The sequence below is a fragment of the Anguilla anguilla genome, chromosome 16 (genome assembly GCF_013347855.1).
Source record: "Anguilla anguilla isolate fAngAng1 chromosome 16, fAngAng1.pri, whole genome shotgun sequence".
NCBI classification, from domain to species: domain Eukaryota; kingdom Metazoa; phylum Chordata; class Actinopteri; order Anguilliformes; family Anguillidae; genus Anguilla; species Anguilla anguilla.
Genome location: NC_049216.1, coordinates 6,707,563 through 6,768,510, shown reverse-complemented (window position 1 = coordinate 6,768,510; position 60,948 = coordinate 6,707,563). Strand labels below are relative to the sequence as shown.

The following is a 60,948-nucleotide window of genomic DNA, read 5'->3' as shown; positions in this document are numbered from 1 at the left end:
ACTGTCACATTAACTACACAGCCATTTTGTGGCTGTCCCACTCCAGGGTCCTAAACCCCATTCCACCCATTTGCTTCTCCTCCATTTCATGTAAACAATTTCTGTTGCCTTCATCTCTCGTCCTACTGGAGCCGCTTCCATCGCTGGTGGAGCCTGTGGAACTTGCGAGGACCTCTAGTGCTCTAGAAATTTGTTGTGTTCAAAGTGTTCTAGACTACGTACATAATGCAGTGAGAACCGACAATAATGGCTGCTACACTAAAAAAAAACCCTATTGAAATGCACTCAGTGGCCAGTATATTAGGCACCCCTGCGAATGCCAGGAGTGGATGGCCGCCCCCCTGACTCAGCACCCTAAGGCTCTCGCTTGCTTTGTTCCTGGAGGGGGAGCTCTTCCTTGCCGTTGTGACCTTTGGCTTGCTTGCGAGGACCTGGAGCCAAGGCCTGAAACGTCTGTGTAAAGTGCTTTGAGACACTGGTCCTCTGTGGCACGTGCTGTACAAATAAAACCGAATTGAATTGTTTGTTTTTCCACTCCGATTGCCATCATTAACACTGCTGAGAATGGTCTGCTAGTGCGGAGTCAGTGATACAAATAGTCCAAAACCAGGGTCCAGCCTTGAGCCAGAAACAGTTTCCCATATTTCTGGAACCTTCTATTATATCAGCTGTCAGGCAATGGAGGACTTCATATGTCGGTAGTCTTCATGTGCTCTTCCTCGCTTTCATGTTACCCCAGCACCCCATCTGCGCCCCATTATCGCCCGTCTTACACGTGAACCCTGACCTGCCCTAACCTCTGCCTGTCCTCCGTTTACTGTTTTATCTGTTTTATCTCTCATATTTATTGGGTTCGGCTTGATCGTATTTGTTCCTTTTTTTGAAACAGCGTAAAGTACTGAAGCTCTGTAAAAATGCACGCCAGATAAAGTTTGCTTTGACTTGACAAAAAAAAGCCAGCACTGAGATTCTTAATTAAAGTTTTCTTCTTCGCCTGCCGTCAGAAGATCTAAGGGGATATCACATGTGAAAGAAACATACTGAAATGGAAATTAGTCCACTCTGCGATTTATGAAATGCACACGTTTTGAAGTTTTGAGCAAGGAGAAAAGAGACCCAGCAGTACTCCTGGCCATGAGGGCCTGATCTGAGCATGCCTGTGCTGTGGGGTGCTGGTTCGAGCACCACGACCGTTGGGGGGAAAAGGCCATGACTGCGTCACCTCCGACTGTCCAACGACTATCCCACAATCCCGTCTTTCCGGGTGGGCGTTGCACGCGTGCTGATTGGCTTTCATCTCAGGGTGGCGGTATGGCGGGGTGGGGAGGGAGGGGTGGTGGGATGGCGCGGTGGGTGGGGGTGTCGGATGGAGCAGGCCTGTGAAGTCGCTGCTTATCGGCTTTAAAGTGCTAATTCGATGGAGGGGAACCCCGCGGCTGCGGAATCGAACATGCAGGCTGCGTGCTGATCGCAGCCGGTTAAAAAAAAAGAAAAGAGAAACCGCAGCTTCTTCAGACCCACCCCCCTCGCTTAGGAACCGTGCCGCACGTCGCCCTGGCGAGCGCACTGCGTTACCGCGGTGGAAACCACAGGAAGAGAGAGAGAGAGGGAGAGAGAGACACAGGGAGAGGGAGGAAGAAAGAGAGAGAGAGGGAGAGGGAGGAAGAAAGAGAGAGAGAGGGAGGAAGAGAGAGAGAGAGAGAGGGGGAGGAAGAGAGAGGGAGAGGGAGGAAGAGAGAGAGAGAGAGGGACACAGACACAGGGAGAGAGAGACATAGAGAGAGAGAGGGACACAGACACAGGGAGAGAGGGAAAGAGAGATATAGGGAGGGAGGGAGAGAGACACAGAGAGATAGAGAGAGAGCGAGAGAGAGAGAGAGCGAGAGAATGAGAGAGGGTTCCTGTCCATAACCTTGCGTCGACAGTCGTACCACTTACCCCTTAATTGCATTACCTGCAGAGGAGAGGGTAATGGTAATAGAAGACCAAATGAAATGACATTGCTGCGCCTGTGCGCGTCTCTCCATTCACATGCAAATCCCTGCCTCCCATTACAGTGCGGAAGGGGGGGAGGGGAGGAGAGGGGAGGGGAGGGGAGGGGGCAGGAATCGGGCTGAATTGAAATGTCAATAGCAATTTCTGGCGTGCGAGGGCCGCCCCCGAGTCAGGGGCTTTCTCCTCCTGCGGAATATCAAGCAGAGGAATTAACAGAGCAGAGGGGGAGTGGAGGGAGAGAGTGGGAGAGGGGGAGAGGGGGAGAGGGAGAGAGAGAGAGAGAGACGGAGAGAATCTAGCTGCTGATCCTGAGGGAGACGCCGTCCGTCTCCCGACGGCCGCGCTGAAATGCCGGCGGAGCCGCCCGCTGCGATTCGTTTGGCGAATGAGCCCCCCGGACGCTCTCTGGCGGGGGGGTGGGGGGCAATGATGGAGAGGCCAGGGGGGGCGGGGGAGGGTGTTTGCCCCCCACGCTCCCGTGCGCCGTCGGTCACCCACAAGGGGGGGGGGGGGAGCGAAGGAACCAGCCAGCCGGCACGCCGCCCCGCCCCTCAGATTACACGCGCGGGGTCGTCGTTACCCCGTCGCGGGTCGAGTTTTTTAGACGCACCGCAGCCCCCCTGGTTGATACCTGGCCTCTCGCTGGCGGCATGTTGGTTTTGCAACCTGCGTCGTGAAGGGCGCGGCCGTCTTTTTTCCCCGATCGGCAACAGTGTGGAGGGGCACGTACTCCGACCGTAGTCCACAAAAAAAAAACCCACGCAGGTTAGCGGTTGGGTGTTTCGGAATCGCATCTACTCCCCTTCGTTTTAAGGACGGGCTGTGTATATCCGCGGGGCGGTAAGTGGCTTTCCGGGGCTAGCCGCTTTTCAAAAGCAGGTGCGCGTGCGACACAATGCCCCCGGCTGATTACTGGCAGCTCAAAGCAGCGCATTTCCGCCTCCGGGTTCCAAAATCGCCACCTATGCGAGTTAATCATCGTCGCAATCTATACGCATTCATCGGGCCCTTATCTACGGTGGCTCACGTGTGCCATATGGCTCCCCCCCCTCCCCCCCCCGCGCCATCCAAACCAATCAATGTGCTATTTGCACAAATGCGCCCAACGTGTTTGCGCCGTGTCCAAGTCTCTCTGGCTCCAGGTTCTGTCCACAACGCTTGACAGCTGGGATCTGGGATCGGTTAGCTTGCCTAGCGCCCAATCCCATTTTCAAATGTTTCGCGTGTAACTTCCTGGTTCCCGGACAGACAGAGCGTGCCCACATCGGGCCTTTCTGGTTGGACGTGTGGATTAACCCTGCCCTTCTGCTACAAAGACAGTATTTTCCAAAATATCATTTATTTTATTTTTTATCAGATGTCCCTGGTAGTGCACATTTTTCTGCATCGTACAATCTGTGGATCTTGATCGAGATTGAGCCGAGACTCATGTCCCCTACAGGGGACAATAGTGAATGGCCAGGTCTCATGAGGATGTAGCTAGAGTGGGAAGGTGGGAGGTAGAAGGGGGGCGGGTGCAGGTTTAAAGGTTGAGGAGAGGGGCATATGTGTACAAAGTGTAGCACAGTGGGTAAGGAACTGGGCTTGTAACCGAAAGGTTGCAGGTTCGATTCCCGGGTAAGGACACTGCCGTTGTACCCTTGAGCAAGGTACTTAACCGAAATTGCTTCAGTATATATCCAGCTGTATAAATGGATACAATGTAAAATGCTATGTAAAAAGTTGTGTAAGTCGCTCTGGATAAGAGCGTCTGCTAAATGCCTGTAATGTAATGAAATGTAGTGTAATGAAATGCATATATGGGGGGGAGGGAGTTTATGAGGTGGGAGAAGGCCGGCGGTGGTCCTCCCGGTCAGCTTTCAGTGAAGTGTCACTCTAAGCTCCAGTGAATCATCGAGAATGACGGTCAGCCCCCTCCCACCCCCGCACCTCAAACCCCAAAATGAGTTTGCTCGCTTATCCAGGCCAATATAGCTCTTCATTCAAAGCACAATACAACTGGGCCCTCGCAGTCGATAAACACTTTAGCCTTTTCACATTTTCGCATTATGGTGAAATAACTGAACAAACATTGTGCAGGTAACAAAGAAGAAAAGGTACAACCTCATTTTAAACTTGCCCTGGAGGGCAGAGGCCAAAGCGTTACTTGAATTGAATCGTTCTCTTGTATTTTTTCTTTTATATAACGCAGGTAAACTATACATTACAAATCGACTGTGGTTTAGCGATACAGGTCAAGTGCTGATCAAGGCCCTTCTAAAAAGCAGTGTCCCGGTTCTTCCATCTCTCAGATTTTCCCACCCCCAAAAACAACCTGGTTCTGCCTCAGCCCCCCCACCCCACCCCACCCCAGGAATGGCTGATCGATCACATTTCATCCCCATGTCTGCCTTCTGCTCGCTCAGGACCTAAACAGAGCCGCCTCTTGAACTCAACCCCTCTCGCTTCTCTAAGTCATGATCCTGCTACTAACTCCACCACTTAACTTTTTCTTGGGGATTAAACCACCACAGTGGCCTCATTTCTGGAAGTGCTTAATACCACGGTTCTAAATATAGATATGAGTTATGGGGATTGTAAAATATCCGGGAGAGTTTGACTAAAACATAAATCTAAAAGGTTATGATGAATAACGTCTCTTTCATCATATACTTAGTTTAAGTTTGGGTTTAATTGCATTCAAAATTTTCAAAAGTTTACGTTTGCCCGCAGTACTGCTGCATAGCCATCCGCTAAATGACTACAGCACAAAAGTGATTATTCTTCAAACTATAAACAAAATTCCACTAATTGAAACTAATGCAAACACAGGTGTTACTACAGTGTGCTACAGGACTACAGAGAGAGGATGGGGAAGCCAGGAACCCAGGTGAACGTCAGGCTCGTGTTGGTTGAAATTTCCCCCTTGAAGCAAGTCTCACTGGAAGGCCCAGCTGTGCCGCAGTACACCAGGGGAGGACAAACACTCCATACCCTGTGTGCAAAATACACTGAAATTCCACCACTTGGTATTCTTGTAGTAAGCCTACTTTATTTTAGTACTGTGGCTTTACCATGCCGTTGGATAGGCATCAAATTAAAGCTTTGGCATCGTGGTGTGTAGCCTACTAAGCACTGTGGACAACCCCACTGGTGTTTGATTGATATGCGCATGTCCAAAAACTTGTTTCAAACAACGCCTCGCCCTGAGCTTTAATTAATCACTTAGCTGTGTAAAAGTCCCCGTGATGCAAAACTGATTACAGACCAGAATCCGCCTGCTCTAACCAGCAGGTACAACCACCCCGCGTTCCTCATTTGCATTCAGTTTTGTTCTTTCATTTACCCTTCCCTCCTGTGTGGAGCACATCAAATGTTATCCACGAAGAAAAAGACAGCTTCTTTAAAAAATAAATAAATAGATAAAACGGACACGGAGAAATAAATGAATTTTTTTTCGAGGGTCTCTCGCTTCCTGGAATTGTCGTCGGCAGCTCCCGACAGCTGTTCCCTAATTAATCCAAATAATCAATGTGTGTAGGCCGGCATCTGCGCAGAGACCCCGGCGAGGATGCGCAACATGCTCTGCCTCCGGCCTCTTTATTAACGGCTCCCCGTCACATTGCGGCGGATGGGGCTCGGCTCCGAGGCTCTTGTTTACAGCGAGTCAGACACGGGGGTTAGGGAATTCAAGCAGGGTAAAGAAGAAAAAAGTGAACTTTTATTAACTATGGAGCCTACAGGAAACCTTGTCGACTTGAGCGTAGCCTATATATTTATAACAGATGTTTGATGCACAAAAAGGTAGGCTACATTAATTTGTAACACAAGGCGATTATGACTGAAAATCCCGATTAAATGTTAGGATGAAAGTTAAAGAATCATGTCTTTGATAACAGGAAGTCTAGACCGACTGAAAATGAACGGTGTTACGACTATAATTGCATTAAGTTAACACACGCAATTTGTCTTATTTTTAAACGTGTAACACCGTCGTTTGTGTTTGTGTTTATTAATTCAAAGAATGGGTGCAAATGAACGCTTAACTCCTCTCCTTAATTCCTTAATTTCCTAAACTGTAGCCACCAGTTTTCTGGAGTTCCAATGGAGGTAGGTTTCCTTCGACCGGAGAGTTGATTGTCCCTGTCATTTTCTTCCCATTGTTTTGTTACAAGTTCAAAGATAGCCATTTATTTGATCGGTTTTTTACTTATAGTTTACACTTGTTCCTGTTTTACATGTCATTATGAAGACACTCGGGAATCTGCCAAGGAAGAAATTGATTTTTCTTGGCTATCTTTCTCCAGAACAATGTCCATCGAATGAAAAAAAAAATATTCAGGAGATAAAATTAATGGTTTTCTAGCTTTTACCCAATAACTGAGATTGCCACATCTGTGCTGCCTGTGAAAGTTACTAATTAGCCCGTTAAATAACTTGTAGATCAATCGCTGTTTGAATTGAATTAGTCACTTCGCAATCGGCATTGCAAGTAATGGAAATAAATCTGTTCCTTTTGAAAAATGAGGCCTATATTTGGGACAAAAGATAAACCGCAGTCAGACTGTACCGCGACCCCTGTTGTTACCGCTGTTGTTTCAGTATATCAAAATCATTACTCTGATGTCTTTATTATATGGTTATTTAGGTGCAGAAGAATAATGAAATGGCTAAGCAAGGTAAAATGCCCCATTGCCGCTTTTTTTGCACAGGTGTGTAAGTGTAACCCACTTGGGGGAAACTGCGGTGGGAGAGTTGCTCCTCCGCTCTCCACCAGCAGCACCGGTTTACTGTGCGATAAATCAACTGGGCTAACTGCGGCAAGCAAGAGCGGGAGAGATGAGACGGTAAGCGAGGAGAAAACAGAGAACAGAAAACTATTGAGAGGGAGGGAGGGAGAGAGAGAGATAGACATACACATGGAAGTACACGCAGGCGGAGAGGGTGAAGAGTCAGACGAGGTCAGACTGCAGCTGCCTCCTCCTTCTCCTCCTCCCAGAGCTCCTCCCTGTTGAGGAGAGTCAGGGACACAGCGACCCCACCCCCCCTCCACAGGCTGAGAGAACTTCCTTAAACCCCCCCGCTCCACAATTAAACCCAAATTAGATTAAATGGTCTCTGCACGGGACATCCCACCAATGGCAACAAGAGGCCTGTTGTAGTAGTAGCAAGGATTATGAGCGTGTGCGTATGTTTGCATACATACACACTGTATACAGTCTTTGTTATGGGAGAGCTTACTTCTAAGGCCTTAAGCCTGACCCTTTCTGGTTACCTGGTTTCACCGATACTGCTGATGAAATAGAGACCCGGCATCTAAATTTCTCTCCCAAGAATCCCCATCAGAACTTCTTAGTTTCGAATTTAAATTCTTCCGCAGCCGGAGCGCACTCCTCGTTTTGATGTAGAGGTCGTTTAATGTGCTCTCCGCGCAGTATTTCAGTTGGAAATGTGCATAAGTCATGTTTTATGAGTAGGGATGGGGTGGAGGGGTTTTGGGGGGGGGGGGGGGGGGGGGGGGGGGGGGGGCGCAGGACTGACTGTGGGGGAGTATTACTCCTCCAGCTGCTTGAGATTCTAAATGTGAATCAGTCCTTTATTCGTCTCTTCGCTCGGCCTACTGAGTCTGCTGGAGGCGGCGGTGCTGCGGAACTTCAGTGAGGACAGGCAGAGCGCAGCTTCTTTTATTATGAACCTGGCAGAAATGAAGTGTGGCAAATTGGGCGAGTGCAGCTCTACCAATCACGGAATGTGATGATGGCAAACTACAGAACAACAGCTACTGTGATTGGTGGATACTTTCTGGCTATATGGTGGAGTTCTGCTCTGTTTCCTATGAGTAAGGTGACATCACAGCTGCCTTATGCCAAGTATGTCAATTGAGTCTACATTTGATCCTTCTGGGAAATGCTGCACTTTGGTCCCTGGTCTTAGCATCTGTGTTTGCATTGTATGTCACTTTGCATAAGAGCATCTGCTAAATGGCAGTAATGCATGCTATACTGGGCTCTTTGGGGGTACTAGAAGGAAGTAGCATCCGCTAACCACCATTGCGATAACCAGGCTCCTGTGTCCAGCTCTATGAATATACTAATTATGAAGGCAACTGCTCTGGCTTATCCAGGCGCCCTGATTTCTCATTTTATATGTATTCCAAAACAGAGCTTTATATTAATTTTGTACACAACAACACTGGTTCACTCGCAATAAAATGTTTCATATAGTGACACAACAACAGTCTTCAGCTGCCATTCATGCGTTTATAAAGAAATGTAGCTAAGATTTCAGATTGGGCTCATTAAGTATCTAAGGCCAGAAGTTGATCAAAAGTCAACAGACTACACTATTATTTAATCAAGTGTTTTTGCTGCAGGCGAGTCTTGAAGAGTGCAAGTGATCTTTCGGTGACGAGGCTGACTAAAACCATTCCCGGAGTCCGTACGTCAGCACAAGTCCATTATGTTGTTGTTGTTGACAGTTCACCTTGTCTGCAGGACTTCAGACCACCGACACTGGGTGCGAAAATTCAAAGAAATACATTCTCAAAGTCATTTAAACTCACATGGTCCTGACACATAAAGCGATCGACGCCGATGCATGCTGATGTATAATTTCAAACGGAACGGAATGGAAATTGAAAGAACTAAATCAGGGCTAAAATCGCAATGTGTGTATTCGGCATCAGTAGGCTACATTTCCTCATGGATTGTACTACGCCTATATGGCACTATGTGGCAGATTGCCTCTATATAGTGGACACATTGCACGGACAGAAGATTTGAAGCTGCTTATGCCAACAGACATACATTTTGCTAATGAAGCATTTGTTTCATTCGCCCATGGCGGCGCTTGAAATGGCTTATTGCCATCTATTGACCAATACCGAAAATTAAAGTTGGTTAAATACAGAGAATGTCTCCTCCGAAAATCGCCAATCGATACAGGCCAGTCAGTGTACTCTACTCTCCACCGCTGCATCCTCACAAAGCTCTCGTAAAGGGAGCGATCAAGCAATCCTTTGAGTTATTCAACGATGCGAATACAGTCGTGTTAGACTGAGCCCCAGACGTATTTAATGAACGTGCGCTCGTGACATTGTTAACTAAAGGTGATGCAGCGCAACCCTTCCACGCCAATTTGTCACCTTGTTTTAAAAGTACCTTGTAAAAGTAATCAACTGATTAGACTACACGCATCGCTCTGGTTGGGTACATCACCGCGTGCACACGGGAGAATAAATTAAACGCACAGCCAGACGCTGACTCGCCGCACGCCGGCGCATAACTAGCGGGCATAACTGGCCGGGCCAGATTTCTCGCACCTTGTATTTCCATTGATTTAACTCGTTCTCCTTCCTGCTGCTGTCACCTCTCAGGAAATCCCGCTGTTGCTGTAACACTTCCTATTGGCACCATTATCGCCTCCGCTTGGCCCTGGCTCTGGCTTCGCTTCCGCCCTGCAGGTGTGTTGGCTGCGGCTAGCGCGGCTTAACTGCAGTTTCACACATTTCCATTGAACCGAGGAGAAGGACATGATATCAGGCTTCACGCGTTGTAGTCTGCACAGCATTGAGCGCGTGTGCTGCTTGGTTATGTAATTCCTGGCTACGGCTGGAAGAAGCTAGCCGTGAAACTGCATTAGGCCTGTTCATCGTCTACTCGCTTGCTGAGTGAACGTCCAGGTAATGGCCATGGTAGTCCAATTATTTTGCGATGGGGTAAAACCATAGACTGGGTAAAACGGACCAGAAAAGGTGTCACACCCTCTTTTTCCTATTTCTTTGATAGTAAGTTTGTGGCTTGTATGGATTGTCAATCGATATGGTAAATCGACACTGGTTCTTTCTACCAGAAAATAAGGACCGTTGTTTTTTTTTCTGAAGACAGCCACCTAGCTCCCCAAGTCGGCCACATGGTGCACGGTATCGCCATCTGCTGGCCATGAACAGAACCTGCCTGGAAATGCTAAAGTTGAACAATGCTGCCATCCTCTGGTCAGTCCGAGAAACAGCATTTATGCGATCACTAATGGAATGTCAAGTTTGCTTTTTCAGAATAGATGTCTTCCTTCATCTAAGAGCAGAATATCTAAGTGTAGAGAATTGAGCCAATTTCACCATTAATCATTTATCAATTGCAACCGGTCAAAGACTGTGCTAAATTTTAGTTTTGTTCAAAATCACTCATTATAACAAAAGACAAAACAAATTCTTTAGAGACAGAGTAAGACGGTAATAACAAGTGTATATGCTTTTTCTCTCAGAAATGCATCTTACTCAGGAATAAAAATGCAGCAATACTGAAGCATACTGCAGTTCTGAACAAATACATTTTTATACACCCCTACTTTTCCCATTTGTGCCAACAGACATTTCTGTACCCACAAAGAATAATCTCTTCAGGTTTTTCAAAAGAGCCCACTTTCAACACTACTGAAACTCATCAAGCTGTCTGTACTTACTGTGGATGACCTGGTCAGCAATGTACGACTTGCTATGAATGGGCAATAGGTGACAACACTTTATTGACCACAGAACACAATGCAAACTATATATTGACAGTAACATTTTATTCAAATGAACACAGTAAAATTTGATCTCAAAAGGACTATAAAAAGAATGTTAAGGTATGATTTTTATTTACTGCCAACATTTTTATTCTGCATCACTACTCACTATTTTAGTCTGTTTAGGCCTGTTAACACAGGGCGTGCAAAGCTTAAGGTAGAATGGCACCATATGAACACACAGTCAATACATGAATACATGTCTCAGTATGTTAATATCTTATGACAGTACATTAATATGCCACATGGTAACAACAGATACAATTGTACTATGGCATGGCAGCTCACTGGAGTCCAATGCCTATCTCCATAGTTCCGATTACATTTTTTCTTCTTCTTCGACCTTTATTTGTATTTTATCAAATGCCAAAAACTGGGCTTAGAAACATTAGCTTGCAATATTTTGGCACAGTTGAATATCTGACCCAGCATGTTAATGTATTTATGCATGCACTGTTTACAAGTCAATACTCAACATGCTTCATGTAGGATGAATACAGCCAATGAGTGCTGCTTTGAATTGTGTTGTGTTGCTAGCAACACAGGCAAACCTGAAAACTCACTCTTGAGAGCCTAGTTATTTTGGCCAAACCTAGCTCATCTGGAGTTTCTCCCGTGCGAGTTTGTGTAGCTTTGAAGCCGTTAATGAAAAACGAATGAAAAGTGGTGTCGCAACCAGTGTGTTGACAGAGTGGCACTTCCTGTTTCAGTCCTACCCTTGTTGCCCAAGGTTGTGTTCGAAATGGCTTACTTGCCTGCTACTGAGCATACAAGTTGTACACAGCTTGTATGCAACCTGTATACTCAGTAGTAGGCAAGTGAGCTGTTTCGGACACGGCCTAGTAATCTTTTTTTCTTATTTTTTTTAAACGGAGCTGCACTGTCATTCTCAGTGTAGTTGTGTCTGTTGTTGCATGGCTTTTTCAGGTCACCGCGTTAATGATACTGCCCCCTGGTGCCCAGGTGGTGCTTTAGAGCTTCAGCTCTTTCTGGATGCCCCACAGGGTCTGGGAGCTCTGCATCAGCTTCTGGGCCTCCTGCTGCTTCAGGGGCTGCTGGAGCACCCCACACACCCCAGACCAGCCCAGCACGCACGGGAGGCTCAGGAACACCTCCTCACCTATGCCGTGCATGCCCTGAGAATAGACACACACACACGCACACACACATACATACACACACACATACACAAACACACACGTGCACACACACATGCACGCACATACACACGCACTCATAAAATACACGCACACATACAGACACAAACACACACACCCACATATGCGCGGACACACACACACACACACACAATGAACACACACCCATACACACACACACACACACACACAAAATACACTCTTTAGTGAGAGAAACGATGTAATTCTGAACTCAGCTGTCATCAACACTCAAGTCCGTCCCGCTGTTGACCCCGCAGGGCAGCTAGGGGGCGCCGCACCTCGGGCCGGGCCAGGAAGACGGCCTACCTTGACCAGGGTGGAGACGGGGTGGACGCTCCTGAGGTTCTTAAGGATGGACTGCGTGAGGCCGCCCACGCTCAGTCCGATGGCCCAGGAGGTATACCCCTTCAGTCGGATGACATCGTAAGCACTGTTGGATTGTCAACAGGCGTGACCTCACAATGCAGCACAAACACGGCACACATTAATCAGTCGGTGTCTTCACATGGAACCTCCAGTAGAAACGCGGGGGGCCATGAGAATGGATATCGGGGGATGTTAAGAATTTAATTTGAAAGAAACTGAAAAGGACACTCAGTCACTCATGATCCTAGGAGGAGTAACGACTTTCTTTGCGGTGTATATGATCTCACTTGGGTCGATAGTAATGAGGTGAAAGGTCGCCTACTGGTCTTCCATAAAATGTGCTGTGGAATAACATGGGACTGATTGAATCCCTGATAAATTAGGACTGGGGTCATCTGTCAAATGGCCTGCATCACAAAGCAGGATACCTGAGGTAGCTAAATAACTGCACCGAGTAAAACCCGGAACCCTCCCAAATCTGGAACGTGGACTGAAGTAAAAAAAAGAGCTGTTCCAGGTTTTACCTGGGGCAGTTACCCAGCTAACTCGGTAATCCTGCTTCGTGACACAGACCCCACGTCAGAGGGCTGGGGGGGGAGGGGGGGGGGGGGTTGTAGGGGGTGTGCGGGGGTAAAGTACCTGTTCACCACGTCCTGGTGCACCTTGGACCAGCCCTCGGCGTCCTGTTTGGTCTCCAGCTCGGGGTTGAGGGACAGCAGGCTGACTCCCGCCACGTTGGCCCCGCTCCACACCGGCACTGAAAGAGCCAATCAGAAAGCGCAGTCGGACCAACCAATTTGCATAACATCAATAAAAGTGATGCAACACTATTTTATGTAAACAAAGGCGCCGCTGTCATTTCCCTACGCCCGGACGTCCCTCTCACCATAATAGGAACGTTGAATCACCAATAACAACCTGGCTCTACATGCTGTTTTTAAACGGATATTTGTGTGACGCCTGTGCGAATAGACATGGCATGAAGACTTAAGCTATGCAACCAATGCAGGAGGAAGTTAAACGCTCTGTATTGTTCGAGTGCAGTAGCATTACAAACCCCAGTAGTACCCCATTTACATTACACTGAAGTATATAAATGTATAGTTTTCATACAATCTCATTATGCCCAGTTCCCGAAACTATACACCAGTGGTTCTCAAACCCGGTCCTGGGAACCCCCTGCGTATGCTGGTTTCCATTACAACCAATATCTTGCTCAGTTAAAGTTGAACACACGTTTTTAGTTCTTTCTTTATTTTTTCCATAAACTTATTAACACAATGCAGGTTTGGCTCATTATCATTTTCATAATCTAGTAAATGGTTAGTTTTAGTGACCATGTGTCCAAATATTCACCAGTTAGGAGCCTACTGATTCATCTCAGTCTTTCATTTGAGCAGTTATATTTTTAAAATATCTTTTTTATGTAATTGTTTGCAACATAGCACAAAGTGTATATACTGTATTATTCTTCATGGCATGCATAGCCATTTCTGACAATAATGTGGCTTAAGAGGACAAACAGTCCCTCAGTCGCTGAAAAGCGTCAAATTAATAAAAATGAAAAGCTTGATTCTGGGATTGATTAAAATCCTGGGATTGAAATTGCGGTTAGAAAGAAAACCAGCACACACAGGTTTGAGAAACAATGTAATGTTCTACACTGTCAGTCATCAGTGGTGGTCTGAAAGTCTTTAACCCTGTCAGTCATCAGTGGAGGTCTGAAAGTCTTTAACCCTGTCAGTCATCAGTGGAGTTCTGAAAGTCTTTAATCCTGTCAGTCATCAGTGGAGGTCTGAAAGTCTTTAATCCTGTCAGTCATCAGTGGCGGTCTGAAAGTCTTTAACCCTGTCAGTCATCAGTGGCGGTCTGAAAGTCTTTAAGCCTGTCAGTCATCAGTGGCGGTCTGAAAGTCTTTAATCCTGTCAGTCATCAGTGGCGGTCTGAAAGTCTTTAACCTTGTCAGTTATCAGTGGCGGTCTGAAAGCCGTTAACCCTGTCAGTCATCAGTGGAGGTCTGACAGCCGTTATCCCTGTCAGTCATCAGAATGATGCAGAAGGGGGCGTGTCTGACCGCTGGAGTCGCCGTGCTCTCCGATGATGTAGCCGTGCACGCTGCTGGGGTGGATCCCCAGCCGCTCCCCCATCAGGAAGCGGAACCGGGCCGAGTCCAGGTTAGTCCCGCTGCCCAGGACTCGCTCCTGAGGGAAACCGCTCAGCTTCCAGGCCACATAGGTCAGGATGTCCACTGTAACAGCACGGGGGGGTCAGAATGTCCACTAAAACAGCACAGGGGGGGTCAGGATGTCCACTAAAACAGCATGAGGGGTGAGGACATACAGTAAAACAGGACGGAGTGGGGGGGGTGGTGCTTGGTGAGTACCCAGCCTCATGCCCCCATCCAGAAGTATACTGTAGTGTACTGAGCATTACGTTTACTGAGTTTTTTAAAATGTAATTATATTTCACAGCAGTGCATTGCCAAAAAAGCATAACACAAAGCAAAACCATGTCTGACAGCAGCAAAAATTCAGACACATTCTCAGAATCCTGTGAGATATGCATTTCGCTGCCGTGCATTTTCAGCATTTTCAATTTCAAACTTCTTACAGTACTTTTCATGCTGCTGATAACCTAATCTAGTGTGCAACCCCAACCATCCAGTATGTAATTGTCCTCAAGAGTACCATTATAACAGGGACTTAAGTGCACATAAAACTATATTGATATTCGGCATCATAAATTAGTTTTTATATATTCATGGCTTTTTTTTTTTTTTATTCGCAACTGCTCTTTTACCCCTAGGTACATTTAATATGTCACTTAGGTACATTTACTCCAAAAAATTTGTTAATAAAGTGTGTCAGAGTTGGAGTAATTAGGTCAGCAATAACTTTTAGCAGGGCGGCAAAGGACTGATTGTGTGTCTGTGATTGCACCTATTTATGTAACCATTGTTTTCACCTGTTCCTTGTTTGTCTGTGTATTGGTTGGTTCACACCTGGCGATAATTCTCCCAATTTTAAGCCTGACTGCAGTCAGGGCCAACTGGAGCCACTTGGGCTGATGGTCGGTGCTAATTATATGATTTTGCCAGCCGAGTCAAAGGCCGTGTCCTAACTACTGTGTACTCAAAGTATGTTCTGTCTACTAAGCATACTGCGTACTGTTTAGTGCGTATGTTTTAGTACTGGGTGAGCAGTATGGGAAAAATATCCTCCATACTATTTTAACGTGGAAGTGTCGTAAGATGTTCCGCCCTTGTTCGGCCATGCTCATGTATCGTTGTCGTTGTCGTTGTTGAAGGAAAATGGCAGCTGTGCCTCATTTTTAAAGCAAAGCTACACACTATATTTATGGGACCAAAATGGCTGTTTACTTCCTGAAAATTATTCTCCAGATTTTACTCAGCGAACTCCTGGAAATAAGTATATCACCATGGGATTTTAAGTACACTACATTTAGAGAAAATTAACAATTTTCTCAGCCAGTGTACTCAACAACTACAGGCAAATGTGCCGATTCGGACATGGCCTTTGTCACGTAGTATGAACTTGTGAAAGACCGAAAGCTAAGACGGATCCTGGCTACGGCCAGCCGGACTGAAACAGGATGAGCACTCCTTCGACTTCCTTTTTGAGCCATCGTGTTTTGCGCAAGATTTTGCTAAATTTGAGAAAAGGCGTTAAGAATCTGTGTGTGAAACCGTCAATCTGTTTCACCATCGCAACAGCGAGGCAAGACCGTTAATCAAGACCAGCCGTTAAGTCTGAACTACCTTCCTTGGTGAAAACCGTTTAGTTCATCGGGTTTCGAAAAACACCCGTGCTTGTTTTTTGGTACTGTGGTAATCACCGTTTGTCCTGTTTCTGCTTTTGCGTGTCTGCGCTTTGGGTCAGGATACGGGCCAGGGAAACATCCCTGATCGGCACTTCTGCTCTTGAGATGCTGTTTGTATACGGTCCCTGGTAGGGCAGTCACCATACAACTTGGCCACAATGCAGTATGACACTAATACTCTGTAAAACGACACGATGCGATCTTTCTTCGTGTATAAGTATGCCCCTAGTCCCTGGTGTGTTCGGTAGGGACCCCTCTCTACGGGAGAGCAGACAGTGAGGGTTAGGCTCACCCGGGTTCGAGACCACGAGCAGGATGGCGTTGGGGCTGTGCTGGGCCAGCGGGGGGACGATCTGCTTGAACACCTCCACATTCCTCTGCACCAGGGCCAGGCGGCTCTCCCCCTCCCTCTGGCGCACCCCCGCGGTGATGATGCACAGCTTGGAGTCGGCCGTCTCTGAGTAATCTGCAAAAAGGGGGCGGGGCGAGATTCATCATCGGGGTCTCCTGGGGGGCTTTCTGAGGGGCGGGGGCTCAAAGTGAGAAAGGGGCACACCGACCCAGACAAAACTGCCTAACCACACCCAGTTATTTTACAGAACACACTGTACCAAAATGAATGAATGAAAATGAATGACGGCAACAGTAATACAAATATTACTTTTTCAAAAATCAAATCAAAAGGGAATATTGGACACTTGAGGCAAAAGGGGCAGGTACCCCCCCCCCCCCCCCCCCCCCCATCTCACCCCTCCGCATATGGAACTATTATTTTTGAAATTCATTTTCATTTTAATCATTTTTCTGAATTTAGAGGCTCTGTCATATACATAAGCCTGTCCAGTCAATGCAACGTCTGCCGTCAATCTGGAAGGAGTGTGAGAAAGAATTCTGCCAGTGCATTACATCACAGCAGGGGTGCCAGACTTGAGTGCTGGAGGGCCTGCAGATTTTCACATTTTTGTCCCTGTCAATTAACAAGAGATCTAGGTCTTGGAAACAAGGTGCACAGACTCTTTAGATAGTAAAATAAGCGTTTTAAGCGCTGAAATACAGCAAAAACAAACCAACTGACACAGTGGCCCATTGGGACTGGAGTCAATTACTCGCATATTTATCCTCCTGGGACCTGTAACCCCGTAGCTTGAACTACCCCCGCCCCCCCCCCCCCCCCCCCCCATTTATTTTCATGTTAAAATGAGGTACGTTAGCTGTAGTCTGCGATGTGAAAAGAAGAAGCTGGTGACACCACGTGTTTGGGAGGAGAACTGCAGATATCTACACTCCTGAATCAGCAGTGGTGTTTGTGCTTGAACACAGCTGCAGTTACAGATTGGACATGTGCAACCCCAAGTTCAAGTAGGTTCCAAATATATATATATATATATATATATATATATATATATGCAGACATATACTGTAAATACATATAGTACTGTATGACCAGAAAACAAGGCCTACAAGCTCCTTGTTTTATCAGAGCACTGTAGTTTCCTCCCTGCCATTCCCCTCTCTTTTCTTCCTCTTTTATGGCCCCCCCCTTCCCCCTCCTCTCTCTCATTCCACTTCCTCTCTCTCCCTGCCCTTCCCTCTCCCCTTTCTGACCCAGCCCCACCCCCCTCCACACGTGCAGACATTCAATGAGAGCTGCAGCACTGAGTCACAGGGGAGACCCTCTCCCCTCGAACACGCTCATCTCATCCCGGCTCTCTGCCCCTGCTGTGATCGACCGGTCCGACGTTCCAAACATGCGCCCCGGCTCTCCCCCTAACGCGCCGACAAGGCCATCCACCGCAAGACAAACACAAGCACTGCGCTAGCTCCCGCGAACCGCGGCCGACACGCCCGCTCTTCTGTTCCGAGGCAGGGCTCCACCTCCCTGAGGAGGGTTCCCCAGTAGTCCAAAGTACAGCGCAGTGCCGTAATGCTCGCTGTAATTCACTGTGCAACAATAATGGAATGGCAGGATAGGTTGGGGAACTGGACTTGAGAATGCGGGGGCTTGCAGGTTTGATTCCCAGGGGCACTACCGCTGTACTCTTGGGCAAATTGCTTCAGTAAATATCCAGCTGTATAAATGTATGTGAGCTGTGTCAGGGGCCTTGTATAAACGCATCTCCTGAAGGTAATGTATTTACAATAATAATTTCAACCGATTAATTATTTACTTAATTCAATCATTTACTTTACTGGCTATAAAATAAGCCTAGTAGCCCTGCTCAAGTGTATCTGTTCATTTCTTTAATGGGGAATTCACTCTATGGATTACGTAAGTTAACTCTACAATGTGATTGAGCCTTCAAAGCACAGCAAAATGCGGTACAGAGTGCTTCCAGAAGGCATATCCAGCCAAAGCAGTTAATTGCCATTTCACACGTCACGTGACTATTCATCGCGTACGGCCCCGGGCCCCGGGGACCGTGCACGGTGTCCTTCCGCTAACCTTTAGCCGCTCTGATCTTCGCGGTCTTCAGGAAGAGACTGCCGTGCTGCAGGTCCATCACCTCCCCCTGCAGCTTGTCCACCATTACGTCAATTAAGGTGACATCATCGGCGACGCCCTGCACAAAGATGGCGGAGTGACCACTCGGTTGGGCCAAGCGGGTTTATCAAAGCCAAAACCTCATATGTTATCTAGGTCTACATCTTTTTTCAGAAAAATAACTAACAATGTCTCCACTACTAGATAGGGCTAATGTGGCGTCTTAATAAAGTAAGGTGGTCTTTCTGCCGTGAATCTGCAAACACTGGTCAAATCTCCATAATACCTGGAGAGAAACAAAAAAAACTGAAAGGGGTTTAATTATTTAAAACATTGAAATATTACTGACCTTAAGTGAAACTGCAAAATTATATGGTATTGAAAAAGTATTTTGTTGAGTGAGAAACATTTACTTGCATTGTTTTTTAACCAATAATTATTTGTTTAACTGATGGCTCCGGTATTTCACGTGGACTTTCAAGGCATACTACACCAACAAATACACACGCAATATTATCAGTATTTCTGTAAATATGCAGCGCACAAAAAAATTATAATACAACACCGGGAATGTCCAATAAGTAACCTGTGTGTAAACCGTCCTCGCGGAACGCTAGACTCACCGACTGCAGGATGCTGAAAGCGCAAGCCATCCCCACCTGCCCCACCCCAACGACCGTAACTTTTGACCTGGGCACTCCCACGGCGCCAGGCTGAGCAACGTGCAGCAGTTTCTCTCTCACCGATGCCATTGTCCCTGTCCAACACACCTAAATAATGGCAATTATGAAATTACAAGTTTTGGGAATCACAGATTTATTGATTAAAATACAGTAAATAACGGTTACACTACTAGTAATGAGAAAAATGCGGACATTACATAACTTTACATCACGTACCAGACGTTTTACCGACCTATTTGCGAAGCATAGCCTAAGTGGAAGTTGTCCGAAGATAAATAAAAGAGATACATCCAGCCATGAGGTTTATTTTCGAATTTAGACAATACTCTAGCAGACACTTACATAACATGTTACAATTCTGCTTTGATTGAAAATAGGCGTTTTAATATCGTTTTAAAGCATCTTATGTAGGCTATTCCAAGTTTTATCATGCGCACGCAACTTTTACTTTTGTCGTTAGTGATAATTTTACAATAGCCAGTGATCGTTTTACATTCATAATGTCATGTAGCCTAATAGCTATGTGATCATTTTACAATCGTCATGTCATAAGACATAGGTCAATGTTGTTTTACACACAGTAACAGCTACAGTTTCAGTTTCATTGACAATCAAGACTATTTGCGACAAAGGGTTAAAGCGTGTCTAAGAGCCGATGTCGAGGGACGAAACTGGGGCTAAAGTTCCGTTTAAATTGCGAAAAGCAAATAAAATCTGACCTACCTCGCAGCAGTTGAAACCTCAGCGCCCCGTAGACATGTATATACAAGACAGGAAAGCACACCCTCAGCCTACCTAAACTGCGAAGTATCCGGAAGTAAGTAGGCTATATAGGCTACTGTCTGTGCTGTGCTCGCATAACGTCGAAGCTCCCAATTCAAGTCAATTAAGAATATCGGATTTTTAAAAGCAAAATAAACTTCCCTGGTGGTAGTCTGAACTTCTATTTGTGATTGTTACGTTTTTTTAAGCAGATTGTGAGAAGATTTAGGCATATCTTCAGTAAATAAATCATTTGAATCGCCTATCTTTCCCCCCATGGGTATTTGCACCAACCATTTTCTATGGGTATGGAGTTTCAATAAAACGAGTTTAATAATCCATCATAGGCATCACTGCTGTACTGTGTGCTATTGCAATTAAGCACGAGTTACTAATTTGTGTCTGGTTAGAATTACGGAAACTGAATCTGTTATGATTTATGTATGCTGGATGACAGTCCTGCGGGGGGGGGGGGGGGGGGGTTAGGCTACTTTTGGCTATTAGAAAACTGATTAAGAGCCAACTTTGCTGATATTTTTCACATGGGTAAAAATATCAGCAAAGTTGGCTCTTAATCAGTTTTCTAATAGCCAAAAGTAGCCTAATAAAAATTAACTTGGTCGTCAACCTGCTGATTTAAGATGATGCTTGTGTTTGCTTTTATGCTAGGAAAACGTTCTAATAATTGAAAAAACCCTCAAGATGTGGAAATAAAATGGTTTATTGTCTAGGCTATATTTTAGGCCAGTGGTTCTCAAACTCGGTCGTTCACTTTTGTTTGCTGTTGTCATTCCAAACGCAAATGCAATCCTAGAATTTTTACACATGCGTTCAACAACCAAATTAGGAGTCTATTCATTAACCTCAGTCTTTAAATTTGATCAGTTAAAAAAATAGGTTTTTTATGTAATATGTTTTTTTTATGTTTCTTTTATGTAACCGTTTGCAATATAGCACAATAAGCAAAATGTAAACATGGAACTTTAATTCTTCATGCATAGCTATTTCTGCATGGCTATCACTTTTACCAATTAGAAGACTATTGATTCACTTCAGCCTTGCTACACCTAATGAAATTATGGATCACAAATACGTGACTGACGAGGTTTTATTTGGTTGTCAAAGCAAGTATTTTGATTGGTTTCCACATTAAGTTTCAATGAGCAGCTAAGTTCTGTTGCACTCAGCATGCACACTCCCTGGGTGTGTCACTCCCTAGCCTCTCCGATTTCTACATACGCTCCATGCTACGCCCTCACCATGACACATCACTTTTTATCATTACCATAAAGGTTGCCAGGTGGATTTCACAATCCCGGAAACACGATGCGATCAATCACCCAAAAAAAAAATAAATCATGACATTAATCAGGATAAAAGCCAGCCAACCCCCAATTTTGGGGAACAATTAAAACAAAAAGCAGTATACTGTACTAACAACAACAAATAACATAGTAGAAACAGAAATGCTCACATCCATGCTCAAAGATCATCAAGTTCATCTTTCTGTTCATACTCAACAAGTGTTCTTCTTAATTTAAGAATCTAAATAAATAAATAAGCCAGTTTAAAAATGCCAGCTAGTTTTCAATGCCACAGATCAATACTAGCAAAAACAAACTTGCCAGCTTAAGGCAAATCATGTCAGCCCTGTTCACCAGAGGCCAACGACCTCAGATGTACCGTGAAGTGTCATCTTGGCTTTGTCTTGAGGGCAAAGTCTGAACGTGATGTTTTTTCTATGTTTTTTTTTTTTTTTTTCATGGCTGGTTGACCTCTTCTGCAGTCAACTACAATTAACTGACCAGAATAAATTAAGCTGTTTGAATAAAATAAAATTTTACCAAAACACAATTTCAACAGCTTGTGACACTAACACACCTCTGCCTTTCAGGAACATTGGCATTATGATTACTGCAAATTTGAAAAGGATTGTTATTCTTTTTTTATCTTTCTATCTATGGTTTTATTTTGTTTATAGTTTTTACACTTTGGAATTCCCAAATGTATTTGCCTTCCTTGGAAGATAGATAATCCAGCAATTCCTGTACTTTGTAAGCCTTTTCAGCAAGTCGGGGCATCATTATGACATTATCAACAGTCCTCCAAGCCAATGGATTCACAGCTTAGCATGTGGACCGTTGGTGACTTTTACTAACCCAGCTGAGCTGTTTTTGTGTGTGCCAGAGGAGCCTCGTCCAGAGCTGCTGCAGGCAGACTTTAGGCATCCGGTTATGCAGAGGAGACACGTGTGTGGTGAAGAGGGGAAATACGCCTGCAACAACCTTTCCTTCCTGCGCAGCTCACATGCGACCCCTCCATAGCTGACACTGGCACACCATCCTGGGATGGGTTGGGCAGCATTTCAAATGTGCACATTTCAAATATGTATGCAGGTGTGTGTGTGTGTGTCACACGTAGTATGGGTTGCTTGCTTCTTTTTGTATGGCTGATTTAGTACCTCTCTGCCACCATTTTGAGTGTAGTTTATAGCTGTATATATTTGGAAGGCGTTCTCTGCAACATTTTAGTGTGTATTTGCCTATCCTTGGGTGCACCACTGCACTGAGAATGGGTGCTTTAAGAGGACATGATGATAACTGATAGGCCAGCTCAAGATTGGTGCTTCCGTGCTTCTGGAAATAGTGTTTGGTTGGCCTGTAGAGGGCAGTCCTCTGACTGAAAGTAGCAGAGAAAAAAAACAACACTTTTTTTGTATGAGATGTCAAATGGGAAATGGACTGCATTTATATAGTGCTTTTATCCAAAGTGCTTTACAATTGATGCCTCTCATTCACCAGAGCATTTAGGGGTTAGGTGTCTTGCTCAGGGACACTTCGACACGCCCAGGGCGGAGTTCAAACCAGCAACCCTCCCACTGCCAGACAACCGCTCTTACCTCCTGAGCTATGTCGCCCCCTATATGTCAAGGATACAGTGTGACTTCCTGGATCTGCTGTCTGTAACCCTGTCCTCCACCCTACCCATCACCCCTGGACCACCACCTCCATACCTGTAGATATTTAGACTTACTGAAAAAAAAAAGACTTGACCATGACTTTCCCCAATTGAACCCACAGTCTGAACTGCCCAGAGGAGGATGGGCTTGCTCTATTGAGTCTGGTTACTCTCAAGGTTTTTGTTTTGTAAAATTCAATACATAAATATTATTTGATTTCGGGTCACCGCTCTTTCACTTCCAAGTGCTTCTAGATAACGAGCTGAAAGGTGCGACGTAAATACAATATATTTTTTCGCTGACGACTTTCTCCCGGTTTCACAAATCAGGTCTACCTGTCACAAAGGCAGACTGCTACAGCCCTTTCAGCCACAGTGTGAAAACAGAAGCGAAGAATGCTGCCCCTCAGGCACGCTTCAAATGGCTACTTGAAAGGTAATACCTCTAATACCTCACAAAAAGTACTGGAAACCCAACTTGTTAAGCGTATGAATACAAATGCACAAATTATAATAAGAATGTCCCTATATTTTACGTATCTGTTAATACTGTCAAAAGTGGACGACTAAATTCTTGTGTAGTCTACAATTCATTTCAAATGGTTAAAATTAAACATTAACGTACAGTATATCCGAGTACACAACTCACAGGCAAGGGGTGTTTTTAATTTTTATAAAAATCTAAACTGTACTCGCCTCGACACACGGGAACTAACGTTGTTGAACACAATGTTTTCACAAAGTACAATTGATCGTTTTCCAGAAATATAAACTGAGAATTATTTCCTTTAGCCATTAGCCATTCGTTTTCCTTCACCCCGCTATGAACCTTGAAGAAGAATTGTGTGTCGGAAATTGGCCAATCAGCGCATACCTTGTGCGACTAGTATCCAGGAAGTTCTGGTTGAAGGGAGGGAACGCTCTACTCAAAAAGGTTTCGTTTTCTGTACTTTTTTTGAGGATTATGGACTGGAACGAGGGACATGTGGTAAGTTGGAAAGTAGTTATTTTTCAGTCCTTATTCAATGAAAATGTAAGTACATTCTGCATAGTTTCGCTGGGCGTCTTAACCCAAAAACTGCTTTGATTGTAAACGTGGTTGCTTTCGATAAAGCTTAGCTACCTCTCTAGCTAGCTAACATTAGTTTGCCACATCTGTTTCTGGCGTAAAGTTTCCAGGCGCTAGCGTTGGCTAGAAACAGTTCATATGTTGCGGCAAAGCTGACATTTGATAGAACTTCGCCTAACAAGACAAGAAGTGACGTCTAACTGGATAGCTACTGATTAACTAGAGCTAATATACACAGTGATGTGGTAGTTAACATTAATTCAGCCAGATGTTTTCCCGATTTAGTTCCAATTTCAAGAGTTAGCCGAGGTTGTGTTACTATGGATTGCTTTGACGTCAATTAGTTATTGTTATGTTAAGGTTAAGTAAGTTAGGTGGTTTTATTAGTTAGTTGACATTACAGTTAGATTGTTTGCCTACTGTATAGTCCTAACGCTATGTCAACTAGCTAACCAATTTGGAATGTCGCTGTTTATATGAGAATAGAGAATGAAGGTATCCGTGTTGAGACCTAGCTAGAGAAACAGGTCAGATGATGTATCTCCCCTTCATTCAGCAAGCTAATTTAATGCTATCCGGACGACGTTAGCTAGCTAACCATCGTTAGGGCTAGCTAACACCAAGTAATGTGAAATATGTGGAAAGGTTGTTTGTTAACCGTCTACATAACTTAAATTGACAAGGATTTGGCACGCGTGGCGAGTGTTTGAATATGCAAGTTAGATGTAGCTAAGCAGCCTGCTTGCATAATGCCTGGAGTAGTACTAATCTATTAGCTAAAAGCTAGCGAACAAGCGTCTGTCTTCATTTCGAGACACAGGATCCATAAATACTGGTTATCTCAACCAAATGTGCACCCCGCTCCCGTTTCATTATAGTAAACCTTAAGACATTCCGTTCAACATCACACTGCCCATGATAGGGGCGTCCAATCTTATCCGAGAAGGGTCGATATAGGTATAGGTGTTGGTTTCTGTCCAGCACTGAGACACCCGATTCCACTCATTAACTAATCATGATCTGTTCTATCAAGACCTTGATAAGTATAATTATTAGATGTCTTAGTGCTGGGCTTAAACATAAATCTGCACCCACATCAGCCTTTTTCGAATAAGATTGGACAGTCTGGTATATAACTTTGGCCCGTTGGTGACAGGACAATTTGTCAACTGCTTGACTAGACCAGTCAGTGCTGTTAAACAGGAAAATTATATGGAAATTCCTACGACATTTTTTTCCACGTCACTCTGACAAGTTATGTTAGCAACACCGTGCATCAGTGTAGGTACTATTTTAGAAATACTGGTGCTGGTGCCTTTGTTGGTGCGCGTGGAATTACGAAAGCAGGGGGTTTCTTTTGAAACTGTACGCTGTATGTTGTTTACAAGGGTAAGGACAAATATAAAGAATAGATGTATATCTGTCAAAGCAGTTAACTTGTGGAATAGTTGTGACTAGGAATTAAGAATGTGTAGCTCACCTTGCAAATTAAAAAAAAAAATGTTTAAAAGTAATGTGGTAAACAAATATAAAACTGAGGTATGATGATTATTGTGTATGAAACGTTTGGAACTTTTGTTTTTGTTTCTGATTTGTTTTGTTTTTGTATAGCCTAAACCTAGTAGTGAAAGGATTGCCTATTAGAATATGTTATGTAAAAAGGGTTGGTATAATAAGCTAAAGCTTCAGCCAACTCCTTTTTGGTCAATATTTTTTGTTTTCCTTTTAATTTAATGCCTTATTGTTATTGAATTATTTCCTTGTGCATTCTTTTTTAATTGTTAATAAGGACCAAAATAAATTACTACTACTACTACTAGCTACATAGAGCTATAAAAGAATCTGCTTGAACCAGTGCATCGACCCTGCACGTTTATCCTCGGCGTGAACTTCAACCTGAAGTTGGAATCTCGCCTTGGCGATAAGTGCTACCAAGAATGCAGACGGAAATTTCATTTCTAGGAAACTGAACCTGTTGGAAAAGGCGTGCAGGTATCAAATATACCTAAGCAAAACAACTGTTACCGACAAGTCACAAGTGACTTTTTTGGTCAAGCGCTCCTGAACCCTTTTGTGCAGCCATGTTATGTTCATAGGAACAGATTAGTTTCATAGCATTCACAATTCAGCATATCAAGTTTTAGCCCATTTCGTGGAAGCTCTTCACTCTTAAAGACCCGTGTAATAATGTTTGATATAGGAAGTTATGTCACTGTTTCCTTAAGTGTTGGGTGCATTCAGCATAAGAAATGCTTCCAACCAAAAAGAAGGTAACGTTTCATTTTTTTGCAGTATAATTGGGCAATATGCACATGTACAACCTGTGTAAGTATAATGTTGCCGTTCAAGCCTCTTTGGTGTAACTTGTTGAAGACGACCCCATATGAATGGCCCATAGCAGACATTATTAAGTCAGCAGGACACAAAACTGTCCTGGCCAATCAAGAACATACAATAAACCTGAAATAATATATCCATCCATCCATTATCTATACCCGCTTATCCTGAGCAGGGTCGCGGGGGGTGCTGGAGCCTATCCCAGCGTGCATTGGACGAGAGGCAGGAATACACCCTGGACAGGCCGCCAATCTATCGCAGGGCACACACACCATACACTCACACACTCATACCTATGGGCAATTTAGGGTCTCCAATCGGCCTACCTGCGTGTCATTGGACTGTGGGAGGAAACCGGAGTACCCGGAGGAAACAGGGAGAACATGCAAACTCCACACAGAAAGGCCCCAAGCCGAGATTCAAACCCACAACCTTCTTGCTATGAGGCGACAGTGCTACCCACTGCACCACCGTGCCGCCTGAAATAATATATCTTAAAAATAGTTTAAAATGACCAAAAAGTGAACCATTTTACCATATACCTGTGAATTGATGCTCCCGTGCTTTTATTGACGTTGTTCACTTTTTTTTCACAATGGCAGCCTCACGGTCACATGGAGGACCACTGCCACAACCACGGAGCACACGGACACGATCACGGCCACGGTCACGGACCAGGCGGGATGATGCACGGGTTCAGACCTGGTTTCCATGGGCAGTTCGGCCCCAGGGGTGACATCAGGACAGACCCCACACAGCAGCCAATGAAACGCTCGCATATGGATGACAGCAGCAGCTGGGACATTGTAAAAGCAACACAGTAAGATGTCAATATTGTTTTCCATTCACTAATTGCTTTGTAATGGGCATTAAGGATGAGGGCACCATCATATTCTATTGGTAAAATTAACCCTTTAAGGTGTAAGATCACAAGTAGGTCATTAGAATGTTCTTAACTGAACATTCTAATGCTGATGTAACAATGACTGCTGGTAATGGGGAAATAATGGAGTTGTAGCTTACTGACTTAGAATTAAAAAACTACAATTAACATTTCAACTTTTTTCTTTGACGGAGTGCTTTGAGATAAGAATGACATTAGATTGGCGTGTGTCGGCTTTTTAAAATTATTTTAAACAAAGCATAATGTTGGCCCTGAGGATGAATGTTTATATGCTTGAAGGGGCTCTTACTAACAACTGTTCAAAATCTGATGAATGAATGTAACATGTAACGCAGTTGGTAAGCTACCACCTTAAAGGCACTGTAGTTGTCTTTCAGGTAGAGGTTAGTATGTTGAATTTTTGTTAGTATCAGATAAACAGGAACTATGCCATTGCTGGAATGTTTCCGTTTAGCTTTGAAACCTTACGGTGACCTTAAGCTTAAAAAAAAAATAATAATAATAACTTTCCCCAGTCGGAATTTAATTTGCTCAAATTACTTAAAATGATGCAGCATTCCACCCTGCCGCCAGTTCACTGTGGTCATATTTCCAGTTTTAACTTTGCTTTTTTTAAGAACCTCTATTTCCATTTCTCATATTGAGCTTTGGCTGCAGTTCCTGTGTTGGAGTTCCTGTCCATTCCTTGAGTTTATAAATGGTTTGGCTGCCTTCCACACCACCACTCTTTGGTGGAAACAGCTGTGTCTGGAGTGGCCTGTTTAAAAATGAGAACTCTGTTTGCTTGTGTCCTGGAAAGTTCTGAATCCTGGATCACTGAAAAGGTTCTCTAGTCTAACCAGACAGTCAGCTCCTGTGTTCCTTTAGTCCGCCCTACTTCTTAAAGGTAAGAGGTTCCGGGAGCTGAGTATCTGGTGACATCGGTGAGTCTTTAAGCAGCGTTTCTCAACCCTGGTGCTGGGGACTCTCCGTATGCTGGTTTTTGTCAAAGCCAATCTCTGGATCCATTACGTTTGTTGAAGATGTGTTTAAGTTCTACTCCAATTGTGTAGAACTTGGAGCAGAACTAGTGAAACTTGTTTTAACACGATACAGGTTTGGCCTATTGCCATCCGTCAGTTCCATTCATTTTCCACAGGTGGTTTCAGGTTCCCTCAGCAAATGAGACCCAACTGATTTCACCTGTCAGTTTGTAATTCAATTAAAATGGGAACCTCTTTCTATTGGAATTATGTGCCATGTAGTCTGACTCACAGGATATAGACTGTGGGTATAAGCCTGCCATTGGCCGACTATTTCAGTCGGAATTCTCCTCCCCTTCCGCTATCTGCGTGTTACCGTTTTTGCAAGGGCGCCGTCGCTGCATCCTGGGCTTAGCGCCGCCCAAGACGATTGTGATTGGTTTAAAGAAATACAAACAAGCCAGAGCGTTTTTTTCCCCCCTATACCGGAATGATAATGGGTTGAGCCAGACCTTTCTCCAGCGCTGGCACAGCGCTGAAACGAAGTGTGGAGATAGGCCTAGTCTCGCATAGCCAGTCCTATGTGCCATAATAGCACATACAGCACAGTACCTGAAAGCATAAGCTGGTCTGACCGATTGAAATTCCTGGGATGTGAATTTTCTTAGGGCATACATAGCTATTGGCATAATGTGGCTTTGAGAAGGAAAATAGTCATAAGTAATAATTCTAATTAAGAACAACGAGCGGTTCATTACGATACAGAGCTCGTTACTATGGTCAGAACAAAAACCAGCATAGCCTACACAGTGGGTTACCCAGGACCGGGGGGTTGAGAAACAGCGGTCTGGAGAATGTGTGGCGGAGTTGGCAGAGCTCGACTGGGGGTCCGTTCTGCTTGTTTCCCGGAAAGGTTCGGGGTGCTGGCGCGCTGCAGGGAGCTGGTGGAGGCGGGCTATGACGTCAGGCAGCCCGACAAGGAGAACGTGTCCCTGCTGCACTGGGCCGCCATCAACAACCGTGCGGAGCTGGTCAAGTACGGTTCCGTCTCAAAGCCGCCGTTTGTCTGGATCTACCGTCCCGATTTGCATGCTTTTGGCACTTTAGTCAGAGATAAGTGGGTATGAGGTAGTTTAGCACGGGGCTTAACCTGCACTGCTTCGGTATATATCCAGCTGTATGAATGTGTATAATGTAAATGCTGTTTAAAAAAAGAGATGTGTGTGTAAGTTGCTCTGGATAAGAGCATCTGCTAAATGCCTGTAATGTAATGTCAGATAATGTAATATATTTGAAAAAAATGTATCCGTATGATATTATTTCAATTTGGTGCATATATGTTTGATTGGCCCCAGATAGTTTTGTGTGTGTGATGGAGGATGTTTTACATATTTACAGAGGTTTCTGACAACTTGCTGGTTTGTGGTTGTAAGTAAGAAAGTACAAGTAATTTCAGAGCAGCTTGTACAGTGATGTTAAGCTTGTTCTTTTGAACACGTTCATTTTATCATGTTTATTCACAGTAAGATTAATTTATCCATGGTCTGAGTGAATACTCGAGTCTGATTGGCTGGAAGGTGTGCGTTAAAAACTTGCATTGCACTAGTAGTTCAGGTCAAGTTTAATCACCATTCCAAATTCATACGCTGCCTGGCCCACTAACCAACCTATGTAACCATAGCAACATGATGAACAGGAGCAAGCCTAGTAAACAACTTTGTTAGTTGCTAGTGCCATCGAAAAAAAGTTTATATTTTGAGGGCAGTTTGCCTCAAAATATTAATGACCCCTCCCTATATTTTAATACTTTTCAAATGACGATGCTTTAAGCTGTATAATCCACTCTGAGGTGTGTGTTAATAAGCCTGCAGTCTATCAAACAAACCATGTCAAGAAAGCAGCATGTAGAAGCCTTTTCTAAAACGTCTTTTATAAAGAAGGGCACAGGGTTGTGGTCTGTTTCGTGTCAGTTCAACCGGTCTTGGAAAACAAATTTGGTCCTAAATGATAATACGCTGTCTTTGTCACTTTTCATTCTAGGTATTATATTTCCAAAGGTGCTATTGTTGACCAGCTCGGGGGCGACCTGAACTCAACTCCTCTGCACTGGGCGGTGAGGTAAGCGTTCGCAGCGTGTTCCCCGGCAACCGCGTTCCCCGGCGACCGCGTTTGTTGTTGTGCGTAGTGATACCGAAGCGGGCTTTAAGCGCGTTGTAGCGGGGAGGCTTCCCGGCAGGCGGATTAGTGCTAATCCAATCGTTTCCTGTCGTTTGAACGCGTGTCAGGCAGGGACACCTCTCCATGGTGATCCAGCTGCTGAGGTACGGCGCCGATCCCTCGCTGGCGGACGGAGAGGGCTTCTGCTGCCTCCACCTGGCCGTGCTGTTCCAGCACATGCCCATAGCGGCCTACCTCATGGCCAAGGGACAGGTGAGTCTAGCATAGGGGCCTACCTCATTGCCAAAGGACAGGTGAGTCTAGCATAGGGGCCTACCTCATTGCCAAAGGACAGGTGAGTCTAGCATAGGGGCCTACCTCATTGCCAAAGGACAGGTGAGTCTAGCATAGGGGCCTACCTCATGGCCAAGGGACAGGTGAGTCTAGTATTAGGGGCCTACCTCATGGCCAAAGGACAGGTGAGTCTAGTATTGGGGCCTACCTCATGACCAAAGGACAGGTGAGTCTAGTATTGGGGCCTACCTCATGGCCAAAGGACAGGTGAGTCTAGTATTGGGGCCTACCTCATGGCCAAAGGACAGGTGAGTCTAGTATTGGGGCCTACCTCATGGCCAAAGGACAGGTGAGTCTAGTATTGGGGCCTACCTCATGGCCAAAGGACAGGTGAGTCTAGCATAGGGGCCTACCTCATGTCCAAAGGGACAGGTGAGTCTAGCATAGGGGCCTACCTCATGGCCAAGGGACAGGTGAGTCTAGCATTGGGGCCTACCTCATGGCCAAAGGACAGGTGAGTCTAGCATAGGGGCCTACCTCATGGCCAAGGGACAGGTGAGTCTAGCATTGGGGCCTACCTCATGGCCAAAGGGCAGATGAGTCTCCTAGTCATGAGGCTAGCATAGGGGCCTACCTCATGGCCAAAGGACAGGTGAGTCTAGTATTGGGGCTTACCTCGTGGCCATAGAACAGGTGAGGCTAGCATAGGGACCTACCTCATGGCCAAAGGACAGGTGAGTCTAGCATAGGGGCCTACCTCATGGCCAAAGGGCAGATGAGTCTCCTAGTCATGAGGCTAGCATAGGGGCCTACCTCATGGCCAAAGGACAGGTGAGTCTAGCATAGGGGCCTACCTCATGGCCAAAGGGCAGATGAGTCTCCTAGTCATGAGGCTAGCATAGGGGCCTACCTCATGGTCAAGGGACAGGTGAATCTCCCAGGTGTGAGGCTAGCATAGGGGCCTACCTCATGACCAAGGGACAGGTGAGTCTCCCAACCTCAGGGCCACACAGGCTAGAGAGGAGATGGATGCAGGGGGTTGACTGTTCTGGTCGGGTGAAGCAGTCTTGTAGAAGCCTTTTAAAATTGAGTGTGATTTATGCTAGTCTGAAATAATATGGTCTTTCTGGTTCTTGCTGATTCTGAGGTTGAGCTATAAATCTGGAAACAAATGTGTATCGAGTGTGTAACATCTTACACACCTTACAGTCCTTTTGGAGGGTTGTTGAGACCTTAGTGGTTTCTCGAGTTTGAATTAAATCAGGTTCTATTTTGGAATGTAACATGACATTCTGAGATGTGTCCTTTAAGTGTAAAGCTTTTCTATAAATGCAAAATTGATCCTGAAAAGTAATGAACTTGAGTCTTTTTTTTCTGCCATTTCAGGAAGTCGATAGTCCAGATCTAAATGGGCAGACTCCTTTGATGTTAGCAGCTCAGAAAATTATAGGGTAGGTACTCCTTCGCCCAACGTTACCTGAAATAGACTCCTTTGAAACTTTCCCATATCAAACAGTCTAAACAGTCTACTTTCCCTCTGCAGAGGACGGTTTCTAAAATAGCAACCTTGTGGTTTGCTTGCAGGCCTGAACCCACTAACTTCCTTATCAAGTGCAATGCCTCGGTCAACGCCGTGGACAAGGTGAACGGGAACTCGCCGCTCCACTGCGCGGTGCTGGCCGGCAACGTGGACGCGGCCCACCTCCTTCTGGAGGCGGGAGCCAGCGTGAGCCTGCAGAACGCCAAGGTGCTTTCCCTCAGCCCGCACGGCGGCCATTTTAGGTGTCAGTCCTGTGAACGGAAGGCAGTTTTGGTGTTCCATAATGTGTCTGTAAAAGTGGAGCCGTGTTTGGTGTCTCTCCTGTTTGCGTGCGGCGGCCATGTTTGTTCTATCCTGATGTTTGTGAAGGACGGGCATCTTCAGGGTTAGCGCAAGATCACACGGAGTGAAAGCACTGAATGCCATGGCTGATTGGTTATCATGCCTGACTAGTAGATGGCGTGGAAGTTCAAACCACTCTCCGCTCTCTACTCTAGTACTGTACTAGCTAGGATTCCGGAAACAAGGAAATGTATCCAGTACCAACTAAATTTACTGGTTGTGATGCCTGTAAAACTGCTGCCTATTGGTTAGACGTAACAACCAATCGGCTTCAGCCTACTGTGCTTCTGTACTTCCACTACGTTTAATCTCGCGCTGTTTGTGAAGAGCTGCTATCTTTGGTGTAACTCTGATGTGAGCAAGTGATAGTCTGTTCAAGCAACTCCCACGTTAGGAAACACTAGGGGGCGCTGCCAGCCTTTTACACACGATGACCCCTGAAGACCGCAGCTTTCTGAAGGTCACACGAGCGTCAGCTGCAACCCAGCGCCTAGATTCTGTATTGCAGAGCTGTTGCTGTATAGCTTGCGAACGAAGTTGGCAGTTATGTGGTATACTCGATAACACAGGAATGAGAGTTTTGCAGGTTTGTTGACATTGAGGTTTTTAAGCTTGCTTCCCATGGCACAATTTGAATCAAGCAAACTAGAAAATTTGCAACCAACAGTGAACTGAAAGTTTGCAAGCTACAACGGTTAGGAAGCTAACCGAGTTATCTCACCGATTTGCAATTCATATCAAGTAGATAACTCGAGAATGTAGCGAAATAATACATTATTGATTGGCTCAGTACGTGAATAGCTGTCCACCCTTAAATTGTTTGGTCTTGCAGTAGCAGAACGTCATGTTAGTCTGCCTGGTGTCTTTGGCTGAGAACCAAGATGCAAGGCTCCTCCTCCATGTTGGCGAAGAGCAGCCATGTTGGGAGTCACTTCTGTGTTGGTGAATGTCAGATCATGTTAAATGTGTCTGCTGGGACCAAAGGAAGCTTATGCTTTCGCAGGCTATTCTGGCACGTTTATCCTAGCATTGCTACTCGGGATACTGGACCTGTCAGCTGTAGTGATTGAGCAGGTCATGGTCCAAGGATGTTCGGTTGTTTTTGGTTAACTTTTTTTTTTTTTTGGGTCACTTGCAGTTAGAGCTTGGTGTTGGATAGTGCCGTTCAGGAAGACAGCTAAGGTCTATGCGAGTGAAATGTGACTACCATGCCTGCCATTGGTTTTACTACTGTGTAAATATGGAAATGCACCACTGTGGCACAAGGCTTTATTCTCCAAGGGTCGACCGAAGAGAGAGAGAGAGAGAGAGAGAGAGTGTGTGTGTGTGTGGGTGGGTGAGTGAGTGAGTGAGTGAGTGAGGCAGTGTGTGAGGCAGTGAGTGAGTGTGTGTGTGTGTGTGGCAGTGAGTGAGTGAGTGAGTGAGTGAGTGAGTGAGTGAGTGAGTGAGTGAGTGAGTGAGTGAGTGAGTGAGTGAGTGAGTGAGTGAGTGAGTGAGTGAGTGAGTGAGTGAGTGAGTGAGTGAGTGAGTGAGTGAGTGAGTGAGTGAGTGAGTGAGTGAGTGAGTGGCAGTGTGTGTGGGTGGGTGGATGCGTGAGTAAGTGAGTGAGTGTGTGTGTGTGGCAGTGTGTGTGGCAGTGAGTATGTGTCTCCTTGTGTCAGTGGTTGTTGTCTTGTAGTTTAATGTAAAGAAAGAAACCCCTTGTGTTTCATGACTGATTGCTTGGCATGTTTCTGCCCAGCTCAGCGTCTCATGCGTGCTCATTTCCTCATTCCAGGGACACACTCCCATAGACTTAGCCCACCAGGTGCACAGTCCTCTGCTGATTCACATGCTGACCCACATCAAGGAGGAGAGGATCAAGTCGAGTTCGCCCTGCTTCAGGATAGTCGCCAAGTACGAGGTACGGTCCGCCACCTGCTCTCCTGTTAAAAACTTGACCGTTTTTGTTTGGCCGCACTTGACCGCGTAGCCGTATCGCGCGAGCGTACGCTAAGCGGAACCGTTCTTTTTAAAAACAAACGTTTTTAAGAGGCGGTTAATTGCGGAAGGCAGATATCCTGTCCTCGGTCGGTCGCCGTGGCACGCGTGGCTTCCTGTGCCGAGGAGGGGGGGGTCGTTTGCGGTCTCCGTAACGAGGGGTTCGTTTGCAGTCGCCTCCGAGCTCCGGGGGAACGATTAGCCTTGGAACGAGAGGGAAGCCGACCTTCTCCGAAAACAATTCGGCGCGGGATTCCTTTACGTTCGGAGCCTCCACAGGAGAATAGCCCGTCCGCTGCTCGATCTTGCATCATTTGAGAAAATGGCCACCGAATCCATCTGACCTACATTTCTAACGGCTTTTCCGAAAAGTGGTTTGAATTCTCTTCGGACAACCGGTGCTGTTAATCCTGAATTTAATTTATTTTGAAATGGGTATCGTTAGCAAAATTACTTTAGGCAGTTAATTCGTTATTCGCTGGACCGTTTGCTTGGTTATTAAAATGTGTGTGGGCTGTTGTTTGTAGCTGATAATGCTGTGCATATGGTCTTCAATGACTTCTGCAGATGAGGATTCAGATACTGTGCAGGGTTTAGCATTTTTCGTACTGGACCAGTCAGGCAAGTTGGTAAGGAATGTTCTTTTCCCCAAATTAAATTTACACTTGCCCGGGTAAGTTCACTTGTGACACGAAGTTCATAAAAAAACGTTTCGCAATTCAGCAAACTGTCAACCAGCCCAGAATCCAGAATTGTCTTTTGGTTTTAACTTCAAAAGGACGTGTTCTCCCATCGAAACAGACAGGACCCCGAGCAGCACAGCGCGTCTTCTTATACGCCATGTCACTTTGCACGATGTCAAAAGTTCTTAATCGGATACTGTTGATGCGTCCTGGCGGGTTTTCGTTGAGCCCTCCATTTTAAGTTGCGTTAGGCAGTGTCGCTAACGCTGAAGGGATTCCGGATAGGCTAAGTGTTTCGGCGGGTTTTTTTTGAGGCTTCCGTTTTAAGAGGTGTAGGGCAGCGTTGCTAACGCCGAGCGGACTCCGTTTTCTCCGTGCGCAGTTCCACCTGCAGCTGGCGTTCAGCGCGGTGGTGATGTGGGTGGTGGGCGCCATCGCGGACATGCGCTCCGAGTCCTGGCTGCTGAAGGGCCTCCTCCTGGGCTGCGTGCTCGGCGCCGTCAACGTCACGTCCCGGTAAGAGTCCCGCCGCGCTCCCGCACGCCCCCGCGTACGCGGCATTATGGGCATTTAGCGGACGCTCTGATGCAGAGCGACTAACACAATGTCTTATGTAGCATTTACACTGCATCCATTTATACAGCTGGATATATACTGGAGCGATGCAGGTTAAGTACCTTGCTCAAGGGCATTCGGATTCAGGATTCGAACCCGCAACCTTTAGGATACCAGAAGGCCAGTTCCTTCTGTTTGGTGCTCTTAATTTGCCTTTATTCAGCTCCGTGAATGCACTGAGAATTCCCATTGAAATTCACAGTGACGACTTCCAGACTCACAATAGGGAGGAATGTGAGTGATTGTGTTAGCCAATCATCAAAATAATGCTCTAAATAACGTTAAGATATATTTTATATATTTGTGGCGGTAGGCTATCACCGTTTCCTGTGAACCTCAAGACCGCACTACAGCTCATATGTTCATTTTCCACTTAAAAGTATACGTGTGAAATCTGTGTGAATTTCCAGTGAGCTGTGTGCCATTTATCCTGCTCAAATGGCCTGTGGGGTTTTTTCCCCTCATAGGAATTAGCCTACAGTAACACACCTTTCCACCAGGTGGCACTGTGGGGCTGAATGAAAAACCCTGCCTATGATTGGAAAGGCTGTGTATCATTTCTGTGGCATCTCTCCGTGCATAACTTTACATGCAATTCAGAGTAGATGTACTTTCAAGCTAATTAAGAGCACAACAAAACATTATACAACAAATTTATTGTTTTGGCAGGCTCATTTTCTTTCACAGGCAAGGATGTTAATCACAGAACACTATTAAAACACGCATGCCCTGTAAAAATTATTTTGCAGTATTCGAATGAAAATTTAATTTGAAAGGAAAGATTTGTGTCGTGGATAATGAATTACTTCTACTACATGTAAAAATACATTTAAATAATTGATGAAGGCACTTTGCTGTTGTGGTTTTTAAAAATTAAATCTATTTTGTGAATATATTGTGTGGCCCTAAGACTGTATTCAATTGAATGGGCCTGTACAATTATCTGATTATCAGTACTGGACTCTAGCCATTACTGGCCTTTTCTAGCTATTTTCAAACCTGAGCTTTTCATTTCAGTTGGACTAACAGCCAGACCGGACATTTTAGGCTTTTAAAACTATGCCTGTCAAATCATGTCTGACTGCTCCATATTTTAACAAGTTGGTGTAATTAAATAAATTGTGTGTGCTTATTATGTGCCTCTGTGCGTGTGCGTGTGTGTGTGTGTCCATGCGTGTGTGCATTCAGGCAACTGGCTGGACCCTCGATGCAGGAACTCCGCCCTGCCTCCGCCCTCATCGCCTCCCTCCTCTGGATGGTGGTCACATGGTGCCTGTGGTTCCTGCCTGATATCCTTCACCAAGCTCTTCAGCTCCCACAGGGCTTCACAGGGCCACAGCTTCACTCTGTTAGCTCCTGTAGGGCCTCACAGGGCCACAGCTTCACTCTGTTAGCTCCTGTAGGGCCACACAGAGCCTCAGCTTCAGTCTGTTAGCTCCTGTAGGGCCTCACAGGGCCACAGCTTCACCCTGCTAGCTCCTGTAGGGCCTCACAGGGCCACAGCTTCAGTCTGTTAGCTCCTGTAGGGCCTCATAGGGCCACAGCTTCAATCTGTTAGCTCCTGTAGGGCTTCACAGGGCCACAGCTTCACTCTGTTAGCTCTTGTAGGCTTCACAGGGCCACAGCTTCAGTCTGTTAGCTCCTGTAGGGCCTCACAGGGCCACAGCTTCAGTCTGTTAGCTCCTGTACGGCCACACAGAGCCACAGCTTCAGTCTGTTAGCTCCTATAGGGCCTCATAGGGCCACAGCTTCACTCCGTTAGCTCATTTCGCAGCTTAACGCGTTTTGCATAATTGAACGGTCAAGCCGTACCACCTTCTGTGTAAGCTTGTACGTTTTCATTAGTAATTTTAATCATTATTCCAAAATTCAACGATGTCACTTACAGATCTGAGTTTAATTGTATTTCTTCGTCCGTCGGCCGCGTTCCGTACCGCGGAACCGTCTCAGCCGGCCTACGTTTCCTTTTTACGTTTCCTGACGGCCGAACGGCCGTGGTCTTTTGTGCGTTATCGCTATGGAAATGACCGGGGCAGGGATGAGGTAATTGAATTCCCTTCGCGCGTGACTAGGGCGATTGCCTTCCTGTCCGGCGCAGCCGCAAATTCGGAGCGGGCTCTCGATTGGGAGATACGAAAGCAGCTTATTTAAAAAAATGAACCTCCAGACAAACGAGCCCCTTTACAGAAAAATAATTAGAGATGGCTAACTTAAGGGGCATTGTGGTGTGTGTGGGGGGGGGGCGGGGGATGTGGGCGGGTTGGGCCTGCCAGATGCGAGTTTCGCACGACTGGCACCGCACTGACGAGCTCAGCTCACCTGCAACAAAATCACTGCGATAAATTTCTGCGTTTCCTGTTAGAGATTAGATGCAGTTCCTGTCCTGCTTTATTGTCTGTTACAGGACCATTCACACTGGATATGTAGCTGTTTGTGTGTGAAAGGCAATATGCCTGTACGCAAACAAGCGATAAGACGGAAGCTTGTTTTGACAGCATGGGGGATATCCCCATCCTTATAGTACTGTGCTTCTTTAGCTCAGGTGCTGATATCCCCATCGTTACAGTACAGAGCTTCTTAAACTCAGGTGCTGATATCCCCATCCTTATAGTACTGAGCTTCTTTAGCTCAGGTGCTGATATCCCCATCGTTACAGTACCGAGCTTCTTTAAGTCAGGTGCACATATCCCCATCCTTATAGTACTGAGTTTCTTTAGCTCAGGTGCTGATATCCCCATCGTTACAGTACAGAGCTTCTTAAACTCAGGTGCTGATATCCCCATCCTTATAGTACTGAGCTTCTTTAACTCAGGTGCTGATATCCCCATCCTTACAGTACCAAGCTTCTTTAACTCAGGTGCTGATATCCCCATCCTTACAGTACAGAGCTTCTTTAACTCAGATGCTGATATCCCCATCCTTATAGTACTGAGCTTCTTTAACTCAGGTGCTGATATCCCCATCCTTACAGTACCAAGATTCTTTAACTCAGGTGCTGATATCCCCATCCTTACAGTACCAAGATTCTTTAACTCAGGTGCTGATATCCCCATCCTTACAGTACCAAGCTTCTTTAACTCAGGTGCTGATATCCCCATCCTTACAGTACCAAGATTCTTTAACTCAGGTGCTGATATCCCCATCCTTACACTACAGAGCTTCTTTAACTCGGGTGCTGATATCCCCATCCTTACAGTACCGAGCTTCTTTAACTCAGGTGCTGATATCCCCATCCTTTCAGTACAGAGCTTCTTTAACTCAGGTGCTGATATCCCCATCCTTACAGTACCGAGCTTCTTTAACTCAGGTGCTGATATCCCCATCCTTACAGTACAGAACGTCTTTAACTCAGGTGCTGATATCCCCATCCTTACAGTACTGTGCTTCTTTAACTCGGGTGCACATATCCCCAGCTTTACAGTGCAGGTTCTCTTCAGCCTCAACGCCATTGGTCTGGCCTACTACTACTTACGGAGCTGGAGGACGGACCCCGGGTACATCAGGGCTACTGAAGAGGAGAAGAAGAAGGTAATCATACCGTCCGTCACCAAACGCTGACTTTGCTCAGTCACAGGAAAAGTTGAGAATTCAACTCAAAATTTAGCAAAGATTTCAGAAAATTAAGGAACAAGAAATTAGAGATTTAAGATTTAAACAATTCTTTTCATATACATAGCCTATTTTGATAAATTCAATCATTCTAGCTCTTGGTAAGATATAATTACTCAACGGAGACTCAAGAGGGCACACTATTAACCTGTAAGTTAGCGATCTAAGGCCATTATCAAGGTATTTGCACAAATAAAATAATTTTAATGAATTCAGCCACTAACGTTTGACAGAGTGAACTACTGACCGTTCGACTAGAAATTCAGCGCCAAACGCGTCTAAATTAAGAGCCCAATGACTAATTCGTCGACTTATCTACTAAGAAGGGCCCACCCTACCGTTAATATTGTAGAAGGCGGGTAAGCAGCAGGTACTGCCCCTGCTCATTCATATCCTCCATCGCTGGCTTTGCTCTGTAAAACCTGAGGAAAAAACTGAGGTAAAACCGAGAGGCTCCTCTCGGCGTGAGCGCCTGTTTTCCTGTCTGTGAAACCCTCGCCTTCGCTCTGACCGCAGAACGTGGTGCTGCTAGCCGAAGCGGGCTGCCTGGACCCCCGGATCTTCTGCACCTCCTGCATGGTGAGTGAGGTCATCGATCAGAACCGAGCGATGTCATCGATCAGAACCGAGTGATGTCATCGATCAGAACCCGAACGAACGTTCGGTTCACCCTAAAATAAAAGGGTTTATACGTTCATTTCCTTTCCCCAAGAAGTGTCTTTTGGGCTTGCAATTACAGCTGTTTTTTTTCTGATTTGGTTTGCCCGTCAAAAAAGCTCCCTAAAGCCTGATTTTAAAATGAAGGAAGCTGTGGTTCTGCTTTAAGGTAATATGTGGGAATGTGAACGAGAATATATTGTCCCTTCGTCACGTTTAGTTCAAACTTTTTGACCTTAAAAGCAAAATTATTTGTGATGAGAGCAGGCAAACTCAGGTTTGCGTCGTCTTGTTCCGTAGATGCGGAAGCCCGTAAGAGCCAATCACTGCTTTTCCTGCGACTCCTGCATCGCCAAGCAAGACCACCATTCCATGTGGATCAACGGCTGCATAGGTAACCGCGTGGCGCTCGGCGTGAGAAGCAGACGTCCTTGGCCTGCTGGTTTGGGTAGTGCGTTAGCATAGCAAAGTGCCTGCTGGCTACGGTATTGTGTTAGCATAGCTGTATTCCTACTGAGTTTGGAAATGTTAGCATAGCAATGTTCTGGCATGGGTAGTGTGTTAGCATAGAAAAGTAGCTATGCAGGTAGTGCGTTAGCATAGCAAAGTACCTTCTGGCTACGATAATGTGTTAGCATTGTGATGGTCCTGCTGGGTTTGGAAATGTTAGCATGGCAAAGTACCCACTCGGGTAGTGTGTTAGCATAACGAAGTACCTGCTGCCTGGGTCTCGTAATGCCTTAGCATAGCTAAGTAACTTCTTGCTTTGGTAATATTCTTTCTTTGGTAGTGTTCAGTTTTGGAGGAAAAAAGTCAAATTAAAACCAAAATGAGAATGGCAATGGTAATGCTAATGGTATATAATGATTCAGCTAATGGTATATAATGTGAAAGCTAATGGTTTATAATGGTAAAGCCAATGTTATGTAATGGTTCAGCCAATGGTATATAATGGTAAAGCTAATGTTATTTAATGGTGAGGCTAATGGTATATAATGATTCAGCTAATGGTATATAATGGTAATGCTAATGGTATATAATGATTCAGCTAATGGTATATAATGGTAATGCTAATGGTATATAATGGTAAAGCCAATGTTATGTAATGGTTCAGCCAATGGTATATAATGGTAAAGCTAATGTTATTTAATGGTGAGGCTAATGGTATATAATGATTCAGCTAATGGTATATAATGGTAATGCTAATGGTATATAATGATTCAGCTAATGGTATATAATGGTAATGCTAATGGTATATAATGGTAAAGCTAATGTTATGTAATGGTTCAGCCAATGGTATATAATGGTATAGCTGTGGCTCTAGGCACCAGGCTAGTCCAAACCGAGTCCACTGCAAAAACAGCTGTGTGCCCACAAGGAAATGCTACCTTAAGAAGCAGCTGTGATAACAGAAGACCTTTCAATATTAAATTTGGGGTGGGGGGGGGGGTGGTCAGGATGAAGGCAATCTCAATCTCAACACACACACACACACACACACACACACACACACACACACAGTGGCACGCGCACACACACACACACACACTCTCTCACACACACACACTCACACACACACTCACACAGTGGCGTGTGCGCACACACACGTACACACACACACACTCACACAGTGGCACGCACACACCCACACCCACACTCACACATACACACTCACACACACACACCCACACATACACACACCCACACACACACACCAGAGTCAGAAGTGTTGTGTTGACGCGTAGCGTGGCGCTGTCGTTCCAGGGGCCAGGAACCACCGCTACTTTGTGATGTTCCTGCTCTGCCTGACGCTGATGGGCGGCTGGATGTTCTACGGCAGCATCGTCTGTAAGCCACCGCGGCGCTCGGCGGGACCGACAGCGGCGAAACATCGCTGCTCCGTCCCGGAGGGAATTTGTACCGAAATCCTACCGGGCTCATACCTGCTAAACCTGCCATCGATGCTACCCCTCATTTTAAATTTGATGTGCTACTTTCACTTTCAAACAAGGTTTTGTAGTTGCTCCAATGACCGTGATATGCACTTTTGTACATCGCTTTGGGTAAAAGCATCTGCCAAGTAAACGTAATGTAATGTAAGGTGCATGCAGGCGACAGTTGCCCATAGAAAGCAGACTGTATCAGCAGTTCCCAATAAGATTATTGTGAATCCGTTATGGATGACTTGAGAAGTGAATGGAGGACACTTATTGGAGGTGTAATGAGTGTCATACTCCACTGGTGCTCTTTAAAAACAGGAGAAACTGCAGATACGAAATGCAATGAAGGCAAAGTTAAGGGGAGTCACAGTTTTAAAAGGCTTTCATTCGGTGACCTCATCGTTACGACCTTTACACGAGTGACCGTGAAGGTGAATGTCTTCTACAAATCCGTCAAAGTTAAAAATGTATCTTTTTTCAACCTTGGGCTGGATGTTAGCTTTGGCTCCAAGTTTTTTTTTAAAGTTGCTTCCTGCTGTAAAATGGCCAATGTGAGGTTGACCAACGGTCAAATTAGCCATCTCTAATAATCTGAGATTATCAGATTATTTATTGATTTGTTTTTTTTAAAGTCAACTCATTCAACCAGTTATTTACATCAGCTCTTGAGCGTCTTGCTTTGCGATGCGGTCTCGTCCGATTGCGGCTGAGCTGAGGTGAAATCCCCTGCCCGTTTTCTCCTTCCAGATTGGTCGAAGCGCTGCTCGCTGAGCTACCGCGAGGTGGGGGCGTGGGGCGTGCTGACGGAGCTGGTGGGCTGCTCCCCGTGGGTGCTCTACGTGTTCGGCATGACCTTCCTGCACACCTCCTGGGCCTCGGCCTCCCTCTTCATGCAGCTGTACCAGGTAGGGCGTGGCCTCTGTGCGTTCCCCGGGGGTTACAGGAAGCGCACTGCTGCAGCAGGTTTCTGACATCGCAGCTGCATTATGTTGTAATGTAGCGCGTTGTGTCGTTCAGAAAATCGCCTGTACTATTGGAGTATCGTTACATGAGGGCGGCGCGGCGGTGCAGTGGGTAGCACTGTCGCCTCACGGCAAGAAGGCCCTGGGTTCGAATCCGGCCGGTTTGAATGAATGGCGTGTGTGCCCTGCGATAGATTGGCGGCCTGGTCCAGAGTGTATTCCTGGCCTCTCGCCCAATGCACGCTGGGATAGGCTCCAGCACCCCCGCAACCCTGACCAGGATGAGCGGGTATAGATAATGAATGGATGCTCAGGATAAGCGGGTATAGATAATGGATGGATGCCCAGGATAAGTGGGCACAGATAATGGATGGATGCCCAGGATAAGTGGGTACAGATAATGGATGGATGCTCAGGATAAGTGGGTACAGATAATGGATGGATGCCCAGGATAAGCGGGTATAGATAATGGATGGATGGATGGATTATATTATGAGTTGGGCTGCCAGTTGGCCTCATATGCTTGTTTGCACATATGGGCCTCATTCTTCCAGTTAGCCACTCGGTTGTGTAATTAGCCACTTCACTGTGCCATTTAAGTGCCTACAAGGACCCCTGGAGGATAACAGTTGTAATATTGGTTTATATCCCTGTGGGTCTTATGATAGAGACAAAATGGCGGACCTAATTGTGAGCAGCGCCTTCCCAGACGATTCAGTACATCGTCTGTTAATTATTTTGACGAAAGGTCTTTATAATAGTCATTTCATTTTTCCTCTGCCAGAGTTCTTGGAACAAATTGTGATTTTGCTAGAGGCAGTGTTGACTGCACCTGTTTGTGTTTTGTCATTGTGATTGTGTCATTGTAACTGTGTGCATATGACAGGTCCCCCTGAAAAACAGATGTGTATCTCAATGGGGCTTTCCTGGTAAAATAAAGGGTAAATAAAGGTTTCAAAAGTAAAGCATATTACCGAGATCAGATATTGCAAGTTTATTACTTCATAGTGTATGAACAAGAATATTGCTGCTTTCAGATGTTACAACACGTTTGTTTTAAATACATTTTGGTGAACTATATTGACCATTATATTTTCCAGAAAGTGCATGTTCTTGCAGTAGTGTAGTATAACGGGTAAGGAATTGGTCTCCTTGTAACCTGAAAGGCACAGGTATGATTCCCAGGTTAACGACTGACCCGAATTGCTTCAGTGTATATCCAGCTGTATGAATGGATGCAATGTAAATGCGATGTCAGATGTTGTGTAAGTCGCTCTGGATAAGAGCGTCTGTAAACGCCTGTATTGTAACGTTGCAGTTATGTTCCGTTTCCTTGAGGATCGTCTCTAAATGATTTTGGGAGTATTGGAATGCCTGGCTGCCAGGGAAGGAGACAGTTTTTTTTTTTGCAGTGCTGTGCTGACGATGTAAAATTAAATTTCTGTTTTTCCAAGATCGCCATCTTTGGGCTGACTACGACTGAGAGGATGAACCTCATTCAGCGGAGAAGAAGACACCAGCAGCACTTCTCACTCAGAGAAAACCCATACAAGTAAGCGCCCCTATTTCTGGCCAATCCGCAAACGCCTGTCAGGCTTTGTCATTTTCTTTACAGTCTGTATCAACAGACAGTGCCTTCAACCCCCTGCAACAGCACTAATCATTAAGTTGTCAAAAAATATGGTGTCTCTTTTACCTAGTATAAAATGTCCCTCTTCACTTTGGAAGATATTGCTTGATGTTGTCATTGATATTGGATTTTTCTTATCTTCAAGACCTTGTTGCTCTAGTTAGGTTTCCTGATCTGTATAAAAGGTGCGATTAGACGTCACTTACTTGTGTGAGCCAATCAGAAACTGAGGGCTGTCCACAGGAAAATATAATGACTTATCCGAATTACTGAAGTCTTGCCCTGCAGATGATGGCTCTGCCCATTTTTTGTGACTGAGAAACCACATCGGATTGCCAGCTCTATCACCACATTTTCAGTTGGAAGTGTTTTAAATAACTAAGGGTCAGATGTACTAAGACCTTCGCCTTTTAGCAAAACTAATAACACACCCAGCGATTGGTGCAAAACAAGTACCGTGACCAATCGTCGGTCGTGTTATTGGTTCTGCGTGTGCTTGAAAGGTTTTGACTGTGCTGAAGGTCTCAGTAAGTCGGGCCCTAAAGCGCTCTTTTCCTCCGGCAGTTTGGGTTTGGTGCGGAACCTGGTGAACTTCTTCCAGCTGCGGTGCTGTGGGCTGTTCAAACCGGCCGTGGTGGACTGGACCCAGCAGTACTCCTCCGGGCTCGACCTGGCCGCCGGCGAGGACTTTCACACGGTCTGAGCCGCTCAAAGTGCACCCCCCATCCCCCAACCACCACCCGAGCTCGGACCGGCTCAAAGTCCCCCCCCCCCCCACCACCCGAGCTCGGACCGGCTCAAAGTCCCCCCCCCCACCCGCCGCCCGCCCGCACTGGGACCGGGCCAAAGCCGCGCCGGGACCGGCCCAAAGCCGCTCGGGGGGGGCGGAGAGCTGACGCTCGTGTGGATATGAGCCAAACGGCATATTTTACTTTTTAAATCGTTTTTTGCAACTTCTTTTCTGCTATTAATGAACATCCGCCTAAAAAAAAGAACAGTTCAAAACGTTGATTTGAGGAAAGTGAACCGGGGACTTACTTTTTGTTTGCACAAACAATTGCCTTGTACCGGAATACGTCCAGCGAAAGATCTCGATAATTTTGGCGGTGGAAGTTTTGAATGTCCCTTGTCACCGTTTGTTAAATTATGTGTAAAGTGTGTAGAGAACATTGTTTTATACATAGCTCTATTTTCCTAAAGAATGTTTTTTTTTTTGCAAGAGATAAGGGAACAATTATATACAAACTGAATATAATATTTTTGTTTTTATAAAGTTATAAATGAATGTTTTTTATATGAGCTGGCAAATACATACAAACATAACAATAACACAGCATACACAGTTATCGCACTGCTTAAGAAGTATATGTTCGCGCTTCACGCCGAGCTTAAAATTCTTATTTATTGCCTGTTTTCAGTGGAATGGCAACATTATGTCTTCTCGGTTACATTGGATTCATTTTTGGTTTGTTTGTTTCTTATTACGCTCTCCATACTTAATGAGGCGTCTACTTAAGTGCCCATTTCTGCAGGTCTAAAGTATGGGACAGAATATTAGTATATCAGGTAGCTTCAAAGGAAAAAACGGAAAAGCCATAATATAATACGCCAAGTGTAAAACTAGGTGATAATTTTTTCTTTAAGATGTGTCAGGAGTAAATTGGGACTGGTGGGTTTCTGGTCAAAGTTTCACCAAATAGACATCAGTAAGCAATCCTTTAATACCACTGGTACAACTTCATGTCAGTATGGAAAATTGTTGTTTTGTGTGGAAACAATTCTCATTACACTCCCTTGGGTTTTGTACTTTTTAATTAGAAAACGATTAAGCTTGTCCAGACAGCTGTGACACACGAAGTAATGGCTTCAGATTAATACAAATGTATTTGCTAATCGGTGCTGTGGTGTTTATTTTGATTATGCTCGCTTATTCATGACAACAGATTGAGTCTGATGAATAATGAATTAAAACTGTCTGTGCCGTGACTGTGACCTCCCCAAAGTGCCTGACACATCAGGGAAGACTGAATTCGGTTCTTCTTCTTTTGTACCCTCTCAGAAAAAAAGGATTCTTTGGCTTGTCTCCATAGGGGAACGTTTTTATTTCTTTAAGGAACCCTTTATGGTTGGCGTGAACTGCAAAATCTCCCAGATTGAACCATTTTGCCTGACAAAGAACCCTCAAACTAGGCAGGGTTCCTCTATGGAGACACATAAAAGCCTTTTGGACCCATGTCTTTCTGAGAGTGCAGTGCAGAATATATGCCTGTTTGTCATCTTCTGGGTGGTTCAAACTAAACTAGAACTGGTGGTTGCACTTAACAAGTAACATTCCTTTGTCCTTATTATAGATACAAGCGGCCTCATTGCGTAAAAATTATGTCATAAATAATTAGGGATCTGACTATTAAATGTCATAGGGCCTAGATCAGGGGTGGGCAAGGAGGGCCCCATCTTGTTCTGGATTTCTTGCCAGCTTCTGGTCTTTATTATTATTATTATTATTATTATTATTAATAATAATATATTATTATTATTATTATAACAATTATTATTAGCGCTAACAATTACGCCATCTGATATTTTAGCTACATTTAGCAACGTGAACGACAGCCGAAGCCTGTTCTTGTGTCCCTATATGAAACGCTTTACTTTGACCTAATCTATGAGTCGACCAGTGTTGGGAGGGTACAGCCAATTAGCTCATTTAGACAGGGTAACTGTGGAAACAAAAACCCGCACACACACTGGCCCCTCCAGGACCGGAATTGCCCACCCCCTGCTCTAGGTCTACCCTATTGTAAGGAAGGAACAAAGAACATCAAAGGAACTACTTCATGTCTGCCTAATAAATCTGAACTAGGTACTGTACTAGCTGCTTTTTGACCAAGTATTTTTCCAACAACTTAACATTTAGCGATAACTAGCGATTAATGTGAGTTTAATAAGATCATCTTCATCCCGAAATGGCTGAACGTTGGATTCCTCATGGCACACCTCCACAGGCTTCAACCCCTGTCCTCCACCATTCCCAGATTCCCGAGGCCCATTCCCTTCGGTCCAAAGTTTTTGGCGTAACAAACTAAAAGAAAAAGAAAAGACCGGAAAAGGAAAAGGTTCAAGCACGGCTGTGAAGATGTCACTCCATCATTACAGCTTTCTGAATAGCACCACTGTGGTTTCCCAGTCTTGTGTTGCCTGTCACTGTCCACTTTAAGGGATCTGTTTCAGATTATTGCTCTAGTGTTTAATAAATTCCATCAGACCAAGGTACAAAAATATGGTCAGTTTAGAAAGTTTTCTTCTGTTGATGTCCCATTGCTTTCTCATACAGCCATCTGTAATGCATTGTTCCGACAGTATTCTAATGCAAAAGAGCCTTCAAGGACCATTTTTAAGCATGGTATTTGTAAGTTTATGCACTTAAGTGAAAAGTTAAGACTGTTTAAATTTAAATTGCACCCTCTAACAGGTTTATCGGAGAGTGCTTCTATCCTTTGAAGTTGGAATCGTCATGTTATCAAATTCAATGGGATTCGTACTGTAAACGTTAAGGATTACGTTCTGTAATACGTAGTTAGAGAAAAGGGTTTTCTTGTGACGCAGGTCATCAGAAAATATGGTCGACGGTAAGCCAGAGTTTTTAGCCGTCAGCTACAAGCGCAGCGATTTAATCGCTAAAAAAATGAGTGCCTTCCAGTGACCCGGTAACACCGCCTCCGCACCGCCGTTAGGGGCCGAAGGCCGCGGGGCGATGTCGAGCGCTTGAAGCGCTTGGAGACTAAGAGGACGGCGGGGGCGGCGCGGGCGGCGCGGGCTTTCTGCGTTCGTCGTACCTTTGCAGTAGATTTCCCCGTCCTTGTCCGTCACGGTGGTGGACTCCAGGCTCTTCCCACACAAAGCGCAGCGGAAGCAGGTCTTGTGCCAGGTCTGTGGGCAGGCAAACGACACTCGGGTGAACCGTTCCGTTCCATTTTATCTGTACGGCACGTTCTGCAGGGGCGCTGTTACAACGACGCTTTACTCAGGGGAAACAAAGGAGAATTGGGTAAAAACATGTGAAGATGGTCCCGTTGGGGCGGCACGGTGGTGCAGTGGGTAGCACTGTCGCCGTACAGCAAGACGGTCGTGGGTTCGAATCTCGGCTTGGGGGCCTTTCTGTGCGGAGTTTGCATGTTCTCCCCGTGTCCATGTGGGTTTCCTCCCACAGTCCAAACACATGCAGGTAGGCTAATTGGAGACTCTGAATTGCCCATAAGTATGAGTGTGTGAGTGAATGGTGTGTGTGCCCTGTTATAGATTTCCGGCCTGTCCGGGGTGTATTCCTGCCTCTCGCCCGATGCACGCTGGGATAGGCTCCAGCACCCCCCGCGACCCTGCCCTGGATAGATAATGGATGGATGGATGGATGGATGAATGTCCCTTGTAGTGTAGGTTTCAGCATAGTAGAATATAATGAGATTATGGCCAGGGACTTAAATGCTGGGTCTTTGGAGGTTAAGGGGTCGTGGAACACCGTTACCTGGCCGCCGCCCATGACCTTCTCGGCCGCGTACACCGTCTTTGAGCACCGCGGGCAGCGGTCCGACCCCCCGAACTTCTGCGCAAACTTGCTGGAGTTCGGGCTGGACGACGGACGATGGGGCTTGGATCTGAAATGTGAAAACAGGAGTGAGACGTTTCTCTTTGACGAGATGAGATGATGCCATTTTGGTCTTTTCAGCTGTAGCTATAGTGACATTGAAGATACACTCTAGCGTCCGTGTGCGCCCCTTATTAATAATGAACTTATTCAATTAAAATGATAATTAAAATAATTAATTATTCTTAAATTAAAATTATAATTAAAATAATTAATTATTCTTTTTGGGAAGATCGGAGGTACCTCCATTTAAGGGTCTTTACAGAAACATTTTCGTCCTGCGTTGCTGATGGCAGTAATTAATTGGGATGAATATTTGAGTGCCAGTTGAAACGAGAGATTTGGATGATGTCCTTGTCTGTCTTGCCCTTGTTGCACATGCCCCTCTGTGTTTAGGTTCTGTAAACACGGGGTCTCGGGGAAAATGAATCCAGACATGACTACATGAAGCCAAATTTGTGTTTTGACTGCTCAATGGCATATTTTGCATGTTTTCTCCAAGGTTAAGATGTGGTTCCATCCCTGGAGGGCCTGTGTGTTTGCATATGTTCCAGACAGTTGTCCCAGCATTATTTTGTAAGCTGGTCTACTCTATGCAGGCCAATGGTAAAACGTTTTCACCAAGGATACATGTACAGGGAGTTGTTGTGTGGCTTATCCTGTTAAGGCACTGTTCTAGTGCATGAATGGGCCCAGTCTGGTATCTGTTAAGGCACTGTTCTAGTGCATGGATGGGCCCCACAGTCTGGTATCTGTTAAGGCACTGTTCTAGTGCATGGATGGGCCCCACAGTCTGGTATCTGTTAAGGCACTGTTCTAGTGCATGGATGGGCCCCACAGTCTGGTATCTGTTAAGGCACTGTTCTAGTGCATGGACGGGCACCACATTGAAATTGTCCTTTCGAATCGATCGCGCGGGTTGCAGCTACGAACGCTGATGATGGGCAGTTGCCACGACATCCAAAAACAGATCTGCCCTCATTGTTTTCCCTCCTTGGTTAGGAGTTGATCCCTAATATGTGGGATCGTGACACCTACTCTTGCTGCTGAAGGTCCAGGTTCCTGGAAGGAGGGTCAGAGCTCAGTGCCCCGGCTCCCTGCCCGTATCCGTAGCCTTTGGGCCCGTACTTCTTGCCGTAGCAGGACTTGCAGTAGATCTCGGACTCGTGGGCGGCGACCGTGGTGCTGTCGAGACCTTTCCTGCAGGCCACTGCAACGTGAAACACGGTTTCAATGGAAATAAACAAAGCAGACCCACAGCCACACGACCAACGAGCGTTCTTCCTCAGTTTTCTCAGGATTTACCACCTGTTGACCACCACGGTGCTGTCGAGAGCTTTCCCGTAGGCCACTGCAACCTAAAATATGGTTTCAGCAGAAATTAACGAAGCGGTCCTAAATTCACGTGACTAGCGAGCGTTCCCCCTCAGTTTTGTCAGGATTTACCACCTGTTGCCGTGCTTAATTTCCAAGGCGAGGCGGGAAATACGACCTTCGGATATGCGGTTGCACGATTCCGCTCGGCAAATTTCGAAGCAGGCGGCGAGGAGGGAGCAGGAGAGGGAGATTTACGAGCTCGCGAGCGGTTCGACCCAGCCGCTCGGAAGACGGACGTAGCGGTTTCGCGGGGCGCTGGAGCCTCGCGGGGAGGGATTTTTCTGAACGCCGACTGTAAATCTGTTGACGGAGAGATGTGGCCCCCGGGGCCCCGGGCTGGGTTAATGGCGCCGCGCGTTTCCATCAGCGGGGCCACTTTTCTGGGCCGCTGTTTCCATCAGCTGTTCCAGCCCCACCAGGGGGGGTGGTGGGGGCAGGACTCTGATCGTGATGGGAAACAACCGGAGCCTATTTCTGTAGTCCTAGGTAATGGACGGGGGGGGGGTTGGTGGGGGGGGGGGGGGGGGGGGGGGCGGGGGAGGGAGCTGGGCGGGGAGGGGTGGCTGTGGAAGGCTGGTGGAGAATTCCAAATTTGCCAGACGGGAAAGCACACCCAGTTGGCAGCTTCTCGCGCAGACGCGAGGGGTTTCCTGGCGGCAGTACCTACCCGTCGCCGCCCCTGAAACCCGTCCCTGACCTTTTTGAGGTTTACAAAGCGCGACTGACAAGTAGCATTTGCAGAGGGCAGTTTTTTGGGAAAAGCTACCGTTTCAAGAACCTGTCAAATGCTTTGTTTTCAGTTTTAGCCTTTTTACGCTGTTCAAGCCGTTCGACTTAGTGCAGCAGTTGGCCTTCATTTCAGCAAACGATCTCTTGTTTCAAGTCTTACACTTGAAATGCTTCCCTCAAGCTACACTGCAGTATCCAGACTGTTTGCAGTGAATGAGTATGGTAATGGCAGCCAGCTAAAACAACATCAGAAGAGAATCAGTAATTATGCCACTAGACTTACTGATTAAAAATACCTGTTGCGTTGCTACCATTATTCCCTCAAATACAATAATTACTTCAAACTAGCTTCATCAGAATCATGCAGCATAAAAGGTCATTAAAAAGCAAAAAAGATTTTAAAATACTGGCATCATGGGCTGCCCCTTGTTCAGAGGGCAGAGGCTCAAGTACTGCTGGTTAGTTTTCACCTTAAAATCAGCAAATCAGCAACCAATCCAGACCCAAGAAACCAGGTGAGGTGAATTTACTATGTATTCACCGGGTATCAAAACAACCCTGTACCAGAGGTGGAACATCCAGGTTCAGAAAGTGAAAGTTCTCCCCAGTATTTTGTTCCAGTCGCCTGGATTTGCTAACTAGCGCAATTCTTCAGCCAGAAGGTAGAACTGATTAGTGAAATCAGCTGGGCTGAGTTAATGGGAGGAAGAAAAACATGGCAGGACTTTTGCTTTCTGACCCCTGGACTTTCCGCTTCTGTCCCATGACCGGCCATTGGCCGGCTCCCCGTTGCTATGTAACTGCATCGGCCCCTGCGCCGCCGCTCACTCACTGCAGACGAAGCAGGTCTTGTGGAAGCTCCTGCCATTGCACTGGATCTCCTCGGCGTGGTAGACGGTCTTGTCACAGGCCCCGCACTTGGCTCCCCCGCCCCAGTTTGGCATCTTCAACCCTGGCCCGTTACAGGACACCGCTCTAGGGGGGAGGGGAGAGAGGGGACGGCCATGTTGAGTCCAATCCGCCAAAGGCTGTCGGTTCGTTACAGGTCATCGGGATTACGTGGCAGCTGTGCCCAATCGTTGATATTTATATTGTCGGGTTAAGCTAGTCTAATCCTATTGTTGCTGTCGGTCTATATCAGGGGTCTGGAACCCCGGCCCTAGAGAACCACAGGGTCTGCCAGTCTTGGTTTTTACTCTAAAATCAGCAACAAGTTCAAACCCAAGAAACCAGGTAAGGTGGGATAACTGAGTACCCAACTGCTTTATTTGATCGATTAACTTATGAGGGACAATGAAAACTGGCAGACTACACCAGGGCTAGGGTTCTGATCCATATAGATAAATATTTAGACCTGACAGAAAAGATTCAAGTATTCTTATTTTCTTGACATAATACAAGTGTCTTGGATAAAAAAGCAGTGAAAATATTTTTTATTTGCAGCATATTGAATGTTTTTTTGCAGTGTTGATTGCAGCGTAGTAGAATGACTCTTGAAATTAAGACTACAGGAGACATGGATCTGGGTTAGCTTAAATAAGAATTTTATTTTTTCTATTAATTTATCTTATCTTTATTTAACCTGGGTGATCAACTGAGAACCAACTCAGCAGTATTTAGTGAGAATAATCAACACTATTTTGTGCATATTCAAAATTCACAGTATAAACCTAAAAGTGACTCACATGTTTTTATTAGGTTCATGGTGATAGAGCTTTGATGTTAAGCGGTTGTATTGTTTCTGCTGGTCCAGCAGTTTTTGCTAATGAAATTATGAACTCCCAAGCAGAACAAAATCAGTAAGTCATAAAAGTTTTGCTGACCACAAAATTACAGTTTTGCAATGGCTATCTGAAACCTGATCGTTCGTAGTTTGAATTGAAGAGGGCAGTTCACAAGCAAAGACTGAAGGAGTCTGTTGGATAAAGATACTATACAAACGAATGGTCAAAGATCCCACCCAGTATATTCACCAATCTCATAAAACAACATAAACACCGGCTTGGTATTGTTATCGTTCCAGAGGGAGGGTGCAGAAAGTACTGAAAACAGGAGTGTGAGTAATACTGAGGCATATAGTTTTTGGGGAAATATCAGTTCTTAATCAAGAAGAGCAATTGTATTATATATAATAAAAAGAATATAATTCCAATTTTTTGATCAAACAATATTACTCACTACCAATACAGCTCCTCAAAGGGTTTTGAAGGGCAGAGGACTTTGCATGCGTATTAACATACCTGGTGGCAGTCAGACAGGACCTCCCCCCCCCCACACGCACGCACGCACGCACGCACACACATTGATTACAGTGACATTCTCACGTGATTCCAAGAGTAGTGTCACCAGTGAATGTGTGCCTGACCAATCACATTCCAGAGATTATCAGATATCTTTGTTTTTGAATGGCTACAAAATTGTAGGATCCTTTTTGTCAGTTAAAAAGAAATTAAATTGACCCACACAACAAGAATGTGCAAATACAGCAATACAAATAACAATGTATAATATCACCCATATCACTCATGGCAGATGGGCAAACTCAACAGATTAATTTACACCAGAAATACAAAATAACAAAAACACCAAATTATCTTCTGGTGTTCAACATCCCCTGTGGACTTTCCCAATCACGCCTCTGTAGTCTCTTCAGCAAAGACTTAATTTCTCAATTTTTCTGACAGGGATACATGTCCATTCAGAATGTGAATCGAACAGCCATCACCACATTTGTACACTGCTGACCTTAATCGAAGAAACCAGAGGAGTTTTTTCGGACGTACTTACCCAATCGGAGATGTTCACGAGACGTGTCGCTGAGTCAGCAGAGTCGAAGTGTGTGTGTGTGTGTGAGTGTGTGTGAGTGTCTGGAGGGACTACGGGGGCCTTTAAATACCAGCCACCTTTCATTCACAGCACTTAGGACACAGAAACGGGGGTGACGTCGAGATTAAACCATCTTCCCAAAATAAGTGGTGACAGGGACCCGGGCGGGCCATGAAGCACAGAGAGCCCCCCCCCACCCCTGGGCCTAAACTGGAATCTGGGCCTTAAGACAAGCATCTGTTCTGGACTTAGCGTGATTCATGGAGGGGGGGGGGGGAATCACGAAAGATCTCAGCTAAGAGTCACAGCTATTTCGGCTGGATGTATGAGAACAATTTCTCCGGAGAAACATTTGTTGACGCACAAGTGTGCCAGAGAGATGGGAGGACAACAACTCCACATGCGCAACGACGACTTGCCAGTTTGTTTGCTTGATGTTCAAAACTGCACGTACGTTTTGACAAGAACAGGTTTTTAACTTGGTATATTTTTTTTATAACTCGGGTTTCAACATTACTTCATTACATTACGTCTTACTTCAACCAGTTAGGATATTCCCTAATTTATTCCCAATCCCAATATTACCAATCCTGCTTTTTGAAATCCCGAGCAAACTCAGCTTGACCACTCATTGACCAAAGAACCTTATTCGTCACTTTAATTCGACACATTGCTCTCTGACAGTATAATCAGTGCTTGTGGCACTAGCAGTTGTCAGACATGAAAAAAGTCAGTTAATGTTCTAATGTCAAACTAAAATTAAACCATAATTCCTGCTAATTGAACAGTTCCTGATGTAATCTTCTCTAATTCCATGCCAATTTCAAACCTGTCTCAATACATATCATTTTTAAAGTGGCACATGGCATGGATATAGTTCCGTGTTCAGTCTGCATGAACAGTGTAAGGATATCTCAATCAATGACAGTGCCGGCTCAAAAATATTTTTGAATCAGTTGTTTTTCCATAATTTAACCCTGATAAAATAAGACCGATTAGCCTGGAATAAGAAAGAATCGTATACATTTGTTTCCATTTGAACAACTTATTATGTGCAAATATGATAACAGTAGAATAGAGTTTACACTATACGGTATATCTACCATGGTTATCAAACTGTTATTTTGTTTGGGAGTTTTTAACATTGAGCATGAGGGGCAAATTCCAAACAGCTCAACTCTGCACTTCAAATATCCATCGCCTAACCCCAGGTTTGACCTCGTAGTTTTATTCATCAAAATAAGATATTTGCCATTTCCAAGCCTGCAGTATGTACAATAGCACCCTTTCACAACACAAAATCTCACTGATTGTAGCTGTCATGTTTTTTTTTGTTTGTTTTTTTTTTAAAACCAGGGCCCCCCAGTTTGAAAGGACATTCATGTTCAGGTCTGACTTCACAGCTGGTATCTCTTAGGTCTATATTAGGAGGTTACTGCAGTTATGACACACGAGTCTTATTTGTGTCGGTAGTTCTGTCCCAGACGACGTGCGATTATCTGCAATCATGACCGCGTCCAATCAGCTCCAGAGCCAGCAGGGACCTTAACTGTACAATCAACAGAGCATCAGGGCCGCCCGGTGCTGTGCGCAATCAAATCAAACGGGAGTGGTGGAGCTCGACCAGCTGAAACGCAGAATTGGCGGTGGGGCGCGGGTTCTAACGGCGGCCTTCTAGAAGTCTCCCGGGCAGATATGTGGCTTCCTCTAGAGCAGGGCTCCCCAATCCCGGTCCTGGAGATCTACTATCCTGCAGGTTTTCATTTCAACCCCGATTTGGCACACCTGATTCTACTAATTAGTAGCTCAACAAGATCTCTGGCTGTTGAATGAGGTGTGGCCTTGTTCGGGTTGGAACGAAAACCTACAGGATGGTAGATCTCCAGGAACAGGATTGGGCACCCCTGCTCTAGAGAATATAGACGGGCTCCTGGATGGCGGTATCCACCATGGTTACATGGGCAGCGGCGGGAGAGACCGCGCTTAACCAGGGGCGGGTCCCTTCGGGCGTGGTTGTCTGAGCCCGCTGGACCTGAAGCGCGAAGCTTTCGGTTAGCCGACCGCACCTCGGTCACTGCACACAACAAAAACCAAATCCATTTACCCCCATTCCTTTCGCAGAATGGACCATAAAAACGAGTCTGTTTGCAATTCTTTGTGCCCCACCATCTTTTAACCATTCAAGGCAGGAGATCAAAAATATGTGATTAGAATGTTCTTAAACGAACATTCTAATGCGGATGTCACAGTCACTACTGGTGATTGAAATCAATGGAGTTCTAGAACACTGACTTCTTGAATTATGAATAAACATTCCAAAAAACGTACTCCTCAAAGGGTTAAAACAGATTGATTCTGTCAGTTTAAATCTATCAATTGAAACCCCCTTAGCAATAGGTTTTGAAGAACCTCTGAAAATCACACAGCAATGTACAGTAAGCTGACCAACTGAAAGTAAAATGGCTTTGAATATTTTATACAGGTGTTTCTGAAGGCTCTGTGAATGTGTATCATATCATTATGACATCACCGCAGGTCTTAAACAATTTCCATGGTAACTAATTAAAGAAACACAGGGCTATTTTGCAGACAGTAGTATACACTAGGCCTGCAGTAAGTTGGTAAAAACATTTTTTTTTTAAACATTGTTTTGGCTGTGTGAGAGCCTTTAGCCTAAGGGGATGTGTTAGTGAAAACATTTGGCACTCTGCTAATATGGTCCCAAATAATTTGTTTTCATTTTAATCCACCTAAACCAGGAACCTGTTTCACAAAGCTGGGTAAAACCCGGAACCCTCTCAAATCTGGAACACGGACTGAAGTAAAAAGAGCTGTTCCGGGTTTTACGCGGCGCAGTTATCCAGCTAACTCGCTAATCCTGCTTCGTGAAAATGCCCCCCAGCTCTTAAGCAAAACATTACAGGCATTTAGCAGACGCTCTTATCCAGAGCGACTTACACAACTTTTTTACATAGCATTTTACATTGTATCCATTTATACAGCTGGATATATACACTGAAGCAATTTCGGTTAAGTACCTTGCTCAAGGATACAACAGCAGTGTTCTACGCGGGAATTGAACCTGTGACCTTTCGGTTACAAGCCCAGTTCCTTACCCACTGTGCTACACTCCGTCAAAACACAGACACTCTGCTATTTTTGGTAGCTGTGCTACTGCTCACAGATGAATGCTGAGCATTTGGGGCAGACAGGCACTGTCTGATGAATGCTGACTGCAGACATAAGGTCAACCTTTGACCACAGGGAGAAAATGGGTTCAATTAGTAGGCGTCTATATGCTTCAGTTTGAGGCATGGTGTGATTTGTTAAGTATGTTGTTCAACCAATTGAGCATTCAAATGTAAAAATGCTGTGAAATCAAAATAATACATTTTTAATAATATAAGTTGTGGGTAAAGAGCCAAAGAAAATAGATACTGAAATAGGCAGGTATGTTTCCTTAGAGATTTTAGACTAGTTTTCAATCTGAAATCTAAAAGGTTCTTACAGGGCGATTTCTGATTGAAGTATTTTCTGAAATTAAGTGTTCTTAATTGCAATATTGTATTTTTTTATTTATTGTCCATGGACATTTGGAAGTTATTTGATAACACTTATCATTAGTAGCGTTTGTATTAATGGGCTAATCATGAAACCACATTTTTACAGTGCTTATCAACTACCAACTAACTCTCTGAGGTTTTTTCATCACTTACACATTTAAAAAACATTTAAGTCTGTATCCTAGAACAATATCTTGTGCTAAACCTTGTATATAAATTTGTCTTCACAAACAAGTAAATTTTGAACTCACCAAACTGTATGGTCTTGTGATGGGGTTAGGGTTAGGGTTAAAGAAAATTGTTTTTAAGCGTGAGCCAAATCCAGGCCCATTTGCACACCCTTCCACCTGTGTAGACAGAAGCCTTTGAAACACAGGGAGCACCTGCAGGTTTTTATAGGTCACATCCGTGTGCAGGAGTCAGAGAGGCACGGAAGTCTGCAGGTGCACAGCTGGGACCGGGGCATGCCCTGCGTCACTGTCTGGGAGCGAGACTTTCGCCTCCTCCTCCTCCTCCTCCTCCAGGAGGCTCTCCGCCCTCAGGTGTTGCTTCAGGGCCACACTCTAGGGGGTGCTCATGAACTTTGACACCAGGTGCAGCATGCAGGGGAGGGGCGGTTGGACACCAGGCTCCTGCCCACCTTCAGCGGGGTCCGGATGGCCTCGCTGACCCCCACAGCCCCACTGAGGATTTGGTCAAAAGAGAACAATCGCCACCGGTCGAAATTAGCAGCAACATCACCATTCGGAGGCTTTGTTCCAGTTCTACCGGGGATCTTTCCAGAACTGACACAAAAAGCTATATGGTGAGAGGAAAAGTGAAAACCAACATTTACAGTAGAGTTCTGACACAATGTCACTCCAGCAATATATATATATTTTAAATTCAAGTTAAATATACCGCACAATGTTCGTGAAATTTAAAAAAACAAAACAAACAAAAAAAAACACTTCCTTGACAGAAATACAGAAAAAATAACATATTTGATAGGCTACGTAGTGTCCCTTACTAAATTCTCCACCGACGTCATCGAGGCAGATAGGCTACCATTGTTGATGGCAACGTTTGGGTAATCGGGAAACCGTGCAAGGCGTTTATAGGCTTTTCTCTTTTCGGCTTATTTCCGACTCCTGGCGGCAAAACGGCAAACTTAGAACATGTTCAAGGTCAGCTGTCACAATAAAAGTATTCTCTGCAACTGGGACACTAATTACAACTGCCATCCTCCTTAAATCTCTGCAGCCCAGTTGCGTCAACTACAACAACTTCAAAGGGACTAAGAGGAAACGAAAGCCAATTAAGTTGGGTCCCTGCGGAGCGGAGCGGGGCAAAACGCATGTTAATCACAAAGACCCCACGTTAAGCAATGCATTGTGGGAATAACATTCTCGGATCTGATCGATTGTATTTTTACATTTTTTTTCCACCTGGGAAATGTTGGCAGACTGACTGCAGGATTGTCAACACGCAGTTCCTTCTCTCTGTTCCCGATCTCACGACTGGCAGCACAGCTCAGAATTAAGGGTAGTGGTTGGAGTCCAAGGTTTACGAGCAGGAACGTTCACTCTTTTTGAGGTAAAAGAACCCATGTTGGGAACCCGACGATACCGTCTGAGACGTTTTTCTGAGACGCTTCTGTGAGGGACAACGGCTTTTTAAAGGCTTCATCCGGTTTTATGGCAACATAGGTTGTTTTTTTAATGTTTGTCATTAGTTTGTATGGTAATGCAAATACTCCCTTTTATATGACTTTAATTAAAACTGTTACATTATGTTTTAAAGGGAAGGTCCACAGTGTTAGAAAAATTGGCAATAAGTGTACTTTATCTACTTGTTTGCAATGGTCTTATCTGTGCGTATTACAATTAAAGTCGGAAAAGGAACATAGATGCCTACCTACATAGACAAGAATATTCGCATACATGGCTACAAACCTTCCATCCACTGTCCTCCAAAGTGGACACCAAAGCGCAATATAACACTTGTCATTTTCGCCTACATGTTAACAAAATTCAAGTCAGGCTGGTATGTTCTTGTTCGTGAATGTGATAAACAGTGAAAAAATAACAAACAAAAAAATCAAAAGCAACCTAAGGGGAAAAATCATTATATTACCTACATATTTCCTTTTTGTGATTATGGTTAGCCTACTGTATGTTATGTTCAATGGCATACAGGCATGTATATAGACCTGAGTGTGTATTAAAGACATTTGCTTTAATTTAACTTTTACAGAGCAAAATACACAATGGAAATAAATATCAAAATATACGTTCCGATATTAGTGTTTGCACTGACAGTCAAATGTAGCCTAATCTTAAATCCTGTGTAGGCCCCAGATCGTGGATGAATGAAATATTCTGCACAGGCTATATGTTGTTCCTTTTAAATTTTTGCAACCCCTACTGTGTCTTGATTTATGTCCAGTGTCCTACCCAACATCGGGAACAAAATTTATTGTTGAAAGCTAAATTACTTTTTCTTTACAGCATGAAATTCTATCTTTGGGACACTAGATGGCACCAAATTCATTTCTCCAAAAAAGTTTCCATGGAAACGCACATCGCCAAAAACTGGGGAAACGACTGGCGCGCGGAGCAATGACGTAATGTGATCAATTGAAAGAGGGGGTTCGAGCTGGGCAATAATGCACCGACTGCAGAGAGAATAGATAGCATGTGCTGGGTAGCTGCCTGTTCTCAAAGGGGATCTGTGGTTTTGTTTGGTGAGTAGTTTTCACTTTTTTCTGGTTAAATGCCTCCATAGATTTGCGAGTAAAGGTGTAAAACGAACCTAAATGCCTACATATCTATATAGCTAGATGTCGGGTATGTCTTAACTTAATGTCTTTTTACCCCACCCATTCATGTTGAGGTGAACTGGTGATGCTGAAATTGGATTTATTTTCGGGCAGCAGCTTGCAATCTCGTAGCCTACTGATGACCGATTGTTATCTCAGGATAGGTGGCACGTGAGACTTGGCTAATTAATTGGCTGTGAGTTCTGTACTGGGATTCTCAATTTGGGAGCTCTGGGGTGCAGAACAGTAGTGAATGCGTCTGTGGCTTGCATCTTGGGTGATGCTTTTTCTGTTTGCTCGCGAGCTACATTTTTGTACAGGTCCATTAAAGTTCAAATGAAATGGGTTCCTATAAATGATTATAGAGTCAAGTGGTATTTTAAACCTCTTGTCATGCACAGCATTTATGAATCTCTTAAATCATTTGGTCAAAATTGGGCATAGTTTAGTTGTAGTCAGTTTGGTTTTGTAGTTAGGCAACCTGCCTTGCAATAGGTTCCCGGCTAGTTGGCTAGCTAGCTA

At 45.1% G+C, this 60,948-nt stretch overlaps 3 protein-coding genes across 4 annotated transcripts; 1 reads left to right on the top strand and 2 right to left on the bottom strand.

Moving 5' to 3' along the window:
- Window positions 1-10,521: 10,521 nt before the first annotated feature.
- Window positions 10,522-19,965, bottom strand: LOC118215384 (L-lactate dehydrogenase A chain-like). Its single transcript, XM_035396117.1, has 8 exons — window positions 19,812-19,965; window positions 19,029-19,175; window positions 18,367-18,484; window positions 16,216-16,389; window positions 14,158-14,331; window positions 12,723-12,840; window positions 12,024-12,147; window positions 10,522-11,675 (listed from the first exon to the last, which is right to left on the bottom strand). Exons 2-8 carry the CDS (start codon window positions 19,155-19,157, stop codon window positions 11,511-11,513), a joined length of 1,002 nt encoding a protein of 333 aa, XP_035252008.1. The 5' UTR covers window positions 19,158-19,175; window positions 19,812-19,965; the 3' UTR covers window positions 10,522-11,510.
- Window positions 19,966-23,133: 3,168 nt separating this feature from the next.
- On the top strand, window positions 23,134-46,475 carry zdhhc13 (zinc finger DHHC-type palmitoyltransferase 13). Of its 2 annotated transcripts, none has more exons than XM_035395628.1 (17): window positions 23,134-23,244; window positions 26,817-27,034; window positions 28,994-29,116; window positions 30,121-30,198; window positions 30,366-30,510; window positions 31,918-31,982; window positions 32,116-32,278; window positions 34,191-34,316; window positions 35,459-35,592; window positions 36,880-36,980; window positions 39,095-39,219; window positions 39,817-39,879; window positions 40,258-40,351; window positions 41,722-41,805; window positions 42,645-42,802; window positions 44,314-44,411; window positions 45,054-46,475. In XM_035395628.1, the coding sequence occupies exons 2-17, from the start codon at window positions 26,829-26,831 to the stop codon at window positions 45,190-45,192; spliced, it is 1,902 nt and encodes a 633-aa protein (XP_035251519.1). In that variant the 5' UTR covers window positions 23,134-23,244; window positions 26,817-26,828; the 3' UTR covers window positions 45,193-46,475. The 2 variants fall into 2 exon arrangements, with proteins under 2 accessions (XP_035251519.1, XP_035251517.1); XM_035395626.1 differs by lacking the exon at window positions 23,134-23,244 and adding an exon at window positions 23,673-23,796.
- A 580-nt stretch (window positions 46,476-47,055) lies between these two features.
- On the bottom strand, window positions 47,056-54,125 carry csrp3 (cysteine and glycine-rich protein 3 (cardiac LIM protein)). The gene is made up of 6 exons (XM_035395629.1): window positions 54,025-54,125; window positions 52,070-52,212; window positions 50,170-50,341; window positions 49,012-49,141; window positions 48,326-48,419; window positions 47,056-47,571 (listed from the first exon to the last, which is right to left on the bottom strand). Exons 2-6 carry the CDS (start codon window positions 52,179-52,181, stop codon window positions 47,498-47,500), a joined length of 582 nt encoding a protein of 193 aa, XP_035251520.1. The 5' UTR covers window positions 52,182-52,212; window positions 54,025-54,125; the 3' UTR covers window positions 47,056-47,497.
- Between the last annotated feature and the right edge of the window lie 6,823 nt (window positions 54,126-60,948).

Excerpts from the sequence above, each read along its gene's own strand:
- LOC118215384 (XM_035396117.1), bottom strand. The coding sequence starts at position 19,157 with ATGGCATCGGTGAGAGAGAAACTGCTGCACGTTGCTCAGCCTGGCGCC. Across the intron at positions 18,485-19,028 it reads CTTTCAGCATCCTGCAGTCG|GGCGTCGCCGATGATGTCAC; the intron begins GTGAGTCTAGCG and ends ATCTTTGTGCAG. Across the intron at positions 11,676-12,023 it reads CCGTCTCCACCCTGGTCAAG|GGCATGCACGGCATAGGTGA; the intron begins GTAGGCCGTCTT and ends GTCTATTCTCAG.
- csrp3 (XM_035395629.1), bottom strand. The coding sequence starts at position 52,181 with ATGCCAAACTGGGGCGGGGGAGCCAAGTGCGGGGCCTGTGACAAGACC. Across the intron at positions 49,142-50,169 it reads CTGGACCTTCAGCAGCAAGA|ATCCAAGCCCCATCGTCCGT; the intron begins GTAGGTGTCACG and ends TTCACATTTCAG. Across the intron at positions 48,420-49,011 it reads AGGTCATGGGCGGCGGCCAG|ACCTGGCACAAGACCTGCTT; the intron begins GTAACGGTGTTC and ends GCCTGCCCACAG.
- zdhhc13 (XM_035395626.1), top strand. The coding sequence starts at position 23,773 with ATGGACTGGAACGAGGGACATGTG. Across the intron at positions 32,279-34,190 it reads TGAGCCTGCAGAACGCCAAG|GGACACACTCCCATAGACTT; the intron begins GTGCTTTCCCTC and ends TCCTCATTCCAG. Across the intron at positions 41,806-42,644 it reads GTTCTACGGCAGCATCGTCT|ATTGGTCGAAGCGCTGCTCG; the intron begins GTAAGCCACCGC and ends TTCTCCTTCCAG.